Consider the following 72,089-nt stretch of genomic DNA (forward strand, 5'->3'; position numbering starts at 1 on the left):
CCATTTCCCCTAAAGAATCACCTCAATCTCATAACCTTAGTTGGACTAATCCCGGTAACCCATCATCTTCCTTGATAGGGATTTCACTCATACTGGGCTTTGCTTGAGCCAATGCTCTGTTAAACCTTTGTCAAAGCTTTTACCTAAAACTCTATTTTGTTTAAACAATTGCCAAAACCTTTGTTCTGATACCAAAATAAAACATCCTATCTTTAACCCCTCAGAGTATGTGTTTGGAAGTGTTATGGTTCAAGCGATTCACAAAACAAGCCCATAGATTGAACTTTGTGATTGGTTCTCGGGTTACTGTTTACTGGTTAAATGCCAGATTTTTAGTCCAAATTTGAGCAATCATAACTCTTAGCACACACATTTGTTTTAAGTGATCTACCACTTGTTTTAAAGCTCAAGATATGTACTATAATCATACCAAATTTCATGGGTAGAGTTAGTCATTTACCATACTTCTACTCTATCACTATTTTGTTGCTCAATTAGGGATAGCTTATCCCCTAACTTGCACTAACAGTTCATGATTAGGACTTTCCGTATGTAATACAATTCCATTCATACATTAACCATTCCCATACATTATCATAGCTAATTACACAAGCCAATATCATCATTTATCATCACATACCATCAATGGTACCTTTACAACATACATTGCTATATATAGTGTACAGCATAATGTAATACTTCTTAAATTCTTTTCCTCTCTTTCTTGTTCCACTTCTTGATTTCTTCTCCCATCCTCTTACACCTAGTATGATTGGTTAATGAAGGGTGAGATTCAGGAGAATCTTAGTAGCAAACAATACCATTTATGTATGCGAGGTGGATGCAAGTGTATGACATGCCTTTTTGCACAACTTTATCGTTTATGCATGGTGAAATGCCATGGAAAGTAAGCCAGTTCATTCATATTCTCATAATATAATACCAAGGCATGCTTAATTAAACATAGCAATCATAGTTCATTAGCATAGCTTAATCACATTATGGTATTCATAACACATACACACATACACATCAAGCAAGCAAGAAAGGTAAGTTTGCTACCTTGTATCATAAGTTTTCTCTTGCTCTTCAACTTCCTCCCTTTTGCTTCCAACCATTAAGGTTGCTTTCTTAACCTTTTCCATTCCTTTTCCTTGGTATCTTATGACTCTAAATGCACTAAAACATCATTTCCATTAATTTATTAGAGCCATGTTAATCAACAACATCAATACTTTGTTTTCTTTTAGCTATATTAACTTCTAACTTTTGAGCTTGATTTTCAACCTTCTTAAAATTAATTCCACATACTATTCCTACACAATTTTGCATGTAGAATCCATTTCTAAGCTCAAAATAATCAAAATCAAACTCCTCCATACTCAACTTGATTTGGCCGAACATAGGGTCTTAGGGCTCAACATTCCACTTTTAATTCTAGTGCTTCCAAACTTGTTTTCTCACCTTTACCCCACACAATTTTTCATTTTAAACATATTGGAAGTATCAAAATTATCAAAATCCAATCCTAGCCCCAAGAACTAGCCCTGGCCGAAATATTACTCAAGTTACATAATCAAGAAATTCAACCAATTTCAATGTAAAATCACTTGATTCTTGTTCCTTTCAAGCATTTAAACATTATTCTAACATCAATTTCATCTTTTCCTATTCTTAAGAATTTTGTGCAGCATATCCTCCTAGAATTTCAAGCTCCCAAAAATCATTAAAATCCATAGCCAAGCTCAACAATAACAAGGATAGTGAAAACTACATCAAAAACCATAAACATACCTTATTTTAGAGCTTGATCTTGTATATAACCACTTGACCTTTCTTTCTCCCTCTTCTTTATCTTTCTAGAAACCATTTTTCCAAAGCTCCCTCAAGATTTTCTCTAGGTTGGACGAAAATGAGGGGTGGGGATGAGTGAAATGTGACCTGTCTTACTTATACCTTAGGGTCAAATTCAAAATTAAAACCAAGGATTGTACTATAGGCACAACCTCGGGTCGTTTCACTTATTGGAGCCTTAACTATTGATCCTAAGTTAACTAAATGCCATGAAAATACAAATTGACTAGGGTAAAGTTGGGGGTTTTCATTAAAACTATTAATTGAGATAAAATGCAATATAAATATATTTTTGGATTTTTGGGAAATTACGATGGAATGGATGGGACACAAGTATTGAAACAGTTGATAAAACCTCTTGAAAATGGACCTTTGGCAATCATAGTTCAAAATGATTTTAGGGAGTAAAAATCACCAAGTTTTCTAAAGGAAAAACCTTAAAGAACCCTTCAAGTCTAGGATCTTAATCAATGGCCACCCATCTTATAAGATCCTATTAAGCTCACTTAGTGTGTGTATTAAGATTAATTAATGCACTTGGTTTAATGCAAGCCCAGATTAACTCAACAATCAAACAATACCATGCAAGAAGGAGAGTATCAAAAGAGTTGCATAGAAACATATATGTAACCACATATATTGAAGCTCAAATTCAACATTAACTAATCCAATACACAAGATAATCATCCAGAATTGATTACAACCATAATCAAAACAGTTTAGCCCAATTTACAAATCCTAAGACCTAGAAATTCATAAATAAACAACTAGAACTATGGATGAAGCTAACTCCCCTTTGAAGCTCTTGGAACTCATGCCAATCAACCATCTTCAAGAGTTGAAGAACCCCTAGCCCTCCATAACTCCAAGCATTGCTCCAACCAGTAGCAACAGTTGAATCTCCATGGAAGAAGAGGTTATGGATGGATTAAAGGGAAATATGATGGAATGTAATGAAGAATTGGTGGAAGGAGGAGATGAGAGGATGATTCAGCCAAAGAAAGGTGAGGAGAGGTTGAATGAGGCTTCCCTAGGTTGAAACTCAGCTTATACTGGCTACTAGAGGTGGTTTTAGGTCGGGTTGAAGCTTAGGGATCCGAATCAGAATGCTGAAATCGTGACTTGTGCAATTCTGACAAATCTGCCACGGCGGATGGTACTTTTAAGCCAAAACGCAAAGCTTCATTTACTCAGGCTCTCTGGTGTAATTTCTTGAATTCTGGGGCCCTTTTCTGCGATTAATTCGGTCTTTTACTACCTTTAATATTGGGACTAAAGTGTGATTTCCAAATTTGCCCAAATTTCTCCCAAAGTACCTACAAGGAAAATCATAGATAATATAGCATCAATTATCCTAGAAATCAATTAATAATAATTAATCTCCAATTATGACAATTTTGCCCTTATTATGCACTGATTCAAGGTAAGGCACTTTAATATAAATTAAGCACAATAAACACTAAAAGAGCTACTAACTATGATTAAACCCTTAAAATCATATGAAAAGACAATGAAGAATTGGGTTCAATCAATGAGGTATTTATAGAAAACAGAACTGAATCTAGGGCTGTTGCTCTTAAAAATGTGTGGCTTGATCTGGACCGTCCATTTTCTCTTTTAATCTTATGGTGACAAGTGTCCTATGATATCATGCTTATCTTATCATGATGACATCATGCTTACATCATCAATCCACATGCTTTTAATTCGACCGTACACGTGTCTTGCATCCAGCCGTACACGTAATACTTTCTTTTCTGATCTAACCGCATACTTGTCTCTTCCATATTCCTTCATCATTTTGGCATTAAAAATAGAGAGGAAATTAATATAAAATTTGTGCAAAATACAACCCTTAGACATTCTTCCATCCATCTTGTCATTCTATACCATATAGGGTACTTTTTGGGGTCCTGACTTTCCCAGGACTATTGGGACATGTTATGGCACCATTTTCTCACCTCAAATAAATCCACATGGCATTATATAACATGCCTAGAGGGAGAGTGATGCTCTTCCCTTATTCTTCCATTAAAATAATTAAAATAATTAATAATATTTATTTTGGAGTGATTTTGACCGAATTCTTTCTACCTGTCCCTAACTTCGAGAATCTATCTCCAGGTACCAATACTATTTATTCATCATGGGAAATATCTCTAATTTTCTTAAGTCAAAAGTCAACCTCTAGATAGTCTGACTTTGACTTTTCTTGGATAATGTATAAATAGGCTTTAAATTCTCTTAAAGACAATGTCTTCGCTTTTTGGGGACGGAATTATTTTTAAAGCCTGTGATAATTCCTCAAGTATTTTTTTTCTATTTTCTTCCAATTATTTGTGGCCTCCGTCTACTTTAAATAATTTATTTTCAATAATATTCCAAATCAGCGAAAACCCTGGGAATTCCACAAATTCCTTCCAAGGGCATTTTCATCATTCTCAGCCTCATATAGGCCTCTAAACCTTATTCCCATTTTTCTGGAATTTTTCTGAAATGTTTAGGCCTTAACCTACCATTTGCCATTTCATGGGATTTTTCTAGGATTTTTGGCCATAGTTTCTATTTTTGCCTTTACCAACCCAAAACTTTACAAAATTATGATTTTGCCCCTGGTTTGGCTTAACCTCAAAAAATTCACCTCCTTGAGGCCTCCAACATAACCTTTCACCTACATTATCTCTATTTCTCATTTCTAGGCCCTGAGACTTCCTTTGAGTCTCTAACTTCCTCTTCTCTCAATCCCAAAAAACTTTCCTTTGCGATATAGTCCCTAGGAATCTCTCTGTCCTTCTAGGGAATCTCTGGGGTCTCTACCAGAAAGGGGTCTAGTAACCTACCCAATTTAGGTTAATTTTAGTACTTTTTGTTGGGATTATGGTTTTGATGATAACAAAGTTAGATTAAAGTAGTTCAGTGTGTTGATCGATCATCTGATCGATCAACTATTTATCGATAAGCTATCAGATAAATTGTCAGTGCAAACCAGTAATATGACTGATATTTTGATCAATAAGTTGTTCGATAATCTGTTGATCGATAAAATGATCGATTATCGCTAATGTAGAAGTTATACAAGTTTACAGTTAATTATCGATCACTTGATCGATAATGTAAGATAATCGAACAAGTAACAGATAAAGAGAACCAAATCCAAAGTGCATTTATCGATCACATGATCGATAAATCAGTTATCGATGAAGAGTCCGATAAATGGTAATACACTATACTTGTTCTGTACATTGATTTTGTCACCATTTATCGATCATATCATCGATCATTCATTTATCGATAATATGATCGAACATTGTTCGCTAACTCTCTGAATGCAGGTACTCATCATAGCTGCTGATCGATAACCTTATCGATCACCAAGTTATCGATCACATGATCGATAATCAGTATTTTATCTGCTCATACTTAGTTCTTCTATAACCAAGTTATCAATAACATTATCGATAATTGAATCTTTCTGAATAGTACTTTTTCATAAAACATGATCGATAAACAGCTTCAGAACAAAATCTTTATTTCACAGTTTATCGATAACCTGATCGAACACTCAGAGATCGATCACCTATTCGATAAATCCAATTAATCCTTGCTCTTCACAGAATGATTTTCACATGGTATTTATCGATAACATTATTGATCATGAGTTTATCGATAATGTGATCGATCAACATGAACTGAAGTTTCATTTCTGTAACACTTGAATTATCGATTATCTGATCGATCAACAAGTATTCGATAAACTGTTCGATCACGTTACTTTTCCAGTTCTATTTAAATTAGCTATGATGGTTCTCAAATTCAACTCTCTATCATCTTGACCATTTTGCTAAGTGATTTATAATCAAAGTGACTCTGATCTTTCTCTGGTTCACATATCAGCATATAATTGTCTCTGCTGGATTTTATCGATCACTTGATCGATAAATCAATGATCCATCACTTGATCGATAATCTTATTTATCTGATTCAAAAAGCTTTCACTCTGATTATCGATAACCTGATTGAAGAACCAGTGATCGATCAGCACTTCGATCAAGAATGTCCAGATTGTTATTCTGCATATTTAACAGACTTTTTGATTCCACCTGAAAACAATGAATAATCATTTTATCATCTTCAGGTCTACCTTAAGGTTTACATTGCAAAGATTAACTTATTGAAGTTAAAAGTGTTGTTGCAGATTACGAAGAGAAATACAACAGCTCTTCAACGATTGATTACATAGCTTGTAACCTACTGTGTTAGAAGCACAGAAGCATTAATGGCGGAACCGTTGTAACTGGGAAAACACGCAAACGGAGTCACAATGGCTAGAAGCTCTTCCGTCTAACGATTACTTAACAATCTTAACTATAAAAGGCGTGAAGAAGCATTAATGAACGGAATTGAATACCCGAGCTAGCATCTATGATCATTTACTATTACATTCAATACTCTATTCTTTCAATTTTACTGAGCGTCAGTATTTATCATCTATACACTTTGTAAGAGAGATTACTCACTCATCATTGATTGCATTAGTGTGATACTCAAGAGTATGGACTCTTGAGTAGGTTTGTAACCTTACGGGAAGTAAAGGGGAGTGATTGAGTGAATCAATTACTGTATTGAGGTGCCAAGAGCCCGATCAATCTTGGAAGATAGTGAAATACTCAGAGGTGTTATAAGGACTGGACGTAGGTCAACTGGTTAAGACCGAACCAGTATAAACCTTGTGTTTGTCTCTCTACGGTGAAATCTTCCTAAACTTAAACTCTGTTTTTGATAGTATTTTTTTAATTCTGTATTTTTTTAACTCACCCTATTCACCCCCTCTTGGGTGAGACTGCCACTAATATTTGGTATCAGAGCAGGTCTCTTCAAAAAAGACTTAACAGTCCGAAGAGAGGTCTCATGGCAGGATTCGGAGATAGTGTGCTACCGGAAGGGTGTTCAACGTCCAAACCGCCAGGCTTTAATGGTGAAAACTATACATTTTGGAAAATGAGGATGAAATCTTTATTAAAGCCACCGAATATGGATTGTGGGACGTGATAGAGCACGACAACTATGTCCCTATGAAAACCATAGACGGACAGCAAATACGCAAGAGTCCCAGAGAGTTCAACGAAGAAGACAAGAAGCTGGTGACCCTAATCGATAAAGCCATCAACATACTCACCTGTGCATTGAGCCAAAAAGAATACTTCAGAGTTTCTAGCCTGGAGACTGCAAAGGAAATGTGGGAAGCCCTGGAGATAGCTCACAAAGGAACCACCGGTGTAAAACAGAGCAGAATCAACACTCTCACCACTGAATTCGAGCTATTCAGAATAAAGGATGGAGAGAGTATCCGAGACATGGAGGTCAGATTCTCACATCTCATAAACCACCTCACGGCACTTGGAAAGAAATACAGTCAGGAAGATTAAGTGAGAAAAATACTGAGCGGTCTCACAAAAGAATGGGAACCGAAAGTGACAGCAATTGAAGAAACCAAAGGAGAATCTATTGGCTCTGTTGCAGCGCTGTTCAGAAGCCTTGCTGAATACGAGAGCAAGCAAAAATACAAAAGGAGATGAACGAGAAGAACCGCAAAAGCATCGCTCTTAGAACTCAAGAGAGCGAAGATGACAATGAAGATGATCTTGAGGATGATGAAATGGGCCTTATAGTCAGAAGGTTCAAGAAATTCTACAAGAACAGAGCTGGAAAGAAGTTCCAGCCAAAATGCAGAGCCTCAACATCTCAGAATGAATCAAAGGAACCAATCATCTGCTTCAAATGCAAGAAGCCAGGACATATCAAGGCAGAGTGTCCCCAACTATCCAGAATGAAGGATAAAGAAAAGAAGAAAGAAAGATTTAGAAAGAAGAAAGCCTTCGTTACATCAATCTGGGGAGATAACTCTTCGGAGGAAGAAAAAGAAAGTGATGATGAAGAAACCGCTAACATCTGTCTCGTGGCCCAGGAAAACGAAGAATTAGAGACAGATGAGGTAATCATTTCTGAACCATCTTATGATGAATTACAGTCTGAATACAATGCATTACATTTAGAATTAGTAAGAATTGCTAAGGAGTTGGTAAGCTCCAAGAAAAGAATAAAGGTTCTAGAGGAGCAACAGACAAAGCTTGAAGACAACGTAGACCTGCCTCCAGTATGCAAGGAATGTGAAAAGAATAAAAAGAAGGCTGAGGATCTCACAAGAACTCTAGAGAAATTCACTAAGGGAAGTGAAATGCTCAAAGTAATCCTAGGAGCCAATGGTGTTCAATGGATAAAACTGGTATAGGATATGATCCTGCTCAGGATAGTCGAAGGGAAAGAAGAAGAGTAGTAGTAGATCGTATCTTACATACTTTAGAAATACTATTCATTCTTCTAATCCGTTTGCACTATGTTCTTACTGCAACCGTAAGGGTCATTCAACCTCTTCTTGTTATCACAAGAAGAAAGGAACTTACGGGACATTAAAATGGGTACCCAAAGGTACTTATGTGCCTAGGACAACTCATACTAACAAAAAAGAACCCAAGAAGATATGGGTACCTAAAACATGATTGTGGTTTTTGCAAGTATGCCTCAAAGCATCCAGAACGAACAAATGTTACGTGGATAGTGGATGCTCTAGACATATGACGGGTGATACTGAGAAGTTCACGACTCTCAAACCAAAAGAAGGAGGCAAAGTAAGTTTCGGAGGCAATCAATCTGGAAGAATTGCTGGAATAGGAGAGGTAGGAAGTGACAAAGGCATGAAAGTTGAGGATGTATACTACGTGGAAGGTCTGTGTCACAATCTACTCAGCGTTAGTCAGAGTATGGATAAAAACAACTGGGTGATCTTTGATTCTGAAGAATGCATAATAATAAGCAAAGACGACCTACCTTTAAAGAAAGAGCAGTTGAATATAAAGCTGAGAGCTCTGAGGGACGGTAACTGTTATACACTTCAAATTGACTCTAAATCCTCTGAAAACTGTTTTATTAGTAAAAAGGAGGAAAGTTGGATTTGGCACAAACGTCTTGCACATGTTAACATGAATCAACTTTCAAAATTAACAAAAAGTATTTAGTTGTCGGTTTACCAAAAATTCAGTATGAACATGATATTATTTGTGATGCCTGTCAGAAAGGTAAACAAACAAAGTCTTCGTTTAAATCAAAGAAGACAGTCTCAACCAAAAGGCCACTCCAAATGCTTCATATGGATTTGGTTGGTCCATCGAGAGTGAAAAGTTTCGGTGGAAACTTGTACACTCTTGTGATAGTTGATGACTATTCAAGATTCACTCGGACTTTGTTTCTTTCCTCTAAAGATGAAACGTTTAATGCATTCATTGTTTTTTCCAAAAAGGTCCAAAATGAGAAAGGTATTTCCATTGTGTCAATCAGGTCTGATCACGGAGGAGAATTTGAAAACAACGAATTTGCTGACTACTATGATGAGAATGGAATTGACCATAATTTTTCAGCACTAAGAACTCCTCAACAAAACGGAGTAGTTGAACGGAAAAACAGAGTGCTCATAGAAATGGCAAGGGCAATGCTGAACGAAAAAGGAGTTTCACAAGTATTCTGGGCAGAGGCAATGAGCACGGCTTGCTACATCTCCAATAGAGCCTACATCAGAACTCTACTCGGGAAGACTCCATATGAGCTATACAAAGGGAGAAAGCCTAACTTGGCTCATTTAAGGATCTTCGGGAGTAAGTGCTACATTCACAACAACAACAAAGAAAACTTGGGTAAATTCGATCCTAAAGCTGATGAAGGTCTATTTCTTGGTTACTCTAATCGTAGTAAAGCTTATAGAGTTTTCAACAAACGTACTTTTACAATTGAGGAATCAATTCATGTTGTGTTTGCTGAAACCGAACCAATTTCAAAACCTCTAGATGATGATGCTGAGATCGTTCAAAATTTTCAAAAATTGGATTTAAACAAGTCTTCAAACAAATTACCTTTAGAAACCTTTTTAGAAAACAGAGATGATCTAAATGAACCGTCTTCACAAGAAAATTTAGAGCAGCCTAAGGCCTGGAGACATAACCGAGATCATCCACTGGAACAAGTCATTGGTAAAGTCAATGAAGGGGTTAAAACCCAGAGACAAGTGTTCAATGAAGTGCGTTTCTCTGCATTCATATCTCACATTGAACCTACCAATATTGACGAGGCACTATCCGACGAATTTTGGATAGTCGCAATGCAGGAAGAGCTTAACCAATTTGAGAGAAATCAAGTTTGGGAATTGGTACCCAGACCTAATGATCATCCGGTCATAGGCACCAAATGGGTATTCAAAAATAAGCTCGATGAATCTACACAAATCATCATAAACAAAGCCAGATTGGTAGCTAAAGGTTATAATCAAGAAGAAGGTATTGATTATGAAGAAACATATGCTCCAGTAGCCAGACTGGAAGCAATACGAGTACTTTTAGCGTTTGCTTGCATTAAAGACTTCAAATTGTATCAAATGGATGTTAAAAGTGCATTTTAAATGGTTATATTTCAGAAGAAGTCTTTATTGAACAACCCCCTAGTTTTAAAGATTCAAATTTTCCTGATCACGTTTATAAACTGAAAAAGGCTTTATATGGTTTAAAGCAAGCTCCCAAAGCTTACTATGAACGACTTAGCAATTTTTTGATAGAAAAAGGATTTGAACGAGGCAAAGTGGATGCCACACTTTTTATTAAAAGAAAGAAGAAAGATCTTTTGATTGTTCAAATTTATGTGGACGATATTATTTTCGGTGCTACTAATGAAGATCTTTGCCAAGAGTTTGCTAAGCTAATGCAGGGAGAGTTCGAAATGTCAATGATGGGAGAGCTAAATTTTTTTCTGGGATTACAAATCAACCAGAAGAAAGACGGGATATTTATATCCCATATGAAATATTTGAAGGAGTTATTAAAGAAATATGGGCTGGAGCATGCCAAAAGTGTACAGACTCCTATGAGCTCAGCCATCTCGCTTGATGCAGACGAAGACAGCAAAGATGTGAATCTGACTAGATACAGAGGAATGATCAGCTCATTACTATATCTCACTGCTAGTAGACCAAATATTCAATTTAGTGTGGGAATGTGTGCAAGATATCAATCAGCTCCAAAAGAGTCACATGAAGAAGCTGTCAAGAGAATTCTCAGATATCTTATAGGAACTCAGAATTTAGGAATCTGGTATCCAAAAAGGGGAGCAGAATATCTAATGGGATACTCAGATGCAGATAATAGGGGATATAAGACGGACAGAAAAAGCACCAGTGGACAATGTCAATTTTTCAAAGGATGTCTTGTCTCATGGTCAAGTAAAAAGCAGAATACGGTGGCAATCTCCTCAACTGAATCAGAATATGTAGCCACTGCCTGCTGTTATGCTCAGATCTTAAGGTTAAAGCAACAACTACAAGATTTAGGAATCAACTTACGAGAGATTCCAATCCTATGTGATAACACAAGCACAATAAGTCTGTCCAAGAATCTAGTTCATCATTCCTGAACTAAACATATCGATGTTTGACATCACTTCATTCGGGACCATGTTCAAAAGAAAGATGTAAAGGTTAAGTTCATCCCCACTGAACATCAAATAGCTGACATCTTCACGAAACCTCTAGATCAACAGAAGTTCAACTTCTTTCGAAGAGAATTGGGAATGGTAAATCCCAATGAGTTGTAAGAAATCTCACATTATCTCTTAAATTCCAATATTTAAATTTAATGTTTTGATGATTAGATAATTGACTTAAGCATCGGAGTAGATAGAAATTTATTGTGCAGGAAGCTCTGTTTTGTCAAAGAAAAACAAGGTAAACAGAGTGTGCAATTATCGAACAAATGATCGATAATTATGAAGACAAGAGGAAACAATTTATCGATCACCTGATCGATAAATCCAGCTTGTGGAAGAAAGAAAGTATTCTAGCACAATGATTATCGATAAGCTGATTGATAAATGCATTATCGATCAGAACATCGATCAGGAGCCTCAAGGTTTTAAAATTTCTCTCAGAATTGGTAAGCGTTAATCGATAAGCTTATCGATAAATAGATTATCGATAAACAAGACTAGGTACGCGTTTCTATTACTAATTTTATCGATAACATCTTCGATAATTACTTGATCGATAACTTGATCGATAATTCTACTCTTTGTTTATATGTGTTCTTCATATTTATCGAACACGTGATCGATCATTAGTTGATCGATAACTTGATCGATAATTCTGAAGCTTATAATGGTAAATTTTTGAAACCCCTCTGTCAGTTATCGAACCCTAACTCGAACATTACCCGTCCCCTATTTCTCGCAACAATCAAGAATCACTATTCTATTAAATTTCCAACCTCTCTTCCACTCGAATCCATCACTACTACCTTCTCGACCTTCACCGAGCTCAAAACACATCACTTCAACCATTCAATTTCTCAGAAATTCCTCAGTACCTCAGAAATGGCGCGAGTAAAACAACCGAATGTGGAAAGGGAAGAAGGGTCAGAGAAGCAAGTCCAATCGAGCGACACTACTCCTGCGGGAACTCGGAAGCGATATAGACCGAAAGTGAGGGAAGAATCATCCAAGAAGAAAGGTGTTCTGAAAATCCGAGAAAGTCGGACTGAAGAGCAACCGGTCCCTCCAAAAAAATCTCCCCGGTCCAAATCCAAGTTGTCGGTAGTCACTGAGGAACTAGAAACCGAGTCAGATGATGGCGTCTCAGTTCAGAAAGCTGTGGAGACCACGTTGAGAATACCCATTCCTAAGCAACCGAGGAGGAAAAAGCAAAGGGCAAGTGAAGGGATCGCGCGGCAAATTCCCCCTGAAGGTATATCAACTGAGTTCTCTGAGTTGTTAATTGGCAATCTTGATAGTGAAGTTAATTTAGCAAAGTATAAAGCTGATTTTGCCAATAGAAATTCTGCCCTGTGGTATCTGTGGACATAGAGAGTTAGAAGAAAAACAAACAGATTAATCTCGACCTAGGTGACCCACTGTAGCATTATTCAAATTGGTTAATCATTGGTGGTGAATACTGTCCTGAGGTAGTTAAAAGATTCTACTGTAATATGGAATCAGTAGAAGAGTATGATGATAAGGACAATCTTATAGAAAATTATTTGAGGGTCACACTGAGAGGCAGATCATTTAAACTCACAAGTGCCAAATTAAATGAGCTACTAGGGACTCAAGAATTTGTGAGAGGGGGAGACATGAATAAGGTAAAAGCCTACAGAATTTCAATGCAAAGTGATGATTACCCTGGTGAGCTGAATTTCCCTCCTAAGCAGATGTGTAATTTTTATCAGATAATCCATTACATCTACTCTAGGAGCATGGTAAATAAATTTGGAAGTTTCTCACACCTCACTTAGGATGACTATCTTCTTCTAGCTCGGATTATTAGTGGGGAGAAGATCAATATTGGGGATCTTATCTACACTGAGATGAAGGACTTTGTCCTTAACAAGTCCAAATCCACCCCAATTCCCTGCCCTCAGCTGGCCACCTACCTCCTTCAGGCACATAATATTGCCCCATTTGAGCCTGGAGAACTCAAGACCAAGGTTCCTACTTTTGGTCTCTCGCAGCTAAACAAGATGAGGATTTCTGTTCCCTTCAAGCCATCACAGAAAATCTCTCAGAAGGATAAAGGGAAGCAACCAGCTGCAAGTACCTCTTGAACTTAGGATGAGGCTGAATCCACTGCAACTCCATCTCATGCCCCTGGACCATCTTTTATGGAGAGATCACTCAAGGAGATGTTTTAGGCTGAGCTTCAAGCGTTTGAAAATAGAGTATACATCACTGCCAGAGAGTATGGGGAAATCTCTGATAGGAAGTTTGATGGCATTTCCAAAATCTTGGACTTTCACCGACAAGCCATGGTGGTTTTGGAAAAAGAAGTTTCAGAGAGATTTGATTCAGTGGACAGAGAAATTAGAGAACTCAAAGGGATGGTAACTTCTCTTTGCAACAACTTCACTGTCCCCAGCACAAGTTTCAACTATGAGGACCTCTTATTTCATCCACCCTCTCCTCCTCACCCTGAGCCTGCACCTCCTTTCTCTCCCTTACCCACTTCTCCTATTTCCACTTCTCCTTCTGTCCCATCTACCTCTATCACTACCTCTACCACTCTTGCTCTTATCACAGTCCCTCAACCAGTTCCCTCCTTACATTTTCCATCATTTTCTCCACTTTCTCGCCTTCCCCCTCTTCCTATTCCCTTGACCATTCCCTCTGTCCCTACTCCTTCCCCCTCATCTGATGCTGACAAAAAGGGGGAGAAGAAAACTGATGTTGATTAGCTGTTTAGATTTTTTTTTGCTCTTTAGTTTTTTTTGTCTTTTTTGCCTTGGTAATCTTTGATGCTGTTACTGATGTATTTTGGCTCTACTAACACATTTTGACAGCTTATATTTAATAGTTTGTGTTCTCATCGATTATTTATTGCTATGAATTTGTTTAATGTCTTAATTATTGATGTTTCTGATGTTATTTGGTTTATATCTCTTACTTATGTTTTGTCATCATCAAAAAGGTGGAGAATGTTAGGATTATGGTTTTGATGATAACAAAGCTAGATTAAAGTAGTTTAGTGTGTTGATCGATCAAGTATTTATTGATAAGCTATCAGATAAATTGTCAGTGCAAACCAGTAATATGACTGATATTTTGATCAATAAGTTGTTCAATAATCCGTTGATCGATAAAATGATCGATTATCGATAACGTAGAAGTTATACAAGTTTACAGTTAATTATCGATCACTTGATCGATAATGTAAGATAATCGAACAAGTAACAGATAAAGAGAACCAAATCCAAAGTGCATTTATCGATCACATGATCGATAAATCAGTTATCGATGAAGAGTCCGATAAATGGTAATACACTATACTCATTCTGTAAATTGATTTTTTCACCATTTATCGATCACATTATCGATCATTCATTTATCGATAATATGATCGAACATTGTTCGCTAACTCTCTGAATACAGGTACTCATCATAGCTGCTGATCGATAACCTTATCGATCACCAAGTTATCGATCACATGATCGATAATTAGTATTTTATCTGCTCATACTTAGTTCTTCTATAACCAAGTTATCGATAACATTATCGATAATTGAATCTTTCTGAATAGTACTTTTTCATATAACATGATCGATAAACAACTTCAGAACAAAATCTTTATTTCACAGTTTATCGATAACCTGATCGAACACTCACAGATCGATCACCTATTCGATAAATCCAATTAATCCTTGCTGTTCATAGAATGATTTTCACATGGTATTTATCGATAACATTATTGATCATGAGTTTATCGATAATGTGATCGATCAACATGAACTGAAGTTTCATTTCTGTAACACTTGAATTATCGATTATCTGATCGATCAACAAGTATTCGATAAACTGTTCGATCACGTTACTTTTCTAGTTCTATTTAAATTAGCTATGATGGTTCTCAAATTCAACTCTCTATTTTCTTCCAAACTATTTTTAGCATGCATGATCATCTTAACCATTTTGCTAAGTGATTTATAATCAAAGCGACTCTGATCTTTCTCTGATTCACATATCAGCATAAGTGTCTCTGCTGGATTTTATCGATCACTTGATCGATAATCTTATTTATTTGATTCAAAAAGCTGGGTAAGAACAGTATTTGAGTCCTGAAAGATAAAAATAGTATGAAAATAATTTATTTTGAAATTTTCTATATTTCTTGGAATTTTGGCTAATTAAGGAAAAACTGACCAAATTGAATTATTTAAAATACATAGGGGCCTCAATAATTGATGAAAAAATTATAATAATTATTTGAGAGGTTATTATGAATTTTAAAACTATTCTTGACCTCTAGAGATGCAGAGGTTAGCTCTAAATCATTTAAAGCTAGAATTATATTGGTAAAAGATTGATTTCGGGAAAAATTAAATTGAAGGAGTTATGAAGCAAAATAAAATCTAAAAAAATTAGGAGAACCTTGTATCATTAGGGGGAAGCTATTGGCATAAGAAAATAAATTTTTGGAGACTGTGAATTTAACAGAATCCAAGAAAAATTTTACCGATATCGTGAAATTATATAGTGCAATTACCATAAGCTTGGTAGGGCCAAATTTTTCCCTCTTCCTCCAACCAAACTGGTGTCATTTGAGGGGTGGGGGGAGAGGAAGTAATGGAATAATACAAATTATTAAAAGATAGAATTGGAATATTGGAATTATGCATAAAATATGAGGATTTTTACTTATGGGTACTTGTGCGTCCCATAAGGTGGCATCTTCATTCAATCTGTACTATAGCTAAGGGGGCAAATGGCGTGTTTGAAGGAAAGAAGAGAAGAGATGAGGCCATCTGTCCTAGGGTGAAAATCAAGGGTTAAACAAGTTACCACATGGTAATGTCAAGGCAAGTTCTATATGTTAGTGGCAATCTCACCCAAGAGGATGGTGAATTGGGTGAGTTATAAAATTTTTACAAATTAAAAACAATAAGCTAAACAGAAATAGAGAGCATAAGTTAGAGCAATTTCACTATAGAGAGTAGACACTGAATTTATACTGGTTCGGTCTCAACCACTTGACCTATGTCTAGTCCTCAACACACCTTTGAGTATTTCATTAAGTTCCAAGATTAATCACGTTCTTGGTGCCGCAGTACACGGATTGATTTGCTTAATCACTCCCCCTTACTACCCATAAGGTTATAGACCCACTCAAGAGTCCACACTCTTGATTTTCACTTAGAAAGTGATTAAAGATGATATGTAAAGCTCTCTTACAGAGTAAACGGATGAGAAACACTAAAGCTCGGTAAAAACAAGAACAGAGTATTGAACGCAACAGTAAGTTATTTTTAGAAGGTAGTTTATGTATTCAATTCTTTGCATTCAATGCTTCTTTATGCCTTTTATAGTTGAGGAAGTTTAATAACCATTAGACAAAAGAGCTTCTAGCCGTTGAGAGTTTGGTTGCGTGTTTTCCCAGTTGCAATAGTTTTTGCCATTAATGCTTCTGACATGGTAGGTTACAAGCTACTAAATAACTGTTGGATAACTATTGAGTTCTTCTTCATAATCTGTAATAATACCTTAATCTAATAAGTTTTTCTTACAGAATAAAGCTCAGGAGCATAACTGATCAAATGATAATAATGAGCATTTATGGTTCGAAAGTAGAATCAATCAGTTGCTAAATGTATTGAACAAGAACTGGACATCCTTGATCGAAGTAATGATCAATGACTGGTTGATCGATCAAATTATTGATTAATCAAGTAGAAAGAACTTGAAACAGGTAAGTTTATTTATCGATCAAGTTATGGATTAATAATTTATCGATCAAGTAATCGATAAATGAAAATAGTGACTTCAAAAAAATATGTAGAGAAAAGGCTCAAGGTCACTTTTGATTTTGAATCCCTTAAAATAAAGAATTAAGATAAACATGAAGGCTAAGAAAAGCTTGAAGGGAAATAATCAACATATTTTGAGAATCACGGTAACTTGTTGATGTTTAACTGGAAAGAGTCAATGATCGATCAAGTGATCGAAAACTAGTTGATTGATCAAGCTATTGATAAAGCAAAGTGAGATAGAAATAGATTTTCAAGGAACAATGATCGAGTACTTTATCGGTAAATGAATGATGGAAATTTTGATCGATAAAAGAGATTTAACAAAGAGTTTTTAAAAGGGCACAACGCAAATGATGATCGATTAAGTGATTGATTAATGTTTGATCGAGTAAGTGATCGATAAAATATAACAAAGAGACTTAGTTCTGAAATACCAGGAAAATGTTTGATTGATCACATTATGTGAAAACAAGACATTCATAAATATGGGTGATTGATCATCATCAATAATTAGATTATTGATAAGGTGATCAAAAAACATAACTCAAAAGAAGTAGAGACAGTGAGATAGCAATGATTGGTCATTTGATCGATAAATCACTGATCGATCAAGTGATCAATTAATCAACTAGATAACAGTCTTGAATAGAGACATATCGAGTGGGTTATTAAACAATGTTTGATTAGGTTATCGAAAAATCTCTGATCGATAAAGTGATTGATAAATGAAGAAAGAAACAATATAACTTAAGTGCAAGAGCTTTACCATTTATTTGTCTTTTCATCAATGACCTATTTATCAACTAAATGATCAATGAACACTTACCAAAATTGTGTCCATTATCTGACAGTTGTTCTATCATTAGATTATCGATAAATTGATCGATAATTTTCTGCAGACTTCTATACAAAATAGTGTTAACAATGATCGATCAATTGATCAATCGACACATATAAACTATTTTATCTATCAAGTTATCGATTAACATTTCTACTAAGTTACCCATTTACACATGGAATTTATCTGACAAGTGATCGATAAACCCTTGATCGATCACCTTACCAAAACACAGATTACTTAATTTGTTATCACTAAAACCTTAAATCTGACACTATATATACTACTTCCTCTCCTCTTAAGTTACTCTTTTTCAGTCATTTTAAGGATTAGAGGGGCAGAGCATTTTTAGACAAGAGGTAGAAGAGAAGGAGGGGAGAACGAACAAGGAAAATCCAAATGATTTCAAGTTCTTAATCAAGGTAAAAGCACAATTAACCTCTCTAGTGCATCATTTTCTATAGATTGATGGTTGGAAATTCTAAGTATGGGTGCTACACAAAATGCTTCTTGATGGACTATGATTGATATTAAGTTGAGACATGGATTAAGGGATAGGAAATAGTTGTTTGATGATGATTAAACCTTATCATTTGAAAGATTTCAACTTTTGCAATTGTGAGACACTATTCTGCTAAGGTTGATATGCTATCCTAGGGTTTGATTTTTGTTGTTTTAATGCTTCTAATGGGGGATGAGGGTAATTTTGTGCTCCTCCTATCTCTCTTAATGTTGGCCAAAACTCTCATCAAATGGACGCTTGTTTGGATCTTGCTTCACTTTCCTTGTGATCTTGCCACATTAACCCTCTTAGGTGTCCTCTTCATTCAATTCCAATGCTGCCTCAAGGGACATCTCATGTGCCACTAATCACATATATGGAAAAATGGTAATTTTTTATTAAATACTTTCATTCTTCCAAAACTTAACCCTTAACAAAATATACAATTCCATCTACATCCTCTCATCAACTTTGCATTAAAATAGGGAGCAAAAATAAAGGAAAATTCGTACATAATTATACTGTTGGCTATTCTTCCACCTATTTTATGATTTTACATCGTATCAGGTACTTTTTCAGGTCCTGACTTACCCATTAACACCGGGACATGTTCTGGCACTCTTTTTTCATCACAATTAACCTCACATAGCATTATATAACATGCCTAAAGAGTGAGTGATTCTTTTCACTTCATTAAAACATTTAACAATATTTATTTTGGAGTAAACTTGACCGAATTCTTTCTATCAGTCCATAACTTCGAGAATCTATCTCTAGTACCAATATTACCTTTTCATCATGGGTAATTTCTCTCATTTTTCTCAGGCCAAAATTCAACCTATAGATGATTTATTTTGACTTCCCTGGATAGTATATAAATAGGCTTTAAATTTTGTTATAGCCAACTTTTTTGGTTTTTGAGGACGAAATTATTTTTAAAACTTGTAATAACTCCTCAAATATTTATTCTCCATTTTTCTCCAATTATCTAAGGCCTTCTTGTATTTTAAATAATTCGATTTTAGCTAATATTTATAATTAGCCAAAAACCTAGAAAATTTTATCAATTTTCTACAGGGGCATTTTCATTGTTTTAAACCTCATATAGGCCTCAAAACCTAATTTCTAATTTTTGTAGAATTTTCAGGTGTACTTTCCTTCATTACTCGTTTTGGCCTGAAACTTTTCAAATTTACCTTAATCATCTCCAATTCCATTATTGGAGCTCTTGATATTTCATCAAAATCTCTAACTTGTCTATCTTGTGGTTCAAGAAAACTCTTACGTTGCAATTTAGTCATTAAAAATCCTCTTGCCCCTCAAGGGAACTTTTGGAACTCTTGTGAAAAGCAGTCTAATAACCCGACCATTTTAGGTTTATTCTAGTACTTCTAGGCTTAAAATCTAGGATGTTACAAGTAGTTTTTGAGAATTATTCTAAATATCCTAAAAGAGAAGCAATTATTTGCTAAACTTAGTAAATGAGTTTCAGTTGAACGAAGTAAAATTTTTAGGCCATGTAATCTCACGAGATGGAATAGGTGTGACATCTTGAAAAATTTAATCCTGACGTTAAAAGTTAGAAATTAGGTCAAGGACCAATATAGAAAGTAGATGAAAGGATGAAACAATTTTTGATATAAAACCCCGATAGAGTCCATATTACTATTTCCAAAATATCCTATATAGGTTGGACAGGAAATAAACGGGCATAAAAAAAATTGTAAATTTTTCTAAAAGTAGGAAAAGTAAAGATTTGAGGCTACAGAATATTATAGAATGTTCTAAAGGTACCAAATAGATAAAAATAAATTATTATAGAATTTCTAAGAATTATCAGTATTTTTGATGTGGACAAGGTCTACAAAGGAAAATTAATTATTTGAGCTACCCTAAGACCTTAATAAATTGGTAAAAAATAGGCATAAATTATTTTGTATATTTTTATGAATTTTAAAATTATCTGTGGCTTATGGATGTGAAGAGAACTATTTTTGGGAATTTTAGTGGTAAAGCTTTATTGGTAAAACCCTATTTTCATAGAAATTTTGATTCAAGGGGTTAGGGGTGGAAATAAATTCCACAAAAATACATATGGTCTTTTTGTAATAAAAGATAATTTTTCATGATGGCAAATAAATTTTCGGAGGCCTAGAATAATTATTAAAAATTACAAGTGAATAGTAACTGACAAAACACAATTTTGGTTTAGAATTGATATTTTATGATTAGGCCACTTTCTTCACTCCTTCTGATAGAACCCAATCTTTTTATGGTTTTCTTAAGTGTTTTCTAATGTTTTGCAACAATTTTACCCCATTATGCATTCATTTATATCCATTTGATTACATTGAGTGATGCATTACATTTTGCTGTTTAAGGGATAAAAAGGGGTTGTTTTTCTCTCCTCAATTTTAATTGCCTTGATCTGTAATCAATTAGTCTTTACAAAGCTCTTTGTTGTGATTTTTAGGCAACTGGAGAAGGACCCAAGAACAAAGAGGGAGCATAGATGGAGCCAAAATGTTACAAGGACCAAAAACACAAGACTTTGGAGTGTTCTGCCTCACCAGGTCGCGACATGGACTTCTAAGGTCGTGACCTAGATGCCCTTTCAATGAAACTACGTGTTTTGAACCTGAGTCAAGATGAAAGCCCTCTGTCTTCTCAAGTCATAACATGACACTAATGAGGTCGCGACCTGAGCTCCCTAAGTCGCAACCTAACACTCCTAAGGTCGCGACCTAAGTGTGTTAAGTGAAGCTATGCATTTTGGAATAGGTTTCTGAGCTTCTACACCTAAGGGGGGAAGCCACCATAAAAAGACACCCTTCCATTATGCAGATTTGCACAAGGTTGAGCCATCATCATCTCCTTTTAAGTCTCTATTGATCCTACACCCAAAACTTCCATTTTTCTTCATCTTTTCATCATTTTCTACATTTCTGAACTGATCAAACCACTCCAGCACCCTTCTTCTCTATTTTTCCAACTTCATTTTTAGCTTTAACCATGACTGGTCATTCCTGGAGTGATTGCGATTGGTTTGAAGGCATGAGAGACAAAACCCCTTAGCCTCTTGGTGATGGAGAACGAAGCTTGGGCTCAAGGACTTAATTGGGGAGTTTTTCTATAGTCTAAATCTGTGCTTAATACTGTGTTGAAATTTCTAGATTTAGGAACTTTTTGCACTTGTATCAGACTTGGTTTATGATTGTAAATTTGGTGTTCAGACTATTTTGTTGTATTTGGATGGGATGATGTTAATGTTGATTAATCTATATAATATTTCAGTTTGAATCTTTGTGTTAGTTTGATTTTTATTCATTATTATTGATTAATCTGTGTGCTTGGTGTTCTATGCTTGTCAATTGACATTCATAGGGCATTTGCATCATCTGTTCATCTACACTCTAAGTGGTTTTCAACAGTGTCTTAAGAGATGTTAATTAATTTTGATTAAAGTGAGTTTTCATTGATTAAGACATTGGACCCAAGTGATAGCTGAGTTTTCTTCAGACTTAGAGGTTTTCTAAAACTCCCAATCATTTTAAAAAAGCAGCGATAGCTGAGTTTTCATCATTAAGAGACTGTTTAACCATAATTCCCTTTTAATTCAAAACATTTCTTCATTCATTTAAAATACCAAAAATAGTTAATTTTCTGTACTTTTCATTTATTGCACCACCTTAAACATTTGAAACCCCCCTTTTTCTTTACCCAAATTTGTAATGCAAAGATAGCCAATCTAGACTAGGATTTCCAATAATAAGCTCCTTGAGAAGAACAACTAGTTGCATCCTATATTGCATTTTTCTAGTGCAATTCACTTTCTTGATGATCCAAAAGGTGACAGTATGGCCTCGATCAATGACGCCATTACTGGAGAGCCATTGAATTGGTTCCCTAGTGATTTTGATCGATTCTCGTGGTGTTTTAGTTTTTCAAACTTGAATCTTGCATTTCATAGAGTCAAAATTTTTTAGAAATAGAACCAAATATCTTCTTTTTCCATACATCTGCATTTGCATTTTTGCACAGCATTTTGCATTTTGTTCTAGCTTGATTATGAGTGTTTTAGCCAATTGCTTGAAGTTTTGAACTCTATGCATAGTTTGTTCAGCATCTGGTTGAAGTACTTAGTGAATTTTTATCAAAGGTTTCACGAAAGTAGCTTTCTGTGACTTTGAGTCGCGACCTCAGCCTTATGTTTTTCCAGTGTTGCTCTCAGTTGTTTAAGTCACAACCTGGACTTTTGCAAGTCGTGACCTCAATTCGCTCTTCTTTCAGGGTTGCTTTCTATTCATTGAAGTCGCGACTTGGATTACCCAAGTCGCGACCTGATTTGGTTTTCCACTGAAAATTTTTCTGAGCGTCTAGACTTACTCTTTTTGCATAACTTTGCTTTATACACATACTTTGACAGTGTATAGCATTTCATACATGTCAAACTCACTGAGCACTATTTGAAATCATTGAGTTTGCCTCAATTTTGAGCTACACACTTAGTAAATACACGGTTTTTAACCTACCTCTTTCTTGAACTTTATCTGTGCTTGAATTTTTGAGTAATTGTGCATGCCTAGAGTGCATAGAGGTAGGAGAGGTAGACCTACAGCATCTTGTAGCCCGCTTATTTTACAAGACCTATCCCATTCATCTAGTGAGAGTGAGGAAGTAGAAGAAGAAATCATGGCTGAAGTACCTCCTCATAGTCTAAGGGGTGGGAATGGGAATGGTAACCATAATAGACCTAATAATGGTGGTAATAAAGGACAAGGAGAAAATAATAGCCAGAATAGGATTAATGAACAACCCAGGGGTAGAACCATTAAGAACTAACTCAATCTGATGGGAACTTTAAACCTATGCTTGGTGGTTTTCGTACTTTTAATGATGATTTTGAAATTAAAGGTCAATTGATCCACTCATTGCCTAAGTTCTATGGTCTTGCAGGTGAAAACCCATACTTGCACCTTTAGACTCTTTATATACGGTGCTTGTCCATGAAGCCAGTAGCAGCAAGTATTGATGACATTATGTGGAAGATTTTTCACTTATCCTTAGAGGGCAAAACTAAAGAATGGTACATGAACCTGCTGCTCTATGTGGACAATGCCTATTAGTCATGGACTAGTTTGAAGAAAGCATTCTTGGATAAATATTTCCCCTCCACAAAGATTTCAGCCGCTCGCAAAGAAATTCTAGCCGCTAAGCAAGAGTCATTCAAGATATTCTTTGAATTTTGGAGCAAATTTCAAGAGATACTTCCTCGATATCCTAACCATTAGATTCTTGAGGAGCACTTGGTATAATATTTCTATAATGAGTTCTCAACATATGACGTACAAGTCTTGGATGCTGCTGTAAATGGATCTGTGGAAAATATGGAACCAAAGGCTGCATAGGAATTAATAAGGACATTTGCTCTTAATAGGCAACATGTGAGCTCAAGGGATTCAATGGACCCTAAATCTAAAAGAAATCCACTTTTGGTAAAGCTAGCCCAAGACATGTCTAAGCTTGCAAATACAGTTGAAAGCCTTCACTCCAACAAGCCACAGTCTCTTGCCTTAGTGGCTACAAGTTGTGGAGCTTGTGATTCTCCGATGTATACTACTCCAAATTGCCCTGGGCTAGTAGACAAGGTCAATGCAATGTACCAAGAAATAGATGGGCAATATCAGAAGAGAGACCCCTGCTCAAACACCTACAACCCTGGTTGGAGAGATCATCCAAGTTTCAAATGGGGGTGGGGGAGCAAATAGACCAAATTAGTTCTAAGGCAACCAGTTCCACAATCCTGGGGCCTTTTAAGCACATTTCAAGATCCTTTAAGAGCAGTAGTGACAACTCTACAACAGACTATGGTATCTCAACCACCACCAAGAGGAGATGACACTTCACAGCTCTTGAAGAGCATGGCTGCTCAGATGACAAACATAGAGGGGCGAATGAAGGAGAGTGATGACAAGTTCGTCTCTATAACTACCATATTGCAAGGGATGCAAAAAGATAACTCAGATGTTCATAAGAAACTAGAGGAGCTCACTTTGAAGAACACTGATATCACCAGCCATTTGACATTTGACTCAACTGTCTAATGCGGTCAATAATATACAAGCCAAAAGTGGAGGCAGTATTCCCTTTAATACAGTGATCAATCCAAAGGGCCTCAATACTATAACTCTAAGAAGTGGTAAAAAGGTTTACTTCAAAAGTGAAAAGGTGGACAAAGATGATTATGAACAAGGGGTAGAGAGTCCTCCACTTTCCCCAATGAGGCTTGGCAAGTTTGAGAGCTCCAAAGAAGAAGAGCTCATGAAGAGGGCAAGAGCACAAACTGATTCAGAAGAGGAGTCAACTCAAGCACAATACTAAGTACATCAAGAAGCTGTACCTGAAGATGAGAACACTGTAGAGAGCTTAGCTTACAAAGGTGAGCAAAAGGAGGACAAGCCAGAGACCAGCAACCAAGGGGACTCTAAGCCAGTAGGTAAGGAGGTATGTACTAAAAACCTTCCTTTTCCTCAAGCGTATTTCTTTAATATGAAAATGTTTGATGCTGAGTTGGCTATTGATGCTTACACATTGTTTAACAAGCTGGAAATTAATATGTCCATAATTCAGTTCTTAAGAGGGAACCCTAAATACTTTAAATTATTAAAGGAATTGTGTAATGACAAGCAAAGGTTTAGGCCCCTTGAGAGAATACAAGTGAGTGCTAATGTGTCATCCTTATTCAAGGCCGAACTACTTGTTAAGTGCCAAGATCCTGGATCTTACACAATCCCCTGTACCAAAGGAAAGGTTCACATCAAGGGAGCTTTACTAGATTTAGGAGCTGCTATAAATGTCATGCCTTGGTTGGTTTATTTGGCCTTAGGGATTAATGGGATTAAAGACACAAGTGTAGTGCTCCAACTAAAATCAGTCTATTAGGTATCCTAAGGGCATAATCAAGGACATTCTAGTTCAAGTCAAGGACCTAGTATTCCTGTTGATTTTTATGTTTTAGATATGTCAAATGAACTTGTAAATGAGAGCACTTTGATTTTGGGAAGACCTTTCTTACAAACCTCTAAAACTATCATAAGCATGAAACACAGCTGTATAATAATGGAAGTAGTAGACCATGTTGTAACCTTTAATATGAATGAAGCCATGCGTCATCCCTTTGACAATTCTGCATTCATGGGTTTAAATGCATTGATTTAGCTATTGAGCAAGCTAGGGATGAGCATGAGCTGCATATGCATGATAGTTATGACATGAGTTCACCTAAATTGATTGATTCTTTTGCTGTACCATCACATGAATCTTATGAGCTTGACCCATCTTTGAGTGCTTATGATGAATACTTCAATTCCCTCTCTTCTGTTTATTCATTTTCTAGTTCTTATGGGGATGAGATGCCATGCATTAATTTCTTAGAAATTGATAGCATGCTTTCCATTTCTTAAGACTTTTCTTTCCCATCAAGTTTTGATTCCATTTATGCGTTTACAACTGTTGGCCTTGGAAAGGGTTTATTAGCTAATAATGCAGGTATTCACGATGTGGTCGGTTCTAAGAGTAAAGTAAAATCTAAGGATATGAGCCTTTGTGATATGAGGTCACGACCTGAGTGTTGTGAGGTCATGACTTCCGACCAATCTTGTCAAGAAGGTGGTCTCAGTGAAGTTAGGTCACAACCTAAGTTTTCTCAGGTTACGACTTCATACCAGAACTGTAAAGAAGGTGGCCTCTATGAATTTAAGTCGCGACTTCAACCCAAGCATTCCAAGAAGGTGGCCTCTGTGAAGTGAGGTCACGACCTGGAGAAATGAGGTCATGACCTGGAGAAATGAGGTCACGACCTGGAGAAATGAGGTCATGGCCTGAGTCCCCTGTTTCACCTCCTGAACTTTAGACTTCAATTACTTTAACACCTCATGTCCAGAAGACTTTGGTTGAAGGGCCAACACTTTTTGACTCAATTGCTATTCATACACATTCCAAGATTACACCCCATACCTTATGATTTTTAAATGATCTAATCTCTAATAATGATGTAGGTATGGAGGCAAACCAACCTAAGGTTGTTGCTACTGTAAACCAACTTGAGCTTGGTACAACATCTAATAAGATTGAAGCAAGCATAGTAGATCCAAGTGAAGCTGGCGAGTGCATTTCATAAGGGCCTACAAAGGGGAGTTTCTCTAACTTTACTGATGTTTCTACTCTAATTCCCTCTGTTGTTCAACCCCCAATTTTAGAATCGAAAGATTTACCTCCCAACCTTAAGTATGCTTATCTTGAGCCTGAGAGTAAACTGCCTGTTATTATTTCTAGTTCTTTAACTAAATATGAAGATACTAGTTTAATGGGAGTCCTTAGAAGAAACAGGGAGGCTTTGGGTTGGCAATTAGCTGACATTAAGGGAATAGACTCTACTGTGTGTATCCATAGGATTTTAATAACTGAACATTCCAAGTCAATTAGATAAAGCCAGAGGAGGTTGAATCCTCTAATTTCTAAGGTGGTTAGGAAAGAAGTAGACAAACTTCTGAGAGCTGGAATCATATACGCTATTTCTAATAGCAAGTGGGTGTGATCGGTATAAGTCGTGCTGAAGAAGAGTAGGATCACAGTAGTTAAAATTGAGAACAATGAACTCATCCCAACGAGGGTGCAAAACTCATGGAGAGTTTGTATTGATTATAGGAAGCTGAATGATTCCACCAGGAAAGACCATTTTCCCTTACCCTTTATTGATCAAATACTTGAATGGTTAGGGGGGAAGAGTCACTACTGTTTTCTAGATGGATACTCTAGATATTTTCAAATTCCTATAGACCCTAGAGACTAAGACAAGACCAACTTCACTTGTCCCTTTGGAACTTTTGCTTACAAAAGAATGCCTTTTGGTCTTTGCAATGCCCCTAGCATATTCCAACGCTGTATGCTATCCATTTTTGCTGAATTTATTGAAAAATGCATGGATGTGTTCATGGATGATTTTACTATATAGGGAATTCTTTTGAAGATTGCTTGAAAAGTCTTAACCAAATATGAGCACGATCTATTGAGAAGAAGCTGGTTTTCAATTATGAAAAATGCCATTTCATGGTTAACCAAGGCATCGTGCTAGGACATTTAATCTCTAAAAAAGGAATTGAGGTAGATAAAGCCAAGGTAGAGGTGATATCTTCTTTTCCTTACCCTACTAACTTGAAAGAGTTGAGGTCTCTTTTAGGACATGTGGGGTTCTATAGAAGGTTCATCAAGGATTTTAGTAAAATCGCTTTACTTCTTTCCAAACTGCTGCAAAAAGATGTTGATTTTCAATTTGACCATGCATATGAGCTTGTTTTTGATGAATTGAGGAATAGGTTAGTTACTCCTCCTATTTTGACCTCTCCCAACTGGGATTTGCCTTTTGAAATTTCTTGTGATGCTTTGAAGTTGAGTGTGGGGGCAATGTTGGGTCAAAGGGAGAATTCTATTTTGAAAGTGATTGCTTATGCCTCTAAAACTCTAGATGCAGCTCAAAAAAACTATACCACTACTAAGAAGGAATTGTTTGTAATTGTTTTTGCACTTGATAAGTTTAGACCATACCTAATAAATTCCAAAGTGGTTGTGTTTACAGATCATGCAGTAGTGAAATACCTCTTCTACAAACCTCAATCGAAGCCGAGGCTCTTGAGGTGGATGTTATTGCTTCAAGAATTTGATGTGGAAGTGAAAGACAGAGCTGGAAATGTCAACCATGTGGCAAACCACCTGAGCAGGCTACCTTTAGAAACCAAGGGAGTATTCAATTCTGATATTATCTGTGATTCATTCCTTGGCCAATCTTTATGTGCATTGTCTGTTTCCGACCGATGGTTTACTCACTTAGTTAACTATATTGCTACTGGTCTAATCCCTTCTCATTTGACCACCTTTCAGGCTTAAAAGCTTAGAAGCGAAGCTTCCTATTATATTTGGGATCCACCGCATTTATGGAGATTATGTTCTGACCAAGTGATTAGTCGGTGCATTCCGGAAGCAGAGGCTTGAGCCATTTTGGAGGCTTGCCATGATACCTTATGTGGGGGCACTTTAGTGCTAGAAAAACAGCTAGGAAGGTTTTAGATGCAAGATTTTACTGACCCACCTTATTTAGAGACACATTCACTTTTTGTACGGTATGTGATAAATGCCAACGGTTTGGGGGAGTTAGTAAAAGGAAAAAAATGCCATAGCAATCTATCTTGTTCTATGAAATTTTCAAAGCTTTGGGGATAGACTTTATGGGCCCCTTTCTACCCTCTCACGATTACACCTATACTCTCCTAGCTGTAGATTACCTCTCTAGTAGGTAGAAGCCATTCCCACACGTAAAAATAATGCACCTACGGTTTCTAAATTTCTGAAGTCCACTATCTTTAGTAGATTTGGAGTACCTAAAGTGCAAATCAGTGATCAGGGAACCCACTTCTGCAACAAGTTACTCAATAACTTGTTGGCAAAATATGTGGTTTCCCACAGAGTGTCCAACCCTTATCATCCTCAAACCAACGGCCTGGCTGAAATATTGAATAGAGAGATTAAACGCATCTTGGAATGGATTGTCAGGCCCTCCAACAGAGACTGGAGCTTGAGACTAGATGATGCACTATAGGCCTACCGTACTGCTAACAAGACCCCAATTGGTATGTCTCTATATCGGATAATCTATGGTAAGTCCTGTCACATTCCGATGGAGCTGGAGCATCGATCATACTGGGCAGTTAAGAGCTGCAACGCCGATTTGGAGGAAGCTAGCCTAAACCAACACCTTCAAATTCAAGAACTTGAAGAAATGCGATTAGACACCTACAACAACTTAGACATCTACAAGCAAAAAACCAAGCTTGTCTATAATGCCAACATCTTGAGAAAGAAGTTTAAGGAGGGTGACAAGGTATTGAGGTATCAAGCTCGATTCAAATTCAAGAAAGGTAAGTTCAAGACGAGCTGGGATGGACCCTACATTGTGACGAAAGTGCATAACTTTGGGATGATAGAGCTCAAGGAGGTGGCCACAAGCAAAATGTTTTAGCGCAACAGTCATCTCCTCAAGCTCTATGAAGAGCCCGCACCTCCTTCTTAAGGCTAGGTCATCCCTTTCCTTTATTTCTTACTGCTCACATGGATTTGCTGGTGCTTAAATTCTCTTGCTGTGACTGTTTGAGACTGCAGAAGGGATGTCCTTAGTAGAAGTAGTTTTAAATTCTGTTTGTTATGTTCATTTTATGTTTATTTGTTTTCAATAATCTCTCTTGGCTTTGAGTTTGATGTTATTGTATTTGTGCTTCTATTCTGTCACCACCATACGCTTCTTTGCATTCTTAAGTTTACCCACCTTTATGCTTAGTACTTTTCTTCTCTCTAGAAGGGTGATGTGTTGTGCTTCAATCTTGAACTGAACTTTACAACTTCCACCTTTATTGTTTTGTGTTTGGGCTTTGCATTTTGGTGTGACTGTGTGTCGTAATGTGGACATTCCTTTGAGTGTGTGGGGTAGGGAGTTTTTAAAAGTGGTTTTGTGTTTTGGTTGTTCGGTTATTCCTTGTTATGGTTACTTCTTGCTAAAATTTACCAAAATTTTTCAAAATTTTTGAACTTTTAAAAGTTTTTCCCAACCTTCCATCACTTATTTTTTGAGTTTTGTTTTGAATTGTTGAAAATCTGGTGATGGATTGCTGAGTTGGGTTGTTATGGTAGGCATTTTTGTAAGTGATTTTGGTTTAGGGACTTAGGTTTGAAGTTTTTCAGGGTCTAGAGTGTTAGAGCCTCTCTATGTACTTAGGTCACGACTCTACTGTTTTCAGGTCACGACCTGGGGGTTAGTCTAAGTTTGGGAGCTCTGTGTGTGTTTAAGTTGTGACTTCTCTATCTGTGGTTGTGACTTGGGGAAGACTTGGGGTAAAGGCTCTCTGTGAGTTCAGGTCGCGACCTTACTATTTCAGGTCGTGACCTAGAGCCGTTCTAAAACCCTAAATTCCCCTCTCTCTGGTGAAGTTGCAACCTCACTTACATCAGGTCGTGACATGACATGAAAAGTCAGAGTTTTTCTTCGAGTTTACCTCTTTACCCCTACTTATTTCTACCCCAATTACCATTTTTCCCTTGAACCTACCCTGAATTCAAGTTCTATTCATTCCAAGACTTAAAACCCTAGGCCTTTCTTTGTAAAACCACACTTAACCCCTCCTTTCAGTTTTTCACCTCTCACATTCATCTCTCCTTTCCCCCACAGTTGTTCCCCTGCCCAAGTCAATACTCTCTAATCTTGGATTCTTCAACAGCTGCATCCTTTCTAATTCCCTCCAAAGTCGCAACTGCTCAGCCCTTTTTAACAGTTTGCTCCCTCTCCAACCGTTCAGTTGTTTCTATTCTTTGGTTTCTGCAGTTTTTGAGTACCTTCACTTTGAAATCCACCTCCTGTAGTTTGTAAACAAGCCTCTTCTCCACCCTTGCATTTAGCTCTTCCATCCTTCGACTCTCTCAAGGTCTGTTTAATCTTCCCTTTTCATTTTTAGTTTTTTTGTAATTCCTCGTTTAGTTTTCTACTTTTTTTAGGGGTAGGTAGTGTTGTTTTTGTTAGGGCTTTGATTTTGGTTGAGTGGAGTATTGCTGGATGTTGAAAATGTTGTTTAACTGGTTTTTGGACTGCTTGGGATTGCATTTTTTGCCAAAGATTTGGTTTTAGAATAAACTGGTTCGTGCTGCATTTTCTGAACTTTTTAGGTTTGGGTCGCGGCCTCACTGTTTTCAAGTCTTGACCTTGAACCTTTCTAAATTCAAAAATCTCCCTCTGTCTGTTCAAGTCGCAACCTCACTGTTTTTAAGTCACGACCTAAGCTCATAGAGGAGCTTTTAAACCTCTGATTCACCTCTGTTGTTTCAAAGCTGTAATTTCTCAATGGATTTTGACTTTACATATTAAGGATTTACAGGAAATGGATTTTGGCAATTGAAAATTTTGAATACTTGGGTTTTCTCATGATTTCCCTAATGGTTTTAAAATGCAAGTGTCCCAATTCAAAATCTTCAACTGTTTTGTTTGAGTGAGCCTAGCAAGGGGTAACTGTAGGCCTAGTGTGGGGGAGTGCTTGGTTTCTAGGCTTAGTGTAGTTTTTAGTTTCTTTTCTAGGGTTATTTGTTTTGTGTATTTACTTTGGTTGTTTGTTGGTTGTTTGCTTTGCGCTCAGATGCCTCATACCAAAAATCCCGAGTCTTGAGGCTCAAAGAAGCTTCACCCTCGTGAGAAGACTAGACTTTCAAGGAAGGAAGCTGTGAAATTATTTACCAACAGGGGGTAGTTCAAGAATGGTATTTTCTAAAAGCCAAGTAGTATGACTTTTATAAGCTTGCCAAATAAAGGGGCCTTGAGGAACTTATGAAGAAGAGGAACAAGGCCAATCTGACATTAGTGAGAGAGTTCTACACTTGCTCTGCCATGGACGAACATGGGGGATCACTTTCAGAGGCAGTGAAGTTTTTTTAATCCAAGAGGCTGTTGAGAAGTTCTACAAGTTGATCGATGTCCTTGTCTGTGAGTATCAGTGATGAAAGATTAGACTTATCGAAGTTCCCTGGGGAGAGATTTTCTAAACCATTGGGATAGAGGGAGCTGGGTGGACCATGAAGGAAAGTGGCCAGAAAGTCTTCGAGCGCAAGCACATGAATGATAAAGCTAGGATTTGCCTGAACTTTATGGCTTATAACGTGATGCCATCAGCCCACGATTATAATGTTTCTAAAGAGGGCACTCCTTCTACATCTCCTGGTGACCATGCAGCTGGTTGACATTCCCATTATTGCTTAGACCAGACTAATCACTATGTCAACAATGTCCGAACTCTTATGGTATTTCTACATTTGATTACCAATCTGTGTGTAGCACATGGGATACCAACATGCAGGTCCGACTCTCTCTTGGACCCTGTCATGACCACGTGCTATGCTGCCTCCAAAACCAATAGAGAGAGGAAGAGAGGAAAAAGGGTGATTAGGGATGAACCAGAAGAGGAGGTAGCTGAGGGTGGCTCTAGTTTCAACCTCGCCACCTTAAGTGATCAAATTACCAAACTTAGTCAACAAGTGACAAACCTAAGCGAGGAGTTTGATGCATAGAAAGCTATCTTCATGTCTCACGAGTTCAGAAGGCAGAGGTTTATGGATCCTCTGATATTGGAGATGGCTAGGGCTCTTAAGGTCCACTTTCCCCAAGAGTATGAACGGGCTTTCTAGGAGAATACCATTCCTGCTACAAGCTTTTTTATTGAGGGTCTGGGACAATCTTCTGGTGTTGCTGCTGTTGCTCCAACTGATACTGAGATGGGAGAAGCCAATATCCAAGCAGGGGAAGATGTCGGGGCAGAACAAGAAAGAAGAGCAAAGGAGGATTGAAAGCTTTACTGCTGGAAGCCTTTTGTTTTTTTGTTTTGCTTCTGTGTTTTTCTTTTCATTTTGTTGCTCTGAGTTGCAAACTCAATACTTAAAAGCTACACTTTGATGTACTTTTTTTAACTTTTCTATAATGAATGGTTGGTTTACTATGTTCTTATTTGTGGTTACTACGTTTCTTCTCCCTTCCCTTTTTGACAGTGGGGACAGTGTCAAGTGTGGGGGGAGCATTTCATCTCGCTTTGCTGTTTCCTACTGTTGCTTCAATTCTATAATGGTTGCTGAATTAGCAAAAAAAATTTCAAAAAAAATCCAATCTTTCATCATCATTATTTGACTTTGAATTGATTGTGGATGGTGAATTGCTGTGAATTTGTCTGTTTTGATGCTTAGTGAAAGGGCTTTTACTTGTTAAATCTTGGCCAAGCTTTGAAAATTTTTGTTGGTAGTTTCTGTGACTTCAAGTCGCAACCTCACTACTTCAGGTTGCGACTTGAGGAGTGGCTTTGGCAAGAGAGGGATCTGTGATTTCAAGTTGCAACCTCGCTTATTTTAAGTTGCGACCTCAACCACCTTTCCTGACTTGGTGTCTCTGTGTACCCAGGTCATGACCTCACTGTCTTCAGATCGTGACTTGGCCTTTTTTGCTGTGCACCGTTACCCTTCTCTTTGCCTTTTGCATTATTGTGTAAAGAAACCTTTTTAAGCTATCTTTGCATCTTTTTTAAGCAAACCTTTGCCTTTTTAATATACCCTCATTGCATCGAACATTTTTTCTTGAAAATCGTGCTATCCTTGGACTTTTAAGCATACTAGATTTTGAAAATGATTTTTTCTGAAGACTTTATAGTCACTTTTGGGATTCAAGTATGTTCTTAAGTGATTATTTTGATCTTTTTTATCCTCATCTTATGGGTTGCTTTTGTGATAAGTGTCTTAATGCCTTGTGACTAATGTATATTGATTGAAACTTCTTGTATGAACAATTGAGATGTGAAACCCTTGTTGGAAGGATATTCTTGAGCCTTAATGCCTATATTGAGTGATTATTCATGTGGTTTACATTCTCTAGAACTTGCTTTAGCTCTTGGTCAAAATTACATGTGCATTTATGATTTTGAATATGATAGAGGCATTCTTTTCTACACCTTTTTACCCAAACACAACCCACAATCATCTATCCGTTGCTTAACTATTTTTGAGCCTGCACTTCCTTCATTTTGTCTACCATTTCGAGTGTTTTGAACAACGATGTTAATAGAGTTGATTCCATCTCGACAATTACAATTTCCTGATCTTCATGGGTTTTAATTGGAAATTTTACTTTTATTTCAAAGTTTTAAAAAAAACAAAAAAAAAGAACAAAAAAATAAAGAAATACTTCTTATATATACATAAGCTATAGTAATAAAATAAAGTTGAAGAAAGTATTCCCTTAGTGGTAGAAAGTTGGGATCTGAACTTTCTTGTCTAAAACTAGATGTTATTTAACTCACATTTCTTTAGTTCTTGACACTCGGTTTCACCTTTCTCTATTATATTTAGCCTTTCCATCACTATAACATTAAAAGTCCTCTTGATTCTTTACATGAATGCTGAATAGTAGTGGAGATTTTAGAGCCATTACAAGCTTATGGTAGAATGTTTGCTGCTTGGATGTTAAAGAGAAAAGAACCCCAATGAGGAAAGATGAGCGAATTAAACACTTATACCTTGTGAGCAAATCTCTGCTTTTCATGCATTTAGAGTCAATTGCACCTTGTATCTGATTACTTGGCATTGTTCATGTTATATTTTTGTATTCCTAAAAGATGTTAATCGATTAGCTCTTGAGATCACTTTTGAACATGCTAGTTTCCTTAATTGTAGCTGTACTTTCTTTAGAATGATTCAAGTCTTTGTCCAGGAGTACAAAGGTTCAAGTATGGCGGAGTGATAGAACCTAATCTTTATATGGTTTTCTAAAGTGTTTTCTAATGTTTTGCAATAATTTTACCCTCATTATGCATGCATTTATATCCATTTGATTACATTGACTCATGCAATGCATTTTGCTGTTTAAGGGGCAAAAAGGGGTCATTTTTCTCTCCTCAATTTTAATTACCTTGATCTGTAATCAGTTAGTCTTTACAAAGCTCTCTGTTGTGATTTTCAGGCAATTCGAGAAGGACCAAAGAACCAAGATGGAGCATGGATGGAGCCAAAATGTTACAAGGACAAAAAACATAGGAGTTTGGAGTGTTCTGCCTTACTAGGTTGCAACATGGACTTTTGAGGTCACGATCTGGATGCGCTTTCAATGAAACTACGCGTTTTGGACCTGAGTCAAGATGAAAGCCCTCTATCTTCTCAGGTCGTGACATGACACTAATGAGGTCATGACCTGAGCTCCCTAAGTTGTGACTTGACACTCCGAAGGTCACGACCTGATGCGTTAAGTGAAGCTGTGCGTTTTGGAATAGGTTTCTTAGCTTCTATACCTAAGGGGGGCAGCCACCATAAAAAGAAACTCTTCCATTCTGTAGATTTACACAAGGTTGAGCCATCATCATCTCCTTTTAAGTCTCTATTGATCCTATACCCAAAACTTCCATTTTTCTTTAACTTTTCATCATTTTCTTCATTTCTGAACAGATCAAACCACTCCAACACCCTTCTTCTCCATTTTCCAACTTCATTTTTAGCTTTAACCATGGTTGTTCATTCTTGGAGCAATTGTGATTGGTTTGAAGGCATGAGAGGCTAAACCCCTTAGTCTCTTGGTGATGGAGAACGAAACTTGACCTCAAGGACTTAATCGGGGAGTTTTTCTATAGTCTAAATCTGTGCTCAATGCTATGTTGAATATTTCTAGATTTAGGAACTTTTTGCAATTGTATCATGTAACATCCAAACTTTTAGGCCTAAAATTACTAGAAATAGCCTAAATTGGATAGGCTACCAGACCCCTTTTGAGCAGAAGTCCCAAAGATGAGAAAGGAAGTCAAAGCAGTTTTAGGGACTAAACTGCAAAGTAAAAGTTTTAAGGGGCTAAAGTGTAATCCAAGTTAAAGGCTCTAGTCAAGTCTCGAAGGCCCGAAAAGAGAAAAGAGGCTAGATACAAGCCAAGGATTAAGTTAGAAACCTCAAAGAAAGAATTGTATGAAGTTAAGTCCAAGCAGGGACTAAACCGTAAATTCAAAAGTTATGACCAACAGGGGTAAAAATGGAAGAGTATACAGAGAATTCCAAGAAAATTCCATAAAATGGGAAATAATATTCTAAGGCTCTTCTGTAAAGAGAAAAGACGAAAATACCCATGAGGCAGCTTAAATAGAATTTATAAGTTTGTGACCGATAAAAAGTACATTATCTGAGGTAATTATTTCAAATAGCAAGAGACCTAAAAAATATACACAAAAATGAGCTTAAATGGTTGAAAGGTTGTACTAATTTATAAAATTAGTCCTACAACCAAAAGGCTAGTGGAATGACTTTAATAAATTAAAAAGTCAATTATGCCGATAAAAGGGTATTTTAGTAAATGAATTTTTGTGCAAGGCTTAAAGGAAGAGTTGTGGCCCAAGGGAATTTATGGAGTAGACAGAAGAATTTTCTGAGCTCCAGAAGGCCATAAAGAAAGCCGGAGAAACGTGGACCAAGTAAATTAAGAGGAAACTTAGGGAACAAGTTTGATCTAATAGCTAGGATTTAATCTCCCTTCTCCACCACTTTTGTGACACTTGATATCTTCTAGAAGAATGAGGCATGTATGATGCAAGAAGACGATGCAATGATGATGTAAAAGTCAACTTGAAGTTCTAAGATTGCCCTTACCCTTTCTATTAGCCACAAAGGGCATTTTGGTCCATTCAAGCCAAAGTTTTGGCTATAAATAGCCCACCTTGGAAGAGCATTTTGGCAGCCATTTGTAGAGGAAAAACTCTACCAAAATTTAGAGAGAAAAATGTAGGGGTCAAGGCCAAGAAGAAGGAACAAGATTCAACCTTCAATATCAAGGTATATGATGGTTATAGCATTTGATTTGATACCTATTTCGAATAAGTTACTCTTTATATATGATTTTGAAATTTGGCATGATTAAAGTACACTCTGTAAGCTTTAAATCCATGGGTAGAACACTTCATTTGGATATGTTTACGATTAATGGTGATTTTTCAAAGTTAGGGTTTGAAATCTGGAAACAATGTTTAACCGTTGAAAGAGTGTCAAATTCCGTACAATTCTAGTGATGTTAAGCATAGAATTGGTTCCTAAAAATATTTTTCCTTTAAAGAGAACTTAAAGAGCTTTTAGTGAGACTTGGAAACACTCAGTTTTAATTTTTCTAGAATTAATTATGAATTTTCAAATTTCAGTAAAAATTCTGGAATTTCTACGTGAACACCGTGAAGCAAAATTTTCAAATTTGATCTTCTTAAATCTAAGGCCATCCAAGGTGGTCCTAATTGACAAGAAATGGATCTTAAGGATGGGAAATGATGAGATTTATATTAGAAAAGCTAGAAAGAAAACCCCAAAACCAAGAAAAAAGGTTGAGGTTCAAGACAGCTAGTCTTGAACTTTATGTAATCTAGTGGTCCAAATAGATTGTATGATTATGACTATGTTTAGGACCTTGGAACATCCAATAAGGATGTTTGGTGATGTTAATCGAATGCCTACATGGTTGGAAAGTCAAGGGAGTCAAAGAAAAAGTAAGAGGAAAGCTTGGGGTGCAAGGTAGTGAACTTACCTATTATCATTGCCCGATGTTGTATGCATGTGTGTTGCTGTGTACATGTTATTTGAATGTTATTGTGACATGTTTTAGCTGCTGTAATTGCTATTCATGATGAGTAGATTATGTCTCCATGACCATGTATCAAGAAGTTAGCTTTGAGCATGCTAATATGTGTAACATCCAAACTTTTGGGCCTAGAAACACCAGAAATAGCCTAAATTGAATAGGCCACTAGACCCTTTTTGAGCAGAAGTCCCAAAGATGAGAAAGGAAGTCAAAGCAGTTTTAGGGACTAAACTACAAAGTAAAAGTTTTAAGGGGCTAAAGTGTAATCAAAGTTAGAGACTCCAGTAAAGTCTCGAAGGCCTAGAGAGAGAAAAGAGACTAGATATAGGTCAAAGGTTAAGCTAGAAGCCTTAAAGAGAGGATTATATGAAGCTAAGTCCAAGAATGGACTAAACTGTAAATTCAGAAAGTTATGACCAACAGGGGTAAAAATGGAAGAGTATGCAGAGAATTCCAAGAAAATCCTAGAAAATGGGAAATAATATTCTAAGGCTCTTCTGTGAAGAGAAAACACGAAAATACCCTGAGGCAGCTTAAATGGAATTTATGAGGTTATTACCTGTAAAAAGTATACCGTTTGAGGTAATTATTTGAGATAACAAGAGACCTCAAAAATGCACACAAAAGTAAGATTAAATGTTTGAAAGGTTGTACTAATTTATAAAATTAGTCCCGCAACCAAAAGGCCAGTGGAGTGGCTTTAATAAATTAAAGAGCTGGTTTTGCCGATAAAAGGGCATTTTGGTTAATGAATTTTTATGCAAGGTTTAAAGGAAGTGTTATGGCCTAAAAAAATTGATAGATATTCTCTAGAATTAAAGGGAATTTATGGAGTAGACAGAAGAATTTTCTGAGCTCCGGAAGGCCATAAAGGAAGCCGGAGAAATATGGGCCAAGTAAATTCAGAGGAATTAAGTTTGATCCAACGGCTAGGATCTAATCTCCCAACTCCTCTACCACTTTTATGACACTTGGCATCTTCTAGAAGGTTGAGGTAAGCATGATGCAAGAAGATGATGCAACGATGATGTAAAAGTCAACTTGAAGTTCCAAAATTGCACTTACCCTTTCTATTAGCCACCAAGGGTATTTTGGTCCATTCAAGCCAAATTTTTGGCTATAAATAGGCATTCCCTCCCCTTCATTTTCAGCCAAGCAAGGATCTATAGGGGAAACTCTGCCACTCTTGCATCTAGACAGAGAAAGAGCTATTTCTAGTGAGAGAAAGTCCACCTAAGTTCAAGCTTCAAGATCAAGGTATGTGGTGGCTGTAGCATCTGAATTGATACCTATTTCGAATTAGTTACTGTTCATATATGATTCTAAAATTTTGCATGCTTAACGTAAACTCTGTGATCTTTAAATCCATGGGTATAACACTTCATTTGGATATGTGTACAATTTATGGTGATTTTTCAAAGTTAGGGTTTGAAAATTGGAAACAGTGTTGAACTTTTGAAAGAGTTTTGAGTTCCGTACAATTCTGGTACTGTTTTGCATAGAATTGGTTCCTAAAACTATTTTTTCTTTAAATTTAACTTAAGGAGCTTTTAGTGAGACTTGGAACCACTCAATTTTAATTTTTGTATAATTAATTATGAATTTTCAAAGTTGAGCAAAAATTCTGGAGATTCTGCGTGAACAGTACCCGCGAAGCATAATTTCCAGATTTGATATTCTTGAATCTAAGGCCATCTAAAGTAGTCCTAATTAACAAGAAATGGATCATAAGGATGTAAAATGATGAGATTTATGTTAGAAAAGCTAGAAAGAAAACTCTAAGACTAAGAGAAAGGGTTGAGGTTCAAGAGAGATAGTCTTGAACTTTATGTAATCTAGTGGTCCTAATGGATTGTGTGATCATTATGGTTATGTTTAGGACCTTTGGAATATCCAAGAGGATGTTTGGTGATGTTGACCGAATGCCCACATGGTTGGAAAGTCAAGGGAGTCAAAGGAAAAGTAAGAGGAAAGCTTGAGGTGCAAGGTAGTGAACTTACCTATTGTCATTGCTTGATGTTGTATGCTTGTGTGTTGCCGTGTACATGTTATTGAATGTTATTGTGACATGTTTTAGCTATTGTAATTGCTATTCATGATGAGTAGATTATGTCTCCATGGCCATGCATCAAGAAGTTAGCTTTGAGCATGCTAATATGTCACCAATTAACAAGAGAATAAACAAGTTACGTGTAGTGCATTAGCATCCATTTAGCATGATTAATATGGTATTGTTTGCTACTGAGATTCCTCCAAATCTCACCCCTCCCTAGCCAACCATATAGGTCAATCATCAATGGGCAATAATGGTATGAGAAGCAAGGAGAAGAAAGTGGAGAATTATTGATGTCAATGAATGATATTATTATTCATTGTGTAATTCTCTTATTATGTAATTTATGTTATGGATGCATATGATGCCATGTAATTAATTATAATACTTATGGCATGTATAGAAATGTATGAGCATGAATGGGAAAGAGTAAGCCCATATTATGTATGCCAAAGAAATAAAAAGACTTAAAGCAAAGAGATGTTAAGGGATAAAACGTAGGGCCTAGAGCAGTGAGTTTGTAGCTCCAATTTGACCTATCAAACGAATGAGTTAAGTGATGATATTTTATAAACTCATAGTGCACATCCCAAGCTTTAAAATGGGAGGTAGATCACCTCAATTGGATGTGTACACAAGGAGATACAAATTTCCAAAGTTGAGGCACAGAATCTGGAAGTTTTAGATTTTATGATATGAACAGTAATATTTATTGATTAAACTGTATGAATTGGGCAAGGATACGTCCAACTGGATATTTTTTTCCTTAAAGAGCATCGAAATAGCTTTTAGTATAATTTTAGATCACCTCAATACGATTTGTATGGAATTAGTTATGAATTTATGAAGTTGGACTTGTAATCTGGAAGTTAAACAGTAAATAGTAACCCGAGTAATTATGTTGGAATTTTTAAATCCATGGGCTTGTGTCATGATCTGCTTGAACCATAATGCTTACCAACAAGTGCTCTAAGGGGTTAAAGGCAGGACGTTTCAATATGTCACTAATTAACAAGAGAATAAACAAGTTGCGTGTAGTGCATTAGCATCCATCTAGCATGATTAATATGGTATTGTTTGCTACTGAGATTCCCCCGAATCTCACCCTCTCTCTAACCAACCATTCAGGTCAATCAATGATGGGCAATAATGGCCTGAGAAGCAAGGAGAAGAAAGTGGAGAATTGTTCATGTTAATTAATGATATTATTATTCAACGTGTAATTCTCCTATTATGTAATTTATGTTATGGATGCCTATAATGCCATGTAATTAATTATAATATTTATGGCATGAATGAAATAAACTCAGGAATTGTCATGATCATAGGTCCTACCTTTAACCCCTCAGAGCACGTATTTGTAAGCTGATCATAGGTTGAAGTTGGGCCTGTAATCTGGAACTTAAATAGTAAATAGTAACCTGAGTAATTATCTTGAAATTTTAAATCCACGGGCATGTGTCATGATCTGCTTGGACCATAATGCTTACAAATGCATGCTCTGAGGGGTTAAAGGTAGGACGTTTTAGAACCTCCCACTAACCCCAAAGTGCTAGAGAAAGGTACTTCTTATGATGATTTTGTAGGGCGTGGTGGGGCTGTGAAGTCTCAACCTAAGAAGCCACTAAACTTGATCAAAGCATTAAGGGAGATAGGACAACTTGTCCAGGTCTTGCATGAAATTCATTATCCACCATCAAAAGAGGAGATATCATTAGACCCTACAACTGAACAATTAATGAGTCCACTTCTTCCACTACTTGTTTTGTTATTGGATCCTAAGACACTTGCCAAGGGAGCTCTCCAAGTCGATAAATAGGAGTATGATGTTGGTGACTATGTCATGACTCATGTCCCTAGCCACTCCACACCTCACGAAGACTTTAAGGACACTTGGATAGGACCTTTAGAGGTAGTCTCAAAGCTTTCAAATAGAAAATACAAGTTAAAGGATGGCTTTAGCAAGCATTTTCACTCAAAAGCCAAACCGCCTCTACCTCTACCACACTAGTTACAAGCCTTCATGATTAAGGTTGTATCTCTCCTTTCCTTGTTCTTAGTTATCCACATTGAATTAATTGCTATATGTTGTTGAACAAGTGTGGGGGAGAGATATACCGGTAGAAAAGGGGTAGTTTTTATAGTTTTTGTGATGTTTTATCCTTCCATCTTATTCTTTGCATTTCTAAACATACTGCTTGAGTCTTGCTTTTGGGTTGCATTGAGGACAATGTAAGGTCTAAGTGTGGGGGAGCGTTTAGTACTTTGTTGTTTTGTTTTGTGTTGTGTGTATTTTTGTTTTTGTTCAAGCACACTCTTTTAGTAAAAGGGCTCATTTTGGGTTCAATTTTTCAAAATTTTATGCACTTTTGGATTGAATTGGCTTTGTCTTGTATTCTCAATTGTATTTTGGTTGATTGTGATTCCTTACTTGTTGAGATGAAGTGTGAATGTCATATACATTAAGCTCTAAGTATGGTGCATAGACTAGGCTTGATCAGTGTGATAGGAACAAAAAGCCTAGTTAGAAGGATTTAAGCCTATTGTTCATTTCATTGTGTGTGACACATTCACTTAGTCCATTGTTCTCTAGAACTTGTCTTGCTTCTTGCTTGAGGCTACATTTACATTGACATAATAGAGATGACATAGGCATTCATCTAAAAAGCTAGTTTAACCAAAAAGCCTTTCTTGGAAAACTTATCCTTCATTTAACCCTTTAAGCCCATCATGTTCATTTCTTTACCTTTTCTCATAGGAATGAACTTAATTGTGTTGTATCTAAATATTGTCTTGAGTTGGATGACCTCCTCTATCATTGAAAAGGGGAAAATGACCATTCTGTGACACATCACCGTGGCAAAGGAAGCTGTTAGCCATGACAAACTCCCTTGAAAAGAAGAAAAGAAGCATGGAAAAAAAAAGAGAGAAAAGAAAAGAAGAAAATATATGTATATAAAGAAGAAAAAAAGAAAGGAAAGAGGATAGGAAAGAAAAATGTACTGCTCAGAATAAGTGAGCTTCATGGAGTTGTCTTCTATATTCCTATGCATTCAATTGCATACAAACATTTGGTTTATTCTGATTCTATTCTCCTCATCTTCCTTCCATTACGTATTTAACCCTCCATTCACTTGCCTTTCCAACATTACAACCTAAAAAAAGTCCTATTGATCTTTTGTGCAATTGCTACTAGTGGTAGAGAGCTTAGAACCATTACAAGCATATAGTAGAGTATAGCTAAGTGGATGTTGAGTAGAATTTGCCTTTTGAGAGTTAAAGCGAAACACTTATACCTGGGAGGTTTCTTGAGCATTTATTTGGGCTAGTCCTTGCACCATTTGCTTAGTTCTTTTAGCATATGATATGAGCATGGATTGGATGTGGGAATGGAATTGTGATTGCCAAATGTGATTCTTGATGCTTGCATGGTTCATTTTATCCTACCTCTTGTTTTGCATTAAAGAAAATCAAGGGAAGCTAATTCTGCCATACTTCGCTACGGCCAACTCTGATCTTCACCACGGAGAACTCTCGTTATGAAGGAAACAGAAGTCACTAATTCATGCGACGTCATTTTGAGTTAGTCACAACCAACAGATTCATTCTTCACGATGAATTTGTGAAATTTCCAAATTTAAGTCCAGAACGCATGCTAGTTCCATCATTTTGCAATGTTTTAAGTTTTGGCTTCATGTTCTCCATCTAGAACTCTCTCATTTCACCCCCCTTCACTTCCCTATCATCCTCCATCATCAATTCACCATTTTGTACACCAATCCTTCCATTTTTCACTGATTATTCTCCTACATTTCCCTTCAGATAGTTGCTGCCATGGCCATGGAAGTTGCAGAGCTTGGTGAAGCTATGATTTTAGTCATGAGAGGCTAGATCTTCATTCTTTGATGTTCAAGGAAGCCAATCTGAGTTCCTGAAGCTGCAATTGAGAGTTTCTTCTACTTTAATCTTAGTTTCACTCTCTACATTCATAGATTGTAGTTTCTATGGTTTAGATCTGTGATTTGTGATTGTAAAGAGGTGTAATTTGGTTGTTTTACATTGAGAATGAGATTTGGACTATATTTTGCACTCTGATTGACTAATTGAATTGATATTTCCTTTTGTTATATTGATTATTTCTTCTCAAGTATTTGAATCTCTTGATTGACCGGTTTGGTTTCTAACATTGTTAATTAATAGAGTAAAATACCTTTTGTAGAGTATAATCCATGTTAAGCATTTAGGTGGGTTTGATGAGCTAGGGTTATAGCTTATTGAATTCATTGTTTGTAGAAGGTCTTTACAAACCAAGTATAATAAAGGAATTGAAACTTAATCAAGACAGGAACTAGAATGATTGGTGGACTTGACCATCAAGGATAATTCGTACATTGCATTCACTTCATTCATTAAATACAAAAATATACAGAGTTTAGATAGTTTTACCTTAGGTTTTGGTATAGTCACTGGTTATACAAACACTTCATACATCATACGTGGTTAATTTGATATTTGTGATAGATTACTAAGGCATTCATAGGTTTCTCAAGAGATCGACATCTAGGTTAGTGCTACTATATTACATTTAGCTTAGTTTTATTTGATAGTCTAATGATAGGGCTACATCAACCAACCATAATAGGTGTAAAGATTATGGGAGAGGAAACCAAAAAGTGGAAGTGCAAGAGTAAAGAGAAAAAGATAGATATAAATATTAAATTATGTTATGTAATATGTTATGATGATATATTCATAAATATATTGTGGACAGTATGCTTCAATATATGATGATATTGACATGTACTTCTAAATAAGATAATGTACAGGAATGGTTAATGCATGAATGGAATGGTATCATGTATTGAAAGAATTAATCATGAATTGTTAATGCAAGTTAAGGGGATAAAGCATCCCTAAAGGAGCCACAAGTTTGTGACAGAGTAGAGGTGAGGCAAACGATTGATTCTGCCTATGAAATTTGGTATGGTTAAAGTAAACATCCTGAGCTTTAAAACAAGTAGTAGATCACTTAAAATCGATGTGTGTCCTAAGAGTTATGCTTGATCAAAAATTAGGACAGAGAAATTGGAATGTATAGTTTTAACCAAATGAACAATAAATTTCAACAAATAAACATATGAATTGGCAAGGGTTAAGTCCAATTTTATATCTTTTCCCTATAGAGAATTGAAAGTGCTTCAAATGGAATTTTGAACTACCTTAATACGATTTTTCTACCATTAGTTATGATTTTTTAAAGTTAACATAAAATGCTATGAACAATGTACGAACAATACGTAAATCACAACTTTTGAACTTGAAAATTTTCATCCTTGAGCTATGGGAAATGGATTATAATTGTTCTAATTGATGTATAATATGGTAATAAAGAAGGTATGGCACTTTTTGGTATTTGATAGAACCTATTCTTTATATGGTTTTCTCAAGACTTTTCTAATGTTTTGCAACAATTTTACCCTCATTATGTGTGCATTTATATCCATTTGATTACATTGAGTCATGCATTGCATTTTGCTGTTTAAGGGGTAAAAATGGTCATTTTTCTCTTCTAAATTTTAATTGCCTTGATCTGTAATCAGTTAATCTTTACAAAGCTCTTTGTTGTGATTTTCAGGCAATTGGAGAAGGACCCAAGAGTCATGATAGAGCATGGATGGAGCCAAAATGTTACAAGGACCAAAACAAAAAAGTTAGGAGTGTTTTGCCTACCCAGGTCGCAACATGGACTACTTAGGTTGTGACCTGGATGCCCTTTTAATGAAACTATGCATTTTGGACCTGAGTCAAGATGAGAGCTCTCTATCTTCCCAGGTCATGACATGGAACCTCTCAAGTTGCGACCTGACCCTCCTGAGTCGCAACCTTACATTCCTGAGGTCGCGACTTGAGTGTGTTAAGTGAAGCTGTGCGTTTTGGAATAGGTTTCTGAGCTTCTATACCTAAGGAGGGCAGCCACCACGAAAAAGGACGCTTCCATTCTGCAGATTTGAACAAGGTTGAGCCACCATCATCTCCTCTCAAGTCTCCATTGATCCTACACCCAAAACTTCTATTTTTCTTCATCTCTTCATCATTTTCTGTATTTCTAAATTGATCAAACCACCATGCACCCTTCTTCTCCATTTTTCCAATCTTATTTTTAGCTTTAACCATGGCTATTCATTCCTGGAGCGATCGCAATTGGTTTGAAGGCATGAGAGGCTAAATCCTTAGCCTCTTGGTGATGGAAGACAACGCTTAAGCTCAAGGACTTAATCTTTCTATAGTCTAAACCTTTGTTTAATGTTGTGTTGAATTTTTCTAGATTTAGGAACTTTATGCACTTGTATCAAACTTGGTTTATGATGGTAAATCTTGTGTTTAGACTATTCTATTGTATTTGGATTAGATGATGTTAATGTTGATTAATCTATTTAATATTTCAGTTTAAATCCCTGTGTTCAGTTTGATTATCAGTGATAATTGTTAATTAATCTATGTGCTTGGTATTCTGTGGCTGTCGATTGACATTTAGAGGGAATTTGCATCATCCATTCATTTACACTCTTAAGTGGTTTTCAGCAGTGTCTTAAGAGGTGTTAATTAACTTTGATTAAAGTGAGTTTTCATTAATTAAGACATTAGACCCAAGTGATTACTTGGGGTTTTCTTCAGACTTCGAGGTTTTCCAAACTCCCAATCATTCTAAAGAGCAGTGATAGTTGAGCTTTCATTATCAAGAGACTGTTTAACCATAATTCCCTTTTAATCCAAAACATTTCTTCATTCATTCAAAATACCATAAATAGTTAATTTTCTGCACTTTGCAATTGTTGCACTACTTTTAAAACAACTAAAACCCCCTTTTTACAATGTTTTTGAAACCCAATTTAGGCTAGGATTTCTAATAACAAGCTCCTCAAGAAGAACAACTGGTTGCATCCTATACTGCATTTTATCTGGTGCAACTCTCTTTCTTGATGATCCAGAAGGTGAAGTCCGGCACATCGATTAGTATCAAAGCCAGGTTTTGATCCTGGGACCTATGGGTTATGTCACATCTCTTTTATTGCTCCATTATATAACAATTAGAACCATTCGAAACTACTGTTCAAGTCTTGAGTATGAGAAAGTTTTAAAATTTTAACTTTGGTTCCAAGCTACTATTCACCATTCACTAAAATTCTTGCTAACTTTGAAAATTCATAACTAATTGTAAAAAAAATCAAAACAAAGTGGTTCTAAGTTCTATAGAAAGCTCTTGACATGATCTTTAGAGAAAAGGTACTCATTGGTATCCAAATCTCATGCACGAATCCCAGATTTCATGCAAAATGGTACTATTCATTTGGTCATTTTCTAATTTTTCAGGATTTATACCCAACTTTAGAAGGGTATAACTTTCTGTATAAAACTCTAAATTTAGTGATTTATCACTTGTTTTAAAGATAAAAATGAGATCTATAAGCATGTCAAATTTTAGATCCAGATCCATCCAATTTTTCAAAATCACATCGGTCAAACTTTACTCCCAAAAAGTCAACTTTTATTCCTTTTTCATACTATTCTTGCCTTTTCTTTTCCTTTTCATTTTCATCTAACTTTTCTAGTCATATGACATATACTTAACCATGATTCCTTAATCCATTATTCACATGTAAGGCACCCTTATCACTGATACAACAATTCGATATAATTTCATACAAATACATAACAATGTATATAATTACAAAACATTATTTCAATAACGTTAAGCTTAATCCCCTTCAGATATGCCTTCCTGTCCTTTCTCCTTGTCCTTGATGATACCACCAGAGATTCCTATTATTATTTGTGAATTGAGGGGAGTGAGATTTCATAGAAATCTCAGTAGCAATGAATAATAATTATCATATTTATCATGCATTACAAAATGTGAAATGTCACAATGCATAATAATCAATTCCAATTATATGAATGGCATATTATGCCATCAAGGAATTGAGTACATATTCACATTCCATATCAATGTGCATTTGGCCAAAGCATATCAAATATCAAAGAGCATTTCACACCATAGTATAAAACAATCAATTCATAGAAAAATAAAGCAAGCAACACATACACATTAAGTAAGCAAGAAAAACAATCAAATTAGATTCAAAGCTACCTTTTTTATACTTGATATAATTCAACCTCTTCAAGGGGTTAATGTTCTCCTTGTTTCTTCTCCACAAAACCTATCAATTCATGTATAAACACATTCCAATTCATCAATAATTTAAGCATAAACACCGATGCTTGACATTAAGCTTAATTAAACCCCCTTTTTCTTTAACTTTTGACATAATTATTTCCTCTTTGTTTCCATCAATCTCTTGGTCCATTCTTATATAATTTTTTTATGTAGAATCCAAATATGAATTCAGATTTATCAAAATCACAGTCCTTCCCTTTCATTTTAGCTTAGCCAAATAGGGGGTATTATGTTCTAGAAATTTCATTTTTGATTCCAATGATTTCAAACACTTTCCCTTAGTGTTTCTCTACACAAAAACACCTTTTCAACTCATTAGAATTATCAAAACATGTCAAAACAAGCTCCTACCCTTAGGACAAGTCATGGCCGAATTGAACCTTTAAGGACCCTATCTTGGTTTTCTTCCAAAAGTCAATTCAAACACCATTTAAACATGCTTGTTCCACATCATATTTAAGGTTTCTATCCTTCCCTAAAACATAAGCATACTGGACGAAAATTACAGCATCTCCCCCTTGGAATTTCAATTCAAAAACCTAAACAGACAAGCTTTAATCTCAACCAAACCAAAGCTCAAACACACCTTCATGAATCCTTGATTAAAGCTTGATGATTCCTTGTCCAAAAGTACTTATCCAATTAAGGTTTCAGCTCAAGGAAATGTTTTGGTAGCACCTCCCCTTTCTTTGCCAATTTTCTACCGATTTTTGGGTATTTAGGGGGTATTTATAGGCAAAATAATTTGCTATTTTCTCCCCCATTTTGGATGACCAAATGCCACCTAAGGGTAGTTATTTGGCCACCATCCATTGTAAGATACCTTCATATCATACCATATGGATTTTTACTAAAATATTCCAAGATTATCACATAAAAATTGGATTTTTCTTTAATTAATTTAAAGGCTCCAAAATAGTCACAAAATTAGGCCTAAATTGGGCTCAATGTGGGGCTCACAAATGGTTTAGGGCGGCCTAAAAAGATGGCCGACAAACCAAATCACAATCCCAAACCATTTTGAAACTTTATTAGTTACTATTCACTAGTAACATTGCATTATTTTTCTAGGCCTCCAAAAATTCATTTCTCTCCATGAAAAATCCCTTCTTAATATAAGAACATGATCTGAAAATATGTAGAATTTTTCTTTTTAGATTGAATTCTCTCCGATTAGGCCTCTATCGGTGTAACTGCAGGAGAATAAATCCTCTAAAATTAATTCCTGTGCCTTTAAGGTCTGAAACCAATTTTATAAATTTTCATAAATATTTAAAAAATTAATCCATATTTTTTGGGGAATTATTGAGGCCTCTAGCTATTTAAAATGATTATTTTCCTTTAATTTTTCACTATTTTCCTGAAAAACCTCCATGTTCGAAAAATTTCGTAATAACTCATTTTCAAACCAATTTCACCTCTAGGGTCTCCATTGAGGTTCCAAAACCTTTAATTCGCTAATTTTCTATTTTTAGGAAATTTTTTAGAATTTTTCTCAAATTTTTCCATTTTCCCTTTCTTGGACCGATAAATTTGAAAATATCAGTTCAGACCCTTTTTGGGTCTCACACCATGCCTAGTCCTCTTAACCAATATTTTTTCCCTATTAGCCCTTAACCAAATTTTTCATCCCTTAGATCAATGTTAAATTTGATGGGATGTGACATTTTCCAGATTGGTGGTTCCTACGGTGGCTAGTATCGGAGGAGGATCCTGCCACTCTTCTAGGATAACATGACAACCCTGAGGATAGGGTTAAATCAAGTATGACATCTAACAAGGCTAGTAAAAAAGAGCTATTAGATGATGATCAAAGTGCAATGGCCTAGTGGAGTAAAAGCAGTACCCAGAGACAAGGCAAGGCCCAGCAAAATAAAGACTAAAGATTTGCCAATTAAGAAGAGACCTTTATTGGTCAAGAAAGAATTCAGAGGGTATGATAACATCTTTCAAGAATTAATAGAGCTTGGGAGGCACATAGATAAGTTGCAAAATCAGTATGCTTCCATCTATCTGGATCACTTTTTCTATGTGAGACTACTGCATAATAAGGTGACTGAGAAGGATCAGATGTAGATGACACACTTTGAGGGCAAGTCTTGATTGACACACTTCCAAGAAACCAAATTTGGTAGGATAAGGTCCAAAAGATTTGCAAAATCCCCATGCCTTATACATTTGATCAGTTACTTGATGATCTTGAGATCTTTGCTATCTCTATGTTTCCTTTTCTTTTGGTGCCTTGAACTTAGATAATTGTATAATATATAGTTATGATGGGCTGTACTGACTACCAAGTAAATATTGGGATGATTATGCTATACTTGTACATATATAGAAAATTTTAATATGAAATATCTTTTGCAAATAAGTAATGATTCAGTTCCTCTTATAGTTAAGAAGACTTAACATAATGGTTAGAACAAGACACGGAACCTAAGCAGGGGAAGAACTAGCAGGACCTCCTATTAATCTAATACAAAGAATTATGGAAAGATTAGAGGAATAGTAAAGGACCATGCAAGAGATACAAGTTATATAGGTCAGACAAGAATAAGAAAGAGACGCTACCATAGCTACAATAGTAGCAGCAACATTAATGCAGTTACAATAGTCCAGGCAAGGTATAACTAGGGCAACTCAACTAGTCTAACAACCCCAGTAACCTTAGGAAGTAGTTAATGAGAGAGCATGGCCTGCCACAGAACCTAACACCTTGCAGCAGTGGATAGTAAAGTCTGGGAAACATCCCCTCCATCTTTTGAGGAAACTTCAGATATGCAGGTGGCCAAGGATTGGAGAACTCGATTAGAGAAAATCTTTAAGATTCTAGAATACTCATCTGAGAGGAAAGCTCAGATGGCAATTTATAAGCTGGGAGGGAAAGTAGATAGGTGATGGAGGAACACCAAGCAAACACGACTCCCATCACCTGGGAGGTATTTAAAGAGCAATTCTTTCTAAAGTATTTTTCTTACTCAGTGAGAGGCGAGAAAAAGGTAGAGTTCCTCATGGTAAAGCAAGCGGCTAATGAATCTTTTGATTAGTATTTAGCCCAGCAGATCAAGTTATCTAGGTATTCTACCTATCTCCAACATATAAATGATGAATGCTGGTTTATAGAAAAGATGATTAGGGGGTTAAGACTTGAGCCGAGAAAGAAAGTGGGCCCACGATAGCTCGAAGTATTCAATAAGGCAATAGAAGTCTATTATATCACCGAGGGTGGCTAGAATCGTTATAAGCTAGCTAAGGCAACAAAGCCAAGAAATCAGGGTCAGAATTGGATAAGAAGGAACTTCTTATGGTGGTAGTAGGAAGAAGAGAAGGCCTAACTTTTTTAAAAGGCCTAGGCGGTTTTGAGAACATTTATCGAGGACATAAGTGTGGGTATCTGTGGTAGAAATCACAAAGATAGGCCATGCACAATAGGTCAGAGCATGTGCCATAGATGTGGAAAGCCCGAACACTTTGCTAGGGAGTGCCTGCGAGGTGTCGACAGTACGGCAAGACCCCAAACTCAAGGCAGGGTGTTCGTCCTTAACAAAGAAGAGGATCGTAAGTCACCCGAGATGATCCAAGGTACGATTAGTGTGAATGATTACCTTGTGAATGTGTTGTTTGACTCCGGTGCTAGCTACTCTTTTATATCACATGACTGTGCTAGGCACTTAGGCCTCACTATTGACATATTACTATATGATTTGTGTGTTAAGTAAGTTTTAAGTTCTTGTGTTTGCTTGAACTACATTGTATGGTATGCCAATTGTTGCACTATGTTCAACCTTATATGCATGCCTTTTTCTAATATTAATGTCATCCTTGACTTGAACTAGTTTATCTTCACATAAGGTCCTCCTCGACTGTAAGAACAAAATATTAATCCTTCCTACACAAGAGGGACCCCTAGCATGGAAGCAAAGTTGAACTTGATTACAGCGGCCCAGGCAAACAAATGTTTGAGGCAGGGTTACTAAGGCTATATGGTGTTTTTCTCAGTGAAGGTAGAAAAACAATCAAATTAGATTCAAAGCTACCACTGGGACATGTTCTGACACCATTTTCTCATTTTAATTAAGTACATATATGGCGCCATCTTAGAGGAACATAGATGAAAATAATTAGCTCTACTGATAGGCTACTTAACCTTACTGAGTCACGCAGTAGAGATTTCACTATAATGGGTAGACAAAGGACTATCTAAAATATTCCTGTATTGCGTTCTGATTTTTGTGCTGTCCATAAATATCTTTTGCTGAGTCAGCATGATGACTTGTAGGTGTCATGATTGCATTTGGTGACTCAGCATGATGACTCGTATGTATCATGATTGCATTTGGTGACTCAGCATGCTGACTCATAGGTGTCATGATTACATTTGGTGACTCAGTACTGTTATGGTGGTGTTTAGATATTTTCTTTCTCCTTTTCCCAGAAATATTCTTAAATAATACTTAATCGGGGTTACCTTCTCTGAATTCTTTCTATCAGCTCGTAACTCCATTGATCTGTCTTTGGGTTTTATCCTTTCATTTTCATCACGGGAAATTCCTCTAATTTATCTCAGGTCAAAAGTCAAATTCTAGACAGCTATTTTGATTTTCCCCGGATAGGGTATAAATAGGCTTTAAATTTAATTAAAGCTAACCTTGTCAATTTTTGGGGACGAAATTAATTTTACAATCTGTTTAAATTCCTCAACTACTGTTCCCCAGTTTTTCCTGATTATTTGAGGCCATCTCATAGCTTAAATAATTCAATTTAAGTTACAATCTCAAATTGTCCAAAACCCTGGAATGACTTCAGGGCATTTCTGTCATTTCTAGCCTTATATCAACTCTAGGATCCTATTCCATTTTTCTGGAATTTTTCTAAGTCATTTGGGCCCTTTTTGCTAACTCTGAGCATTGGCCAACCAGAACTTTTATTATTTATAATTAGATCCCTACTTGGCCTAGGAATCTTTTCTTTGTAATTTAGTCCCTCTTTAGGCCTAACCTTTGAAACCATCTCTTGCAAGTTTCTAGCATAACCTCTGGCCCTTAGTTGTTTCTAGTTTGTCATTCTTTAGTCCCCGAACACTATTGTTTTATACATTTGTCCTTGAAAAATCACTTTTTCCTTCCAAGGGATCTCCAGGACTTTCGTTGCATTGGACTTAATAATCATCCTTTCCTTGTGCTATTACTTGTATGTATGAGCCAAAATTTGAGATGTTACAGTGCCAGAAACAATCGTATCTGATAGAGATCCCTGATTCCTTTCCAAATTTTGGAAAGCATTACAGAAGACCATGGGTACTAAGTTAAGTTTCAGTACGGCCTATCGCCTATAAACGGATGGACAGACAGAGCACCATATCCAGACCCTTGGAGATATGTTGAGAGCCTGTGCCTTACAATAATAGTTATCATTCTAGTATACAAATGGCTCTGTATGAAGCATTGTATGCGCAAAAGTGTAGATCATCGATGTGCTAGGCAGAATTGGGGGAAAGAAAGGTGTTTAGCCCTTATTTGGTATAACAAACCTTACAACACATCAAGTTGATTCGGCAAAGATTACTTACAGCCTAGAGTAGACAAAAGAGTTATGCCAACATATGGTGAAAGCCTCTGGAATTTGATGTTGGAGATTATGTCTTTCTGAAGGTATCTCTAACTACAAGTGTGCGAAGCTTCATAAAAGCTCAAAAGCTAACACCCAAATTCATTGGACCCTTCTAGATTCTTTGAAGGGTTAGACTAGTGGCATATATATTGGCCCTGCCTCCTATTCTTTGTCAAATTCATAACGTCTTCCACGTCTCTCAATTGAAAATGTATTAACCAAATCCTTCTCATATCCTGTAATATAAGGATATAGAATTGCAAGATAACCTCACTTTTGAGGTAAAACCGATGAAGATCGTAGATCAACAGACTAAGCAGCTGTAGAATAAGACAATTTCAACAGTCAAGGTGATATGGAGAGGCCTAACTTAGGAAGAAGCCACTTGGGAAAAGGAAGACGACATGAAGGCTAGCTATCTAGAGTTATTTATGAGGTATGTTTTAAATTTCGAGGACAAAATTTATTTAGGGGGGAGGAATTATCACATCCTAAAAAATTTAACCCTGCATTGTAAGTTAGAAATTACGTCACAGGCCAATATAGAAAGTAGACAGAAGGACAAAACAACTTTTGACATAAAACTCAGATAGGGTCCGGACTGATTTTTCTAAAATATCCTGTATAGTTTGGACAAGATATAAAAGGGTGTCAGAAAAATTATAAAATCCCCTAAAAATAGGAAAAATAAAGATTTGAGGATATAGAATATTATAAGAGGTTCCAGAGGTATCAAATAGACAAAAATAAATTATTATAGAATTTCTAGAAATTATCAATATTTTTGACCTTGACATGGTTTTTAAAGGAAAATTAATTATTTGAGCTTCCCTGAGGTCCCAATAAATTGGTGAAAAATAGGGATAAATTATTTGGTATATTTTTGTGAATTTAAAAATTATCCCTAGCTTATGAATGTGAAGAGAAATATTTTAGGGAATTTCAGTGATAAAGCTTTATCGGTAAAAACCTATTTTAAGAGAAATTTTGATTCAAGGGGTTAGAGGTGGGAATAAATTTGACAAAAATTCATATGGTCTTTTTAAAATTAAATAGGATTTTTCATGATGAAAAATAAATTTTTGGCATCCTAGAATAATTATTGAAAGTTACAACTGAATAGTAACTGATAAAACACAATTTTGGTTTGGAATTGATATTTTATGATTCGGCCACTTTCTTTACTCCTTGCTAATCAGATTTAAATTGGATTTGGGCTAAGGAAACATGCAAAATTTATGCAGCCCATGTCTCCTTCTATTTAAGTGGTTAAGCCCAAGTTTAGGCCCAAATTTACATAAAAATCATGTGCTTAAAGGACACTTGGCAAAGAGCTTAATTTGGAGGCGTAAAAAGGGGGGAGGCTGGCCAAAACACTCTATAAATACTACCCCCCTTAGGAAGGTGTTGCCAAACTAAAAACTCAAGCTTAAAAGGGAGTCTTCACCGTGTATTTGGAGGTGGAAACCTCGAGCTTTGATCAAGGATCAACGAAGGTAAGTTTGAGCTTGATTTTGGTTAAGTTTAAGACTTGTTATGGTTAGGAATTCAAGTGTAATCTAAGGTCCTTATGCTGTCATGTTTCAGCTGAATTGAATATATGTTAAAGAAGGATGGAAGCCTTAAAAATAAGCTTGAATTAAGATGTTTAAATGGTATTTGGATTTATTTTTGGAAGAAAACCAAGTTAGGATTTCAATAGGGTACATTTCGGCCAAATCAAGTTCTTGGGGTAGGAGTTTATTTCAATATGTTTTGATAATACCAATGAGTTCAAAAGGTACTTTTATGTAGGGAAACACCAAAAAAAATGTTTGGACACATTGGAATAAAAAAAAGAGATTTTTGAATTCAATAGGGGCCTTATTCAATGATTTTTACTCAAAACCTATTCTAAACCTTGGAGGTTAAATCAAAACTTTTATCCAGGGATTGCACTATAGCGTGCAACCTCGGGTCGTCTCACTTAAACAGAGCCTTAGCGAAATAGACCTAAATTAGCTTAAATGTCATGCAATGCAAACTTGAATATAAACAGGGGGTTTTGGTTTTTCGAAATCATTAAGTAAATTGAATGAATGGTAAACAAAATATTTTTTTTTTTGGATTTTAGGGAAATAAGTGATGAATGCAGATAGACAATAACCAAATAATGATGAAGTTGCTCTTGAAAGTGTGCTCAGGTTGTCATAGTTCAAAATCAATTGATATGGGAGTAGAGATCACTAAGTTTTGAATTGATAAACCTCAAAGTACTCTTTAAGTCCAGAATTTTGATAAATGAACTCCATTTCTCAAAATCCTGTTAAGTGCTCTTAGTGTGTATAGAAAGATTGATTAAAGCAACAGGTCAAATGCAATCAAATCGACTCAATATCAAAACACAACTGTGCAAGAGTAAAGAGAATCAAAAGATTACAACTGACATATATGAGATTTCACATATTTAAACTCAAGGTTCTACAATAATCAATCAACTACACATATGAAAATCCAAGCTGATTACAACTATAATCAAGTAGTTCAACTATAAAATACAAATCCTAAACCTAGGAACTCATAAATTCATAGCTGAACTAGGATTAAACTACTCCCCTTCTTAGTTCATTGAACTCCAGCCATTGCTACGCCTTCAAGAGGAAGGAAAACGCCTAGCCACTCATAGAAATCTGAAGCTTCTCAACTAAGAATGAATCTGAGCTTCCCATGGTGGAGGTTTGACAGTGAAAAATGGAAGAAATTAAGGTTAGATGAGAGAAAGATGAGAGAGAATAAGGATGGGGGTTGTGGTATGAGTCAATCATGTCACTTACACGAAAATAGGGTTTCTAAACTGATAATGGAGTGTATTGGGTCGGTTTATGAGAGTGGGTAGGTAAAATTTCCGAAAATGGTTCGGGTCTGGGTTGCTGATTCGAGGGGTTCGCCGCGGTGAAAGTATATGTTCGCTGAGGCGAACCTTGGCTGAAAGAACTTCTGTCGATGTAGTTTCTTTTGCCACGCTGAAGACAAAGTTGGCCGCGGTGAAACTTGACAAAGGCGTCAATTCGTCTTGTGTGCTAGACTTCCTTGATCTTCACTCTTGGTTCTTCTTCTTGAGTGTCCTGAAATAAAAAGTAATGGTTTGAGGTATCAATTGTCCCAAAAAATAATTAAATCAAATTAATTAATAAATATGATAATTTTACCCTCAAATAATACTAACTCAGAACAAAGACCCTCAATCTCAATTAAGCACAAATATCATTAAAATAAGCTAAAAAGTGTAACAAAAATATGGAAAAAGTCATCAATTAGTATAAACAATTTGAGCTCAATCAAATTCCCCCATACTTACTCCTTTGTACTCCTGGATAAAGCTAAAAAAAATGATTCAAAAAGATACAAGTGCAATGAGAAATACTAACATGCTTAAAGATGATAGTAGAAGATTAGCAAGAAATTCCCACGGAGATTGACAACGGTAAAGTAAAGACATGCTAAGAAAGTAAATGATAAACCTTGTCGCTAGGTAATCAAAGTTTTACTAGGGAAATGCAGCAAGTGAGGCACTACCTAGGTCATTCTTCTCAAGGAGCCTTAAGTTGTATTTCAATTCTTAACAATTCACTTTTAATTATCAAATTACCAAGATGAAAGCTTGAGTTTCAAAAAACAGAAATTGAAACAAGAAACAAATCTAATAAAAGGTAAAATACAAAAGAAGATTCAGATAAGAGATAGTAGTTCCCCTTGCAATTTATCCAAACTTCCTTGTTCAATCTTATAATTTGGAGTCTCTTAATGTCAATTAAATGGATAGATTCAGCTACTACTCAAATCTCTCTTAACACAGATCAGAAACAACTATCTTACTAGATTCATTGTCTTGGTCTGTGAGAAGGAAAATCAATTGATAAGAACACTTGAGAAGCGAGTTGCAATTCTCTAAGAATGATCACAACTGTGAATCATCAATTTATTCAACCAAAATTCAGATTTACAGAACAACAGTCCAAGGAAAAACGAATTAGATTTACAAATCAACAGAGAATCCTCTATTCAACTGAATTAAAGGACACAACTCACATATGAATGTTTAATCAGATCTAAATTCCAAGAAACATAAATCTAACTATCCAACCTTCATTCTAACCACAATTGTTCAATTGAAACAAATGAACCTTAGAATAGAAAGTGGAAAATAGATCTGAAACGACTCCCTGTTCAGCTCTATGAACTCAGGTCAGCTTCATTGGTAGGAAAACTTGGAAATTCAGCTACTCATACTCTGGATTAGGGTAGAAACAGTAAGAATTGATGAAAGATTCATGGTTGATTGGTGGAAATTGATGAATTTGGACGAAAATGGAAGAAGGAATTGAGAGAAGGCGGAGAGAACAAGAAAATCGCGTCTGGAGATGAATGAGGAACTGGAATCTGGTATCTGGGTTGAAGCACACGACTCTGCATTTAAATCTGGAATTTTTTGTCATCCGCCGCGGTGCCTTTGTCCATCCGCCGCGGCGCCTGGCCTGTACGGTGCCGTTTTGATTAGTGATCCTGAGCTTCATGTAAATACCAATCCGCCGTGGTGCCTCTGTCCATCCGCCATGGCGCTTTTTACCAAGAGTCCCCTTGGAAATCCACCGTGGCGCCTCAGACAGAACTGAAACTCCCTGAAATTCACACCAAAGTAGGGATCAAAAGTACACACATATAAAATCATATAAAAACATGTAAAAACACCTGCAAAACCTCACAATTCCTCTCACTAACTCTTATGCACAATGGAAGCTAATTATGCCCAAAGTATGCAAATATAGATGGCAAAAGCATGAGTTTAGGGCTAGAAATGTATGCAAATAATGAGACTTATCAGTAAACACTATGGATGTTTAATCCAAAAGATTGAGCAAAAGAGATTTATCTCAAAGGTATGTGTTTAGCTCTCAACTCACTTGTTTTGGGATTATTTCACTCTAAGTCTGTTCAGTCCAATCTCTACCATAGGCTTGTAATAATTCTACCTCTCCACCACAAGAACCACAAATTACAAATCAAGAGGACTTAAGGTTTGTAAATTTTAGTGATGATCAAGTGAAATGGATGGGATAAAAGAGAAAGTGAAATTGAGTACAAGCATAACAACTATTCTACCCATGCCATAAACATAAACCTTCCTGAAGAAAGGAGCTAATAAAAAAAAAATTTGAAATTTTTTTTGTTTCTTTTTAATATGGTCAAAACAGAACAAAAAAAATCTACAATTTATTTGCATGCATGTACTCAAAGTGTAGGTCCAAAGGGGTTGACAATGGTAAGGTGTTTGGGCTTGTGTTTGGGTAATAGGGGTTTGGAATCGAATGCCTCCGTCATGTCCACAACATGTTGATTCACCAGGCTTTGATTAAGAATTAAAACAAGTTCTAGAGAAATATGAAACTAAACAGATTCACACAATTTAACAATTTAAGGCCCAAATATCCTTCTAACAAGGCTAGTATCTCAATTAATCAATCTCAAGATTTCAAAGCACATAATCTTATTTTCAAAGCATACCCTCGTTTACTCCTTGTCAAAAATAGTGGGGAAATACTAGTCTAAGTTCAACCATCATTTAAAAGTATGGTTAGTTTTCTAAAAACACAAGTATAATTTTGATTTTTCAATAATTTTAAAAATGCAGGAGCATTAAGAATCTAAGCCATGAGGGTTTCCGAAGAAAGAAAAAATGAAACTGCAAAGCATTTAAGTTTTTTTTTTGTTTCACCGCGGCGAATCTTAACCAAAAGAAAAAAACTGGTAGAAGACCTGCTTCGCTGCAGTGAAACATAAGTTGGCCACAGCGAAGTATGGCCGATATGTCACACCTTACTATTATATTAACTTAGGTTCCTTTCAAAACTATTTTAGACCACATTGGATGGTCTTGGACTCACTTTTTATCTTAAAAACGCTAAATTTCGGATTTTTACTGTTCAACGGGTAAAAATCCAGTTTTTCTGGCCCAACTTCAAAAATTCATAACTTATTCCAAAAAAATCCAATTGGGGTGGTTCAAAATTATATTTAAAACCCTTTAAGTACTATTTCAAGAAAAAATAATCTCATGATCCAATTCCTTATGAAAAAGCATCAGGGTTTTGTGAAATGCAACATTGTCCATTTGCCAAAAACCCTTTTTCCCAGATTCTAAACTTTAACTTTGAAAAATCATTAAAAATCGTATACTTGACCATTTTTAACGTATTACCTATTAATTTGAAGCTCAGGATGTTATCTATAATCATGCAAAATTTTGTGATTAACGCATTTGAGAGTATACTTAAAAAGTCACGTAAACAGGGCAGTGTGAGTGTGATTACAGCACTATTAGTATAATATGTACATAACCAAAAGGGGGCCATGAATTTTATGGCAAGACACCATACTTTAGCCTCCAATCTATAGCTTGCTCATAGGAGTTTCAGGCCCTAAAATGTTAGATTATATTTGGGGGATGAGATTTTAAGAAATCCTAGTAGCAAGATCAATAACCAAAACATTAACATGCATCATTATAAAGCATTTCAACATTAGCTATCATAGGAGAACTAATCTTTTTATAAATAGGCAACCTCAACATGCAAGGCCATGGCAACAAATGCAAGGAGCAACCATATCACATCATCATAGTTCAACCATATAATAGCAAGCATACATGCCATAAATAACAATACAAAGTTAACATTAATAGCTAATTAGATCCCACTACCTTGATCCAATGCTTTTTGTTTTTCATGTTGTTCCTTCTTGCTTCCACAAGTGCCAAACCCTAACATGGAAATCCACAAAAAGGGCAGCAAGAATAATCAACCATTCCTCATAAAATCAATAACATAACTCAAGTAACTCCTAAACCCCTTAAAGCTTTCATCTTTGTTCTTGAATTTTTAGAGTTGGTTTCCATAAACCTAAAAATTCCCTCTTGACTCAACCCTACATGATTTTTCATGTAGATTCCAAATATCTACTTGGATTTAACAAAATAAATTTCCTTCCTTCAGTTTCAGCTTGGCCGAACCACTATGGTTCACTTTTCAAAAATTACAACTTTGGTTCTATGGCTTTCAACCCTTGTTCTTTAGGTTTACCCTACACCATTTTTCATTTTGAACACAATGAAAGCCTCAAAAATTTGAAAAACACATCCTAGGGTTCAGATCTTGCTTTGGCCGAAATGGATCTCAAGCAACATAGCAAAGAAAACACTTCAAAATCAACCTACAAACTCTTGTAACCATTAGGATCTACAATACTTTGAAGTGTTCTAGCAGGATCTATAATACTTTGAAGTGTTCTAGCAACCAAACTCCCTCCCCTACATAAGAAGCATTTCGGCCAGCACTCAAAGAAGAAGAGAACCAAAAATTTCAACCATACAACTCAAGCAAACAAGGCATGGAACAACTTAGAACCAAAAATTTACCTTGGATCTCACTTGTATGCTTAAAGCTGATGCCTTTCTCCTTGGGTTTCCTTTGAACTCTCTCTTTTTCCTTCACACTTTGCCTTGGCTAAACCTTGAATCAGATTTAGGGGGAGGAGAAGCTCATTAGTGCTCACATAATATCCCACCAACCATCATTAATGATATGCCAAGTGTCAAGAGCCTAATTAGTCTTAATCCTCTCTCTTAATTAACTTAAATCATAATGTAATTAAATTCCAAAGTCAAGATCCTCTCCATTGTTAGCTTGACACTTGGAAAGCTTTAATTACCATCTATTAAAGGCTTGACAAGTGGCAACTTGTGGGCCAAGCAAAGTGCAAGACTCTACTTCTTGCTTTATTGGTGCACTTTACTCCGGGTTTAACTTCTTTTCTATAATTACAGTACTCTAACCTCTGTAATTATTTCTTGTCAGATCCATAAATTATTCTCCTCATTTTTATCTTTCTAAATTTTCCCTCTTTATCACAAAATTAATTTCCCAATAATTAAATAAAATGGAAAACTAATTTCCTTCTCTTTAATGATTTTTCCACTTTTAAGAGGAATTGGGAAAAATCTCGAGTACTTGAGGGCCTTCTTTTAATTTTATAATTTCCTATAATTTCTTGGGATATCATAGAAATTTTCTTGGAATTTTTATCCTCCTTAAAATATTTATTTGGATTTTTCCAAATAAAAAACCTTAAACTAGCTTAAATTGCCCTTAAATTCCTTTGTAATTTCTCTAAGGGCAATTTGGTCATAAAACTAATTTTATAATCCCATATAATTCTCAAGGAACCTTGTCCTTATTTTTCCTAAATTTTCTGAGGCTCAGAATTATTTTGCCATAATTATTCTTGACCAATTTTCTTTAATTAGTCAAACTTTTCATAATTGGCTTGGAAAATTATAATAATTATTTTCCGCCAAAATTCTTCTATTTCTCCCTGTCATTTTTGACCTTTAAATACTTAGGAATATTCTTATTCCTAATTGTCATATTACTGGATGTGACATTTCTCCCCTTCTAAATAAATTTCGTCCTCAAAATTTAAAGTGTATCTTATTGGAAAAGTTCAGGATACTTTTCCTCTATCTTAGTCTTTATCTCCCTTATAGCTTCTAGTATAAGACCTTTTCAGACAACCTCGACTAATGGAAACTGTCTGTTTCTCAGCTTTTCCTCTATCTTAGTCTTTATCTCCCTTATAGCTTCTAGTATAAGACCTTTCCAGACAACCTCGACTAATGGAAACTGTCTGTTTCTTAGCTATTCAACTTTCTGATCAATGATTCGGTTTAGTTTGATCTCAAGGACAGGTTGTCTTGGAGCACAATGTCATCATAGTTTATGACATATGCCGAGTCTAAATGGTACTTCTTTCATTGGGAGTTATAGAAGACATCATGAATTTGACTTACATTCAGGGGAATGGTCACTTATAACCTACTAGTCCAGTTTTGGACAAAATTTGAAATAGTCAATCGTAGTTTGAACTTAACTTCTTAAGCTTTAGGGATCAACCGACTTCCGTTGTTGGTTACACTTTAATCACCAACCTCAATCTTTAACGGTCTCCTTTGATGTTTGAGTAGCTCTTTTGTCTACTTTGAGCCGTTAGAAGTCTTTGCTAAATAACTTTAATCTACTGAGAAGTCTGATCCACTATATTAGGACTATACTTACTTCTTTTATTGAGTTCTATCCAGCACAAGGGAGAGCTATACTTCCTCCCAAAGAGTGCTTTGTATGGTGCCATTTGGATATTTGCGTGGAAATTACCATCTTATGCTACTTTAGCTAACGGTAAGTACGTATCCGAGTTACCACCAAAAATAAGCGCATATGCGTACAGCATATCTTTTCACATCTATATCGTTCTTTGTGTCTACCCATTCGTCTCAGGATAGTAGGTTATATTGAATTTGAGAGCAGTGTCCATTTCTTTCATAAGGACCCCCAAAACTTCAAGTAAATCTCGGGTCTTAGTCCGAAACCATACTGCTTAGGACACTCGGTAGCCTAACAACTTCCTTAACCTTCACCTTTCATTCTTTGCTAGACTTAGTGCATTCTTGTCAAAATGGCTGACACTTTTGGCTTTTTCACCCTCTTACATTACTTTCCAGAGGTTACCTATCATTGGATTACTCTTACCCAGGCACACTTAACTGAACAGTGCTGACGGAAAACTAAGGCACTGATTTTGATAGGCTCAACCCTGGTACTTTACTGTCTTAGACCCCTTTCTTAATCTATCTTAGTTGGGTATTTTTAGCTTACATTCTTGTCTCTTGCCTCATCTTAAGGATTTACCCCTCAATACCCAGTCTGTTTCTGTGTCACATGGAGTTCTTCCTATATCTTGAGCTAGCCTGAATGTCTCTTTTCCAGGTCTTATGGCTCTAACTCCTCTAACTTTGGCTTTCCTCTATTAATTGAAAGGAAATTGAATCCAGCCTAATCAATGATAAGGTTATCTGGAAGGAAATCATGGGTACTCTCTCAGTACTGGTTTACAACCGAAGGAGGTTTCCACATCCTCAACTCATCCCTGGTCCTCATCTTCCCAAATAGGTACCAATCTCTGGGAGACTTAGACCATAGGACTAAGTGAAGTCATCTCCACTCAGTTGGTCACCATACCAATAATTCCCCAAAACTATTCCAAGAACCAATACCATTTTCTTAAGCCTCCTATCAATTCCCCAAGCCACCTATTCGTCTCTTTAGGTGCCTAAGCCAATTTGTATTAGGAGTTCTCTTATCCTCCAGCTACTCTTACCATCTCTTACTACATTAGAATGGTACAGAAAGAGGACTTATGCAACTTCTCTTTCCTCTACTTTGCTTTTCAATACGAGCATACTCTAGCATGCATAATGTCTGGCATTTTAATGCAAGGTGTGTAAGCTCTTACTGGTTGCTATGTCCGTAGCGTGCTAACCGGACATCTTATCCCTACAAGAGGGAGCCTCTTTTCTGTTCGCAGCTGCTTCTGGAAGTCATAGGGAGAGGATTTGTGAGGTTCTTTTTCTTTCTACTTACTCTAGTACTCTACTAAGCTCAGATACATCTAAGCCTAGCTTCATTCTTAGCTAGTCATACTTCCATTAGGTAAGGTCAACTCCACTTGCCTTGCCTCGGCTGCTTCCCTTTCCCACTCAAATAGGGTATTTTGCTCCATCTTGAGCAACATCAACTCTAACTTGGAGGACCAATTCCCATTTTCTCTAGGAAGATTTCTGGCCAAGAACTTATCCCTTGAAAAGGGTGCCTCTCAACCTAAACCCCAAGCGACTGAGTATCTCTTAACATTAAGGGAAACATGCCAAACTCTAAGCTAGTTCCCTGCATAGCCATTCGTCTTGTCCTTTTCTTTTTTATCCTTAAGACATTTCCCTAGAGCTCTCCATCTTACTTCACTATCTCAAGGTTTCTATTCATCTATTCTAGGACTTGAGATAGCTACTCTATCATGGTGCCCTAGCCCTAATGAGGCTATAAGAGTTCGTCTAGCTTAGGTTACCACTTACACCTTCTTAAAGGTGTAAAGATTCAACCCCTAACTGTCTCATTCAACTCCTCATCATTATTCTTCCTCTTGAGGGGGAATATGATAATTCTAATCGGTGGCTATCTCTCTCTTTCTAACTTCTACTGATCTCACTCTTTGTGATCTATGAGAGTCGTTGTGTCTCGTTGAGTGTAACATCTAGACTTTTGGGCCTAGAAGCATCAAAAGTAGCCTGAATTGGATAGGCTACCAGATCCTTTTTGAGCAGAAGTCCTAAAGATGAGAAAGGAAGTCAAAGCAGTTTCAGGGACTAAACTGTAAAGTAAAAGTTTTCCAGGGGCTTTAGTATAATCAAGGTCAAAGACTCCAGTAAAGTCTCGAAGGCCTAGAGAGAGAAAAGAGACTAGATATAGGCCAAAGGTTAAGTTAGAAGCCTCAAAGAGAGGATTATATGAAGTTAAGTCCAAGCAGGGACTAAACTGTAGATTCAAAAAGTTATAACCAGCAAGGGCCAAAATGGAAGAGTATACAGAAAATTCCAAGTAAATCTCAGAAAATGGGAAATAATATTCTAAGACTCTTCTATGAAGAGAAAAGACAAAAATACCCCTGAGATAGCTTAAATGGAATTTATGAGGTTATGGCCAGTAAAAGTACACTGTTTGAGATAATTATTTAAAATAGCAAGAGACCTCAAAAATGTACATAAAAATGAGGATTAATTGGTTGAAAGGTTATACTAGTTTATAAAATTAGTCCTGCAACCAAAAGGCTAGTGGAATGGCTTTAATAAATTAAAGAGTAGATTATACCGATAAAAGGGTATTTTAGTAAATGATTTTTATACAAGGCTTAGAGGAAGTGTTATGGCCTGAGAAAATTCATAAATACTCTCTAGAATGAAGGGGAATTTATGGAGTAGACAGAAGAATTTTCTGAACCCCGGAAGGCCATAAAGAAAATCAAAGAAATGTGGGCCAAGTAAAATAGGAGGAAACTTAAGGGCTAAGTTTAGATCCGACGGTTATGATCCAATCTTCCTTCTCCTCCACCATTTTTGCAATCCCCCACACTTAAACCTTTGTACTCCTGGACAAAGGCAATACAAAACTGAAGCAAGAGAATAGTATTGATACAAATGAGAACCCCTATGAATTCAAAGTAAGAAAGCAGTAGTGCCATTAATCCAACTCTTTAAATAAGCATCCATAGTGATCTAGGTTAATGAGAAGGGATTAAAGTAGAGTACAATCAATACAATGGGAATGAGCAAAAGAGAAAACACTCAAGATATAAATTGTTTCACTCTACTCACCAAGTTGGGGTAATTTTCTCTCAAATCCACTTAATCAACCACTTTGCCATAAGCTTGTTACAATCCTAGTTCTCCACTTTTAATGCATGAATACAATGATCAAGAGGACTCTTAAGGTTATGATGATGGAAAGGGCTAAATGAAATAAGATAAGGTGAAAAGATATGAAATGATTAAGCACCAAGCATCTTAGAAAAGGTTTCCAACTACTATTTACTCTATTTCTCTAACAGCACAACTTTGTTCTTCAAACCACCAATGAATTGCCTTGTTTGAACATTTTATTCTATTGATACCATTTTATTTTGATCTTTCTTTCTTTGGCTTTTCTCAAGCATTTTCTTCTATTTCTTTGCCTTTTTCTATTTCTCTTTTCTCTGTTTTTTTTTTCTTTTGGCAATTCAAAACCCAAGAAGACAAAGTTTAACACATCATGAATGTAATGGTAAAAATGTTGGAAACTTGAATGTATAATGCATCTCTTGGCACTTAAGAAAAGATGGAGGCTCAAATGGTTAGCAATGGATAAAATCATATGGGTTTGTGTTTGGAATGTAAGGGTTTAGAAAAGGATGCCTCTATCATGCTCATCATATAAATGCAACTAAGTCTCGATTAAGAATTAGAACAAGTTCTAGAAAGTAGAAGATGTAAATGGATGCAACTCACTATGAATGAAAATTAGGCTCAAAGAATCTTCCAACAAGGCTAAATCTCAAATGCTCATGCATAAAGATTAATTGTACTCCAGATTAATCACAATGCATTAACTCAATCAATATAAAAGCAAGCTTGAAGAATTGTGACCAATGAAACTAAAACAATCAACTTTAAACAAATAGCAATTCTCATGAATATCAATACAAGTTCATACACATTTACCAAAGTCCAAGAATACACAAATTCAAGCGTAAGTTACTTGAAGCAAAAATTTTCAAAAATTTTAACTCAAAAATCTTCATATTAAGTTCAAAAAATCAATCAAAATTTTGAAAATTTTTAGAAAACCAGATTTTTCATTAAGCACAGAAAAACACAACACAATCACTGAACATCAATCCCTCCCCCACACTTGAACTTTGCATTGTCCCCAATGCAAAACTCAAGTACAACCCTAAATAAGAGAAACCAAAACCAAAAAGGGAGGAAAAGAAAAGAAAAGAAAACAAACTATTTTTACTACTGGCTATGTCCCTCCCCCACACTTATCTCACAAAACAAGCAAATAATTCAAAAGATAAGAGTTAAGGAAGGAAAGGGACAACCTTGAGAACGAAATCTCTTCAAACTCTTGTAGGAGAAGTTCTCATCCCGGATGAGAAACATGCATTTCTTCCATATGCTCACTTCTCCTTTATTGATCTTCCTTAGTAGAGGTGGTGTGGAGTCCTGCAAGCAAGTAGAACCAACAGCAGTACCACATCCAGAAATAGAAACATGAAGAGGATAAAAATGAAATAAAGACAACTTAGAAGTTAATCTCTCCAAGTAACTATCACAACCAAGGAAATCAATAGTACTCCCATCAGTAGGAGTCAAATTTTTATTTAAATTTTTGAAACACTCAAGCTCATGTGAAGTGGAAGCTGAAGAATCCAACTGACAGTTGTTGGAGTACAGTACATCACTATCATATTCACAAGAGATAGTGTTTGAAAGGGAAGAAAAGAAAGAACAAAATGATTTATGCAAACTACTATTTACAATGCAAGATAAATCAGGAGGTAAATCACAAGATAAAACTTGTTGGAAAGACTTATTGATATTCATGATTTTATCAATTGAGACTTTAAAGCCTTTCTCAACATTATTAGAAGCTATGAACTCATTGGAATTATCATGAATTTGATTCTTAAGGCAATGGTTAGGTTCACATTTTTTTACAGAATCATCTTCTAGGCAATTCACATCAACATCATGCTTTATATTTTCAACACTTTCAATACTAGAAGGTAATGCACACACTTCACCAAAGTTCTGCTTTTGTCACTTAACAAGTATATCATTTTTGTTATCAATGCAATCCATGCATATAGTGTGAGCATTGCAAGAACAAGATAAAGGGTCATTCAAATCAGAATCAGTTTCACTATCCAATCTAGCACTAGAAAGATAAGTATGTTTTTCACACAAAGAAGCAGTGACAGTGCAAGCAAGATCATTAACTAAACAACTATTATTAGAAGTGTTCAAGTGAGAATTTTCATTTTGAAACATATGAGGGGATTCAGCTATGATTTCCTCATCCACCTCATTATCACTCACATCATCAATAACTTCAACAGGAATAGTAGTTCTAGCACAAGGGTCAATCTCCTCAAGAAGAGGAGCAATATTACCTGATGTAATGCACGAGTCCTTGTGAGTTTGTGGATGTTCTTGCTTCATCTCAGCCTCTTGCATGAGTGAACTTGGACACTTTGATTCATCCTTCCCCATCCCAGATTCAATTTGTGCTATATCACTCAAGAACTTTCCCAATGCACTTTGACATTCTTCTAACTCTTCCTCTGATTCCTTAGAAATTCCAAACATTTCTACCTCTTCAAGTAATCCATGGTAGTATGAATTCAAGCGGTCATAAGCTTCTCTTAAAAATCGTATCTGGTCATTCTTAGGAATAGTGAGAAATGGGTCAGGTTCACTAAATTCATGTTCATGAGATGGGGGAAGGGGTTGGTACATAGATTGGGACAAGGGCTGGTGGTGGTAGTCATTTGGCGAAGGAGATGGTTCAAAGGGGGAATTATATGGTGAGAATGGTTCAAGATATGTAGTGGGACATGGATGGAATGACGGTGATGGTTCATGAAATGGTTGGTAAGATGAGGAAGGGTATTGGTGGTAGGGTTCATGTGATGGAATGCTTGGCTCATGATATGGATGATGTGAAGGAAAGTGTTCAAAGTATGGATTGTATGGTGGAGGTGATAGCTCATAATGTTGTCCTAATGGTGGATGTTGGTTTTTGTATGAATGGAATGAAGAGGTATGGTAAGGGGAATGTGGAGGGTCATTCATCCAATCATAGCCATGGTTATGGTGAGGATAGGGATCATGCCCTTGATAAGTCCCACCATGTTCTTCATGATCAAAATGTGCCTGAAGTAGATCCAATTCCTCTTGTATGGCATCAAGCCTTTGAGAAGAATTATCACCCATCAGAGTATTGTCACCTATAAAAGAGGAAGGGTGATCAGATGGACCTAAATAATTATTAAACCAAGCCATAAGAAACTAAACAATCAATTCCCAAAGAGTTTTTAAGAAATTCTTTTTTTTTTAAGAAAGGGGACCCTTCGCCGCGGCGAAAATAAGAGTTTGCCACGGCAAAGCTGTCCAGAGAGGGAGAATGGAGTCTAGTTCAACACACTTCGCCGCGGCGAAACACAAAGTTGGCCGCGGCGAATTTGTCCCGAGAAGGATTCTCACAGAAATCTGATAAGTTGGCCGCGGCGAAACAAGGAGTTGGCCGCAGCGAAGTCTCACAGACAGTGAGAAAACCAGAACACAACAACAAAAACACAGAGAATGAAAAACAAGAAGAAACTCAATAATGCAATGAATGCTATGAAGGGTATGAAACTATATGCAAAAATTGAAATCAAAATCAGGATCTTTGTTTGTATATCTCAAAATTTTTATGCAATGCAAAATCTACTATGCACAATGTAAAAATGTAAGCCTAGAGGCTCACAAAACCCCAATCAACCAAAGTTGACAGTTAACTAGCCTAAGGAACCAACTTAATGGCTCCCCGGCAACGGTGCCATTTGAAAGAGAGCCTTTCTGTCGTTCGCCTTGGGGTTCTCAATCAAAATTTAATCCAAGCTATGCAGTATAGTGCAAACTCGGGTCGTTTCACTTTTGGGAGCCTTTATTAATTACCTAAACTAGACTAAATGCCATGCAATGCAATGAAATGGGGTTTTGGGTTTTTAAGACTTAAATGAATGGTGCCTAAACTAAATGCAATGAAAACAAACCTAAGATACTATATTTTTGGTGTTTTAAGATAATAATGATGGAATGGAAATGAATGATAGGAAATCTCTTGAAAATGGCTTTGATGGCAATCATAGTTCACTTAAAATATTGGGAGTTTCACAAATCATTAGGTTTTCTTAATAAGAACCTCATTAACTCAATGAGTCCAAAGCTTTCATTAATGAACTCATTAATGAAAGCTTTGTTTAGCTTCCCTAATGTGTAAATTTGGAATGATCATGTAATTGGCTTAATGTAACACACAATCAACTCAGTATCCAAACACAACCATGCAAGATAGGAGAGAATAATAAGAGTTACAATAAGCATATATGCAACCACATATATTTAAGCACAAAGTTCAACATCAATCAATCCAAATTACAAATGTAATCATTAACCAATAATTACAGTATCAGTCCCAAGTTCCTAACTAAGAAATTACAACTCCTAGACCTAGAAAGCCATAAATCATAGCTAAAAATTGCAAACTGAAACTAAACTCCCCTTTGAAGCTTAGGAACTCAAGCCACACCACCATTCTTCCAAGATGAAAGATGAATCCGTCGGCCATGGTAGCTGGGAGTGGAAGGAATTGAGATGGAGTGAATGAAAGATGAAGGAAATGGATGGGAAAGAAGATGGAGATGGAGAGGCAAGAGGATGGGAGAATAGAGGTGTTGGAGATGATAGAATGGAGTGATAGGTCAAAAATAGGGTTTCTAAGGGTTTTAGGGGTCCATCTGGGTCGGATCATATGATTAGAAGCTCCATTTTCGCGTTCTGATCCGGATCTAGCGTTGCTGATACGAAGAGTTCGCCGCGGCGAAGGATTTCCTTCGTCGCGGCGAAGCATGCCCGAGAGGAGCTCCGCCTAATCTTGTGATTTCGCCGCGGCGAACTCTGCCCGAGAGACTACTGGTGAGATTTCAATTTGGCGCCGCGGCGAACTCTATTAGTGTTGATACTCTGATCTTGTGTTGTGTCATCCTTTGGTCTTTGATCTTGGCTCCAATTCTCAATTGTCCTACAATAAAAAGCAACAATTTGAAGCATCAATTGTCCTAGAAATCAACTGAATACAATTAATAACCAATTATGATAATTTTAACCTCAAAAAGACACTAACTCAAAGCAAGGACTCTTAATCTAAATTAAGCACAATTATCATCAAAAGGAGCCAAAATCTATGATAAATACCCTTAAAATGATATGAAATAACATAGAATAATTGGGCTAAATCACGACACGTGGCCTCTTCTAGAGCATGATGCAAGGATAATGTAATAAGGTGATGCAATGATGATGCAAAAGTCCACTTGAACTTTCAAAATTGCCTTTACTCCTTCTTCTAGCTACCAAGGGCATTTTGGTCCATTCAAGCTAACTTTTTGGCTATAAATAGGCACTCTTCTTCCCCCCAATTCAGCCAAGCTGATGAACACTAGGAGAAACTCTGCTGCCCTTGCATCTAGAGAGAGAAAGAGCTATTTCTAGTGAGAGAAAGTCCACCTAAGTTCAAGCTTCAAGATCAAGGTATGTGGTGGCTGTAGCATCTGATTTCATACCTATTTTGAATTAGTTACTGTGTGTATCTGATTTCGAAATTTTTCATGCTTAAAGTAAACTCTGTAAGCGTTAAATCCATGGGTAGAACACTTCATTTGGATATGTGTACGATTTATGGTGATTTTTCAAAGTTAGGGTTTGAAATCTGGAAACAGTGTCGAACTTTTGGAAGAGTTTCGAGTTCCGTACAATTCTAGCACTGTTCAGCATAGAATTGATTCCTAAAACTATTTTTCCTTTAAATTTAACTTAATGAGATTTCATTGACACTTGGAAGCACTCAATTTGGATTTTTATAGATTTAATTATGAATTTTCAAAGTTGAGCAAAAATTCTGGAGTTTCTGCGTGAACAGTACCTGCGAACCAAAATTTCTAGATTTGGTATTCTTGAATCTAAGGCCTCTAAAGTGGTCCTAATTGATAAGAAATGGTTCTTAAAGATGGAAAATGATAAGATTTATATTAGAAAAGTTAGAAAGAAAACCCTAAGACTAAGAGAAAGGGTTGAGGTTCAAGAAAGCTAGTCTTGAAATTATGTAATCTAATGGTCCTA

Source organism: Neltuma alba, unplaced genomic scaffold (assembly GCF_004799145.2).
Source record: "Neltuma alba isolate B1F8T4 unplaced genomic scaffold, ASM479914v2 tig00000162_pilon, whole genome shotgun sequence".
In the NCBI taxonomy this organism is placed as follows: Eukaryota; Viridiplantae; Streptophyta; class Magnoliopsida; order Fabales; family Fabaceae; genus Neltuma; species Neltuma alba.